Source organism: Mustela erminea, chromosome 17 (genome assembly GCF_009829155.1).
Source record: "Mustela erminea isolate mMusErm1 chromosome 17, mMusErm1.Pri, whole genome shotgun sequence".
In the NCBI taxonomy this organism is placed as follows: Eukaryota; Metazoa; Chordata; class Mammalia; order Carnivora; family Mustelidae; genus Mustela; species Mustela erminea.
The window spans coordinates 50,329,695-50,393,880 of NC_045630.1; the positions used below are offsets into that span (position 1 = coordinate 50,329,695).

General features: G+C 38.1%; 1 long non-coding RNA gene and 1 pseudogene across 1 annotated transcript; both read right to left on the minus strand.

Annotated features, from left to right (window-relative positions):
• Window positions 1-30,672: 30,672 nt before the first annotated feature.
• On the minus strand, window positions 30,673-42,910 carry LOC116576035. The gene is made up of 3 exons (XR_004280032.1): window positions 42,898-42,910; window positions 39,308-39,312; window positions 30,673-30,762 (listed from the first exon to the last, which is right to left on the minus strand). It is a non-coding gene; the product is annotated as an uncharacterized LOC116576035 (long non-coding RNA).
• Window positions 42,911-55,720: 12,810 nt separating this feature from the next.
• Window positions 55,721-57,900, minus strand: LOC116575937 (annotated as a pseudogene).
• Between the last annotated feature and the right edge of the window lie 6,286 nt (window positions 57,901-64,186).

A 64,186-nucleotide genomic window follows, 5' to 3' on the forward strand; every position in this document is an offset into this window, starting at 1 on the left:
TTCCTCTAGAAGAAACTTTAGTGGTTAGTTCTCTGTCTTTACTTCCATAGGGTAGGCTTTTAATTGTTAAAAATCTGACTATGACCACAAATAACACCATCTTTCATAGTAATTGGTAGGGATATGTGTTCAGTTTAAGGTTCTCTGCTAGGCTGCCACAGTGTCTCTAGAACCAGTGCAATACAGCTTCACAACCATGAGCAGACTCTTCAAGACCTAGGGGATTCTGAGCCACTTTAGGTTGGTGAAACTCTGATGGCCACATAAGCTGTAGAGAACATCAGTGACCCTTCTGCCTTGAACCACTCTGTGTCTGATAACTAGGCAGACCTCAGTGGAGGTGAAGGAGCATGGACGAATACAGTAAATTATTGGCTAATGTTTCTTCTTCTCTTGACTAAACTTTTCATTCTGGGGCTGCTAGAAGCCTTGTTTACTCATGCAGGCCACAGGAAGCTTCCTACTCTAATGCCCCTCCACATCTTGCTGGCTTTGAATGTTTATGGGAAGGGGTGGGGAGAGATTATGGAGGTCACTACAAAGAGGTCAACTTACTTTGCCAATATTACCTTTAATAAATTAGGAAGAAAGAGTGGAATTTAAGTTTTTGTATTTTAAGAATGTAAAATCCAACTATAAGTGAATAAAACCTTTTTTTTCCCCCCAGACTGTTCTTGCACGTGGAAAAACATCTGTTGATGCAGAGACCCTCCAGGGTGCTTCTGTTCAGGATAATCATCTGTGGAGGTAGTAGAAACTGGATGCAGCTCCTCATGGGGCACACGCACAGGGCATGGGGGATCCAGATCTTGTCTGGTTCAATGAACAGCTCAATCTTATTTACAGTAAGACTGCAGATTGGGTGGTCCAGTGATTTTGTCTGGGCTGGACATCTCCACTGACTTGGGTAGGCTTAGTCATGCATCTTGGAGTAGCGTAGAGATTAGCAAATCTGGGTTGGGCTAGGCTGCATGGCTCTGTGGATCTTGGCTAGGCTCCCTCAAGTGTCCTGAGGTCAGCTGGGGGTCAGCCGATATAGGCTGGTAGAGCTCAGTGTTTGGTTTTACACCTCATACCTCTCATCCTTACCTTATAAACTTGCGGTAAAGCCCAGTCTTCCCCCATAATGGTAACAGCAGAGCACAAGACAGCCATTAGAAGGCAGTTATCCAATTTGTGCTTTTAAAAATCCACTGTGACTATGAAATGTCAGCATCTCATTTCGTGGTCTTTTCTCTTCATGAAGTCATGAGCGTGAGGGACACTCTAGATTTTCTGGAATTGGGATGTAGAGTGGACATCAACATAGTTTACCCATTTCTTCTGTTTCTATGGCTTGGTCCACCAGCCACTGCCTTGGTAAACGTGTGTTGACAGAGATGAACTCCTACCACAGTGAACATCAGTTCCTAGATGGCTAGAAGAGTATTCTCAACTTACTGTGCTCTACTGACACTTCACAGCACTTGCTGTCCAATGGAATAACAATAGCTTGAATGTCCAAGGTGCTGATTCAGCAGAACCAAATGCTGTGTTACTGCAATATTCCAGGAAAGTCTGCTCATATTTATAGGCTTTCATTTCCTTCTCTGAAGAGCAGGAAATCTGTGAATACAATTCATATCCTGAACCTGGTGGGGCTCAAGCTGGTATAAAAAAATTTAATCTTTCGCAGGATGGAGATAATTTTTTTCCTGAGAGAACTTTCTCTTGGTAACCAATCACAGTTTCCTTAAAGAATAAATTGACATCAATGTCAGGGTGCAAGGATTGGTGCAGTGAGTCACTCCTCCTCTTACCTTGCCAAAAGGTGATGAGCCTTTGATTCTTGTCCTGAGATACCCAGCAGAAACTAAGAGCTCCAGAATTTCAGTCAAGCTGACATTTTGGTTTTTATCTTCTCTTTTCCACCTTCTGGAGACCCTGGCTAGCCTGTCTGTTGGGGGTACACCATGATTCACTAGGGTTGTGGACGACTGTAATGAAATTTAAGGAGCAACCTGGAGGAAGTTGTCTCTGTTTTGGGAAATTGTTACCAGGGTGGAGTATCCCCTTTGCTTTTACACATGAAGTACTCAAGGTTTCTTTCTGTCGTATAACATATAAACAGACCTGCTTAACATATAAACATATGTTTGTATAACATATAAACAGACCTGCTTTTTGATTTGATAGAAAAGTGCTTAAGAACTTCAGGAAAGGAGAAAGTGTGTTTGTGAGCATGTGTGTTGGGGGAGGGGCAGGGGATGGGTGATGAAAGCTATGAAAAGTGAGAAAGTTCCACAAGGATGTGAGTTTAATGTGGTCAGGAGAACATTACCTGTAGGTCTCCCAGATCTAAGCCAGGAATCTTTTTGGGGATATCAGATTTACTCTCTGTGTGGGAAGAAGTTGTTTTTCTTGCTCCTTTGAAGCATCTGCTCATTTGTCCCTTAAATCTTGAAGTTCCTCAATTAGTTTCTCTTTGCTCTGCACATTCACTGGGGGTACCCATTCCCATACGTTCAAATGTGACCTGTGTGCTGATTAATCCCCATGCTGTTCTCTCTCCTCATCTCAGAGCCTTATAGTTAATTGTTCATTAGCTTGATTCACTTAGGTGACTCAAATAAATTTGTTCAAAATAGTGTTTCCCATCTTTGCACCTGAACCTATTTCCTCGCCTTTGTTTTCTTTTTTCTTTCTTTACTTTTTGCCTTGAAGTTTTTTATTTTTTCCCTTAAGATTTTATTTATTTATTTGACAGACAGAGATCACAAGTAGGTAGAGAGGCAGGCAGAGAGAGAGAGAAGGAAGCAGGCTTCCCGCTGAGCAGAGAGCCCGACTCAGGGCTTGATCCCAGGACCCTGGGATCACCACCTGAGCCGAAGGCAGAGGCTTTAACCCACTGAGCCACCCAGGTGCCCCTGCCTTGAAGTTTTTAAAATTTTACTTCTATTATTATTTTTTATTATGTTCAGTTAGCCACTGTATAGTACATAATTAGTTCTTAATGTAGTGTTCAATGATTCATTAGTTAAGTAGAGCACCCAGCGCTCCCCTTTGCCTCTGTTTTCTATCACAGGGAATGGCTCCATCATCCCCTCAGGTGTTTAAGACTGAACAGAGGGGTGGGGTGGAGGGAGTGGTCGTCACTGAGTCCCACCCTCTCTCAATCTTGGATTGAGTCTATCTGCCCATTAATTTTACAACTTAAATGTCCTATAAACTATAAAATTGTTTTCACTCCCACTTCTGCTTTCCTTAATATCTATCTCTCTTAGGGATCTAAGCAAGCCTTCTAATTGATTCCCATCTTGTAAATGGATCCTTTTCAAAAACTTATCTGCTTTTCAGTCAGCATGATTTTACTAAAACACTTGTCTGACCGTTATTAAAACCAGTAATGGCTTTCTGTTACCCTTAAGATAAGTTCCAGATAACTTAAATTGACTTATAAGATACTTTTTCTTGACCCCTGATTGCCCTTCCAGCCTTTGTTACCATTGTCTGTCTTTGTGCTGTTATTCTGCCTGCGTTTTTTTTTAAAAGTTCCTTCTATCTGCCATGCTTTTTCTTTCTTCTGTCCATTTGCTCATGCTGTTCCCCTCTAGTTGAATCTTTTTTTCATTCTTCTCACTCTTCATCTGACTGTTCTCTATATTATTCATATTTCTCTTTTTTAAAATTTTATTTATTTATTTGACAGAGAGAGATTACAAGTAGACAGGGAGGCAGGCAGAGAGAGAGGAAGGGAAGCAGGCTCCCTGCTGAGCAGAGAGCCTGATGTGGGGCTCGATCCCAGGACCCTGGGATCATGACCTGAGCCGAAGGCAGAGGCTTTAACCCACTGAGCCACCCAGGTGCCCTAATATTACTCATATTTCTACAGGTACCACTGAAATGAACTTTAGCTCCTGGATACCAGCTATATGCTTTTCCTTCTCCCCACTAACAAGTCAAGTACTCCCACAGCACCTATTAGTTTCCTTACCCCAGTTTATCATAGTTGTCTCGTTTCTTGTCGGTATTTCCCACTAGACGACTTCTTGTTCTCCTTCTTGTTTTTGCTGTTCTTCTTCTTGTTCTGGTTCCATTTCCAGTTCCTGTTCTTGACCTTCTCCTCCTCCTCCTTCTTCTTTAAATTATTGTATCTTGGAACATAGGGTAGACTCAGTAAATATTTGTTGAGGAAATGGATGGATGGACGCATGAATGAATAAATGAATGAATGATTACTTTTCCAGTGTGTGACTTCTGTCGGAAATTCGTATGTTCTTGATACCTGTAATTAAATTCTGATTGTAACCTTATAAAATAGCTTCCATATAACACTGAGTTTTACATATTTGTAAATTAATTTTCTATTCTTTCTGTTGGTATTTCTTCTGTTTGCTATTTATAAGATAATCGGTTTGCAGTTTTTTAAAAATCTGCCTTTTAATCTGTTGTAAATAGAATACTTTTTTGTAAAATTACTTAAACTGAGGGCACCTGGGTGGCTCAGTGGGTTAAGCCTCTGCCTTGGGCTCGGGCCATGGTCTCAGGGTCCTGGGATGGAGCCCTGCCTCTGGCTCTCTGCTCAGCAGGGAGGCCTGCTTCCCCCATCTCCCTCTGCCTGCCTCTCTGCCTACGTGTGATCTCTTGTCTCTCTGTCAAATAAATAAATAAAATCTTTTTAAAAATTACTTAACGGAGATTCAAATTAGGAGGAAAATTAATACAGTTGACCTTTGAACAATGTGGAGTTAGGGCTCTGACCTGGTACAGTTGAAAATCTACATATAACTTTTGAGTCCCCCAAAACTTCTAATAGTCTACTGTTGAGTAGAAGACTTACCACTCATAAACAGTTGATTAACTCATATTTTGTATGTATACTGCATTCTTACCATGGAGTAAGGTATAGAAAAGAAAATGTTAAGAAAATCATAAGAAGAGAAAATACTTTTACAGTACTGTATTGTATTTATTGAAAAACAATCCATGTATAAGTGGGCCTGTGCAGTTCAAACTCATATTGTTTAAGGACCAACTGTATAGAAGAAAGATTGAAAATAAATTAACCAGGGCACCTGAGTGGTTCAGCTGGTTGAGCATCTGCCTTCGGCTCAGGTCATGATTCTGGGGTTCTGGGATCTGGCTCCCTGCATCAGGCTTCACGCACAGTGGGGAGCCTGCTTCTCCTGCTCCCTCTGCTGCCTCCCCCCAACTTGTTCTCCCTCACTCTCTCTCTGTCAAATAAATAAATAAAGTATTTTTTTTTAAAAAGGAAAGGAAATGAACTGATCTATGTTTGCACTTAATGGTTTTGTGGAATGCTGTATTAAGGAGCCTGAAGCAGAGAGCGCCGCTATTAGTAGATAAACTGAATAAAACTATTAAGGCCAGATAATCTTATACTGCTCCAAAGCACAGTGATGGGAAGTTTTCTCAATGATTTCTCGAGGCAAGCATAATTTGGATCCCTCAACCTGATGTAGAAAACACTCAAAAGAAAACTGAAGGAAAATTTCAACTACAAAGATGTAGTTGCCTTAAATAAAATAAAATATTTTTAAATAGATTCTACCTGTAAATTTAAAGTGAGCAGAAATACTATGTACAGTGAAATAGAGAATTCTTGGCACCTATCAGTCAGAAAAGATGCTCCTTTTAATTTGGGTTAAGCAGAAATTAAAGAAACCGTATTACAACTTATAGACAAAGTAGTGAATAATATCTACTTGGCTTTGCTACCGGGTGGTTTTTATTCACAGTTGTGGAATTCTCATTTGTGGCAGTGTTACCGGCCTGTCACCACATGGAGTGGTGAGGAATCACTAGCCTCCACCTTGAAAGCCTACGAACTAGCTGAAAGCTGAAGTAAAATGTCCAGCACTTGATTTTGGATATTAAACTCTTGTGACTTTTGTTTTGAGTTGGTTATCTCTATGTCCGACCTATGTCCACTTACCATCATGAGATAAGAACTAGAATCACTCACCTTTGTTGCCACCTAGTACAGGCTTTTCCATAAAGCCAGTGCTAAAGAAATGCTTGTTTTAATTGTATCTAATCAAAGAAGCTGTGGTATAAGTGACAAGTTCACTGGTCTTGAGGACAAGGATTTGGTTTTGAGGCCAGGCTGCCAATGATTAACCACTTTTGTGGGTCACTTCCTTCATGACTCAGCTAGGACATCCCTCTGGGGAGCCTCCTTGACGCCCACTCTAGCTTGCATTCTGACGGTGCTGGCTCATGTTGCTCCCACAACTCTGTGCTTCCTTCTTTTCGGGCGTTCTAGCAGCCTCTGTGAGATAGTGAGCGCTTGAGTTCAGAGTCACTGTCTTCTTTATCCTTGTATCTGCAGACACTAGCCTGGTCTAGCACCCAGGAAAAGCTAAACAAGTTTGTTACATGGATGAATGATTTAACTTCTCTAAGCATTTTTTTAAAAAAAAGATTATATTTGTTTATTTGCCCAAGAGATAGAAAGAGAGAGCACAGGCAGGGGGAGCGACAGGCAGAGGGAGAAGCAGACTCCCCGCTGAGCAGGGAGACCGATGCAGGACTTGATCCCAGGGCCCTGGGATCATGACCTCAGCCAAAGGCAGACACTCAACTGATTGAGCCACTCAGATGCCCCGACATTTTTTGTTTTTTAATTTGGAAAATGGAAATACTGATAATATTGAGATTTCCAAGACTCTTCTTTAAAAATAAAAGTCTGGTCCTCCTTTAATAATAATATAATATGTCTTGTTTATTGAACATCAGTTATACATGCCAAACACTGACCAGGTACTTAACATATGGTAGCATGATCTTCTATCCTTACACCCCTAAGAGATAGGTGCTATGATTCCCCTTGTATAGATGTTTGGAGATGTGAAAGAATTGCTCCAAATCAACAGCAACCAAGACCGGCAGACCTGGGGCTTGAAATCCAAGTCTGTCTACTTAGAATTCCAAATCTTTCTATTGTAGGACTGATGTTTCCATAGGAAGGTCAGTTTGGGTTGTGCTGGACAGGTCTCATCATGGATACCCTCAGCTATGTAATTCTGATCTCTAAAAGATTGACCTTGAAAGGTGAGCTGGGGAAACCTCGCCTCCGATATATGATATATTGTTTGACACATGTTAATTGCATGCTCGATATAATTGTTGAATAGAATAATGAATTAGTTAATTAATGAGAAGCCCATGGATGGTACTAGTAATTTATGTAATAAACAAAAAGACTATGCGTCATTGAAGAGTTTTTAAGCAACCACAACTTCAGTTCAGATGACATGCAAATACTCTTCGAAAGGTAGAACTGGAATTTGGTTTTCATTTAGTAGGTGAAAAATTATGAAACTGGCTAGTCATCTAGGAATCTTATTAAAAATGAAAATTCAGAGATTACGTTCCCAGGGTTTGTTATACTCTCCTCTTAAGAGTGTGACATAAAATGCTTCACAAATTATGGAGTGTTAAATATACTTAATGTATTACTAAGTTTTTTTCTTTTTTACATGAAGGTTGGAGAAAGTATCCTTTGAGATCTACTGAATCTCAGAACAGAACAATTCAGACTCAGTTAAATCAGAAGAGAAAAGAGCCCTTTCATTAGGTGAAGGGAGTGTTTCTTTTGTCAGTGTCTTCTCAGAGCAAGTTCTGTTGATTACAATTTAACAAATAGATTGTTTTGTTATTTCAGGGTTGAGACAGCCTTCAGTTACCTCAGGTGATAGCAGTGTTTGTCAGGATGTCCTTGTAGTCTGAAGGAGAGCCAGGAAACCCCGCAAGGCTGCAGTAATCACGACCAGCGAGGGGGCCCGAGTCATTCACCACACCTGTCCTGCTTGTGACTCAGCACCTTTTTCTTTGCTTCCCTCTAGCCAATTCTTCCTATCCCACCATCGTGCACTTCTGTCTCTCCTTGTTTCTGCCTAATGGCTTCTGTTTACTGCCTTCTATCTTTAAAAATACCAATAAGCAGCATTTACTGGGGCTTACCGTGTACCAAGAAGAATTTCGTATTTTTGTCCTCATAGCAAGCTTTTGAGATAGGAATAGGATGTCTTCTTTACCTGATCATTCATTAGCCTGGTTTCCACACTAAGTGCATAGGATTGCAAAAGGCACCAGAATAGGGAAGCTTCCATTAATGAATTGAGAATGGATATATTTTCTACTCACACCCCCCCTCCCTGTTTAACATCAGTCCTGCTAATCAACTGTCCCTAACATAGGGTGCAAGTCTAATGCAAAGCTTACCCGCCACATTTGCAGAAGAGGCAGAATTTTATGAAGTGGATGTCATTTGGAAAGGCACTGAAAAAGCACGGTCTGAGAGCAGGGTCCAGTTAACAGAGAAGAGAGATTGACTAGGTCGATATTAATTTTGCTACTTGAGAACTGGTGTTTGCTATTCAGCTCTTCTGAGATGCATTTTTGAAAATCTTTGGTATGTGCACTATTACATAATTGAGTGTAGGCACTAACATAGGCCAGATTTTTATCCTTTTCAGATCCCCCAGGCTTTTGTGGAATAGGAATTAGGCTCCTAGAACATAATGCTAGTGATTTTTGACCGATATATGCACATGGGGTTAGGAAAACATAAATAGCTACTTAGAGTCCTTAAAAACTGAAAGTCATGTAAGATTTATAAATGACAGAGGCTGTGATGAATTTTTTTAAAAAGATTTATTTATTTATTATTTGAGAGAGAGAGAGAGAGGGCACTCACCAGCAGAGGAAGGGGCAGAGATGGGGAGAAAAACACAAGTTGATTCCCTGCTGAGCACAGAGCATGAATCAGGGCTTAGTCCCACAAACCTGAGATGGTTATGGGAGCTGAAATCAAGGACCTTCAACCAACTGAGCCACCCAGGTACCCCTGTGATGAATTCTTTTTTTTTTTTTTTTTAATTTTTTTTTTATAAACATATATTTTTATCCCCAGGGGTACAGGTCTGTGAATCGCCAGGTTTACACACTTCACAGCACTCACCAAAGCACATACCCTCCCCAATGTCCATAACCCCACCCCCCTTCTCCCAACCTCCCTCCCCCCCAGCAACCCTCAGTTTGTTTTGTAAGATTAAGAGTCACTTATGGTTTGTCTCCTTCCCAATCCCATCTTGTTTCATTGATTCTTCTCCTACCCACTTAAGCCCATGTTGCACCCTGTGATGAATTCTTAATAGGCCCAAATAGTCTTTTAATTTTCACTTTAAAGTCCTGCTAATAGCATCTTAGTGTTACATAGGATATTATAATTGTAGAGTGTTTTTCATGTGCATTATCTCATTTCATGGTCGTAAAACACTATGAAGTAGGAAAAGGAAATGGCATTGCTCTCTTTTAAAGGCGAGGGTGCTGAAATTAGTCCGATGTCAAGTAGTTAGTGACAGTTTAGGACTAGAATAATTTTCCCGACTCTTGGCTCCATGCTCTTCCTACTCCCCAAAGCAAGAAGCGAGACTAAGGAAGGGATGAAGGAAAGAAGGAAGAAGGTATCTAACAACCACTAAATACCAACCACATGCTTACTACAGTATTTAAGAAAGTGGATTTTCAATTATATTGCATAATACATTTTCGGAATAGATGCTTTAAATTCATCTTATCACTCCCTGACTCTCCATATGAGGAAGATCAGTATCATCTCTATTTTATAAACAAAGAAATTATAGAAAATCAAACAATGTAGATACACTGGGAAAATCAGGGGGCAAATTAATATGCAAATTAATTATGCAATTACTAGAATCATTAACAAAAGTGGAATTACCTAGACTAATTACCCTTTTTACCCAGGGAAGTTTTTAATTTTTTTTTCTGATTTTCACATCTTTTGCAGCAATCTGTCTTATTGTAATCTTTTTTCTTTCTGAAAATTGGTTTCTTAGCTATGATAAATCACATAGGTCAGTGCAGTTTTTATACTTTTCTCTTTGGGAAAAATAATACATAATCCTAAATGTTTACTTTAAAACAAACAAACAAACAAACAAACAAGTTAAAAACAAAAGAGGATAACACCAGCCAGGAGATTTCATCTTTGGCAATTGATAGCTCTTAGCTTCTTATGTTTAAAATCAGTGATATATTTTACTTGTAATCCTAGTTTAGGTTCAGGGATTTTTTTTGTGTGTAGGAAGGAACAATGATCAAAATTTTTGTGAATCCTTACATTTCTGACTTAGCTTATTGTTATTCTTTACATTTAAGTATTTACGAAGAGTGGTTTCTGCAGCAAGGTTTGTTTCTGGCAATGACTGTAAGTAACCTTTGGTTCTGTCGTAGGCAAGTATCTGAAGTGGAAAAGTCCTGAAGTTTGGACTGATGTTATCCCATTACCCAGTTCACATTTAAACTAAATTTATTGACTGAAAATTAGCTTATAAACCTCTTTTAGTAAGTTCTTGAAATAAACTAGAGCTTTTTTTAGACACATGTCCTTGCTTTGAGTGCTTATCAGAATGGCATTTTCATGATTCCTGGCACATTAAACTTTTCTGATTTTCCTGACTGGACAAAAGAACAAAAGATTCGGGATGAAAGAGAAGAAAAAAAATCTCTACAGGCAGTTGTATCTAATCTAAGGTATAGTAAAAAGGTGTTGAAATATCATGTCCCACTTTAAAACAGAAAAATATCTCTGACTTTCTGAGACCTTATCAGCAGGCAAGGAGAGTAGACTATCAGTTCCTGAGTTTCCTTGGGACTGAAGTTCCCATTTTGTCAAGAACAGCACATGCAGTAAAAAATTCCATGCCACCCAACGGGAAGTAGGGGCTTGATTTCCTCCCAAATTATTTTCTTTTCCTTCTTGAAATTACTAATATTGTTTCTCTGTTATGATCTAGTGGGGTTGGCAATACTTGAGGGAATGGGGGGGTCTTAGGAGAGACCCTGGAAGATGCCAAGAATGCACATTGTTTTTGATAAATTCTGAAATGCGGACTAAACAGATAAGAGCAACTATATCACTTTAAAGAACTGGTTCTCCTCGGAGGTAAATTTTGTGCCTAGGGGATATTTGGCAACACCTGAGCGCGGTTTTGATTGGCTTAACTGTTCTTAACTGTTCTTAGCTGTCCTTCCTTCCCAAACCCTCGCTCGTACCCTACCCCATCCTCCCCCCAACCAAACCTCTTTTCATTTCGTCTTATTGCAGTGAACTACGTCAAAACCATGAAACACAATATTATCATGCATTTCAAAGGCAAATATTAACAGGAAACACAGGACACACACTACTTACACTACTTGCAGACTACTTGTGTGTGTGCTCTGCTGGCGGTAGTGGGGAGAGAGGCCAGAGCTGCTGCTGAGCACGCTGCAGGGCACAGACAATGAGAGCTTCAGCCACAAACGATTATCTGGTTTTAAAGGTCTAAGCAGAGCTGCTGTTGAGAAACTCGGACAACTGGCTTTCCAGTGGGTGAAACTTGACTATCAAAGGTTCAATGTGTTCAAATATCATTCAAAAAATGCATTGATTAGAATAATGCAATTTAGAACATTTCTGGAGAAAAAAATTTGTAGAAAAATATCAAGACAAACTTCGGCAATGATTATCCGAGCACTTTCACTCATTCTTTCAACAAATACTATGAAATACCTACAGCAAGCCAGACTATGTTCTAGGTGTTCAACATGAATTATGAAGCCATTTGGTGATACTTTCCTTATTAAGGAGATGGACCCATAGTGCCATTAGATCTAAGGTTATTGAACATTCAAATCGTAATTAACTGTCCTGGCCCCCATTCTCTGAGCCTATCCTCACCAAGCTCATCTGAAAATAATGTTTCTGTGAAGTGTGTGTCCAAAGGAAGTATACTGTTTAGAACAACTGACAATTACGTTCCTCTATGTAAAGTTGTCCATTGACATTAGTCACTTGTAGGCTTGGTTTGCCTTAATCAGTATCTCTGAGGTTTATCCTTCTGGGACACTGATGAGATAGTTTCCAGGTCCCATGCGGTTGAGTGTCAGAGCAATTTACTGAGGTACTGTGACATTGTGACCTTGAAGGGTGGCCATCTTATTTTTCCTAGGTTCTTACTCTTTCTCAATATGTACTTTAATTGAATGTCTAACAGTAAATTATTTATTTTTAAGGGAAAAGAAAACAGATTTAAGCATTAAACTTATTCTTGGTATTTACAACTTTACTGAGGTGTAGTTAACATTATTTACTTTGCTGATTGAAATTTGTGTAGACCACAGTACTCATGAACTCAATACTTTTTATATAAAGAGTACTATCCAACTCCAAATGACTCCCTTTGATTGAATTCCTGCAGCATTTATTGTTGGAGTACTTACTTCTGAGCTTACTCTCATTTTGGCTTTTACTACCATTTAAACTCATTTGTATTCAAGTTAGAACCCAAGTAGAATGTATATTCTGAAGATGTAAACAAGAACCTGTAACTTCTCGGAAACTTGGAGGCAGTTTACATAGTCTGGGTACTCCTGGATCTACTAGCCAGTGATACTGGCTACTGTTTGCCCATCAAACAGTAGGCATACTACTGTTAGGCATCAAGAGCTTTGTAGCAGTTCTCTTGTAAGTAGTGTGTGTTCAGATTTATTACGTGTTTTGGAGACCATAAAGTGCAATGACCCAGAGAAGAGTTCAAAAAATGCTCATATTATTTATTATGAAATAAATATGACTCTAAATCTCCATTTTGCAATCTGTGGCAGCCCATTTTTTTCTTTTTCATCTCCAGATATCCTCATGGGCCCTAGGGTTCCATAGTCTGTCTAATGAGGTTGCCCCAAGTTTCTATCTCCTAAAACATTGGGTGTATGGTGAATGGCCTCCTTCTGAGCACTGTTGTGGATGTTGCTGCTCTGGGTGTCCCTTCTGAAACCTTGGCAGTCTGGGCAAACAGAGCAGATCCTTTCCACTGACATTGCTGCCAACCCACATAGCTGCTCCTCAGGGGCCGAATCAGGGTTTAAGGTCATCAGCCATAATCTGTGCTCAGCATCTGTGCTCTCTTTCTAGTTTCCCACAAAAAGGAAGACAATCTTTCCTTATAACCACTGCTGTGAGACTCCAATACCCAGATCAGCAGCCCACAGGGTATTTCTCAAGTTCTTGGCCTGCTGGCTACGACACTGGAGGTAGCCTTTTGGGGTGGGATTTGCTTGCCTTTCTCTGGTGTTCCTATGTTAGAGGCAGAGGTACATCTCCTACCATCAACCAAGACCTGGAAAAGTTGGCTCTCCCTAGGATTTTTTTTTTTTTTTAAAAGGAAAAACTCAGCTTGTTTTTTACTTTTCCTTTGCAAAGGGTCTGAAAAATAAAACATGCTCTCCAGTCATCCCCTTTCAAACTGAAGTAGTTTGTTAGGGTAAGAGTTTAGTTCACTGCATGCGTGTCTCACATACTATTCAATAAAATGAGGGAAGTACAAAGTACAGCTCTGCCAAGCCCATCCTGGCTTATTTTAATGTAACTGTTAATAAGCCTTGGTTTTAAAGCAAAGTAATAAGTCTGGGGGCAAATACGGAAGTGGACAGGATATCAGGACAACAGAAACAAACAACAGCCAGGGAAACTGGAATCTGAACGTATTCTGAGAAAGGTCTTGATCACAACCAGGAAAGAAAAAGGTCAATATTGTTGAAATGTATTGAGCAATGGGGGAGTGATGCATGGGATGAGATCACGTAGGTAGAAATGAGATGTTACAGGGGCTTCAAGGTCACGCTGAAGGTTACTTATTTTATTTTAGGTGTAAAGAAAATTCATTGCAGTGTTTTCACCATGATCTGGCCTGCATTTTTAAAAATCCATTCTTGCTTTTTTATGAAATACAGAATTTTTGCTGTAAGAATGATGGGTAGGCAAGCAGGAGGAGATTTTAGTAGTATGAGTGAAAGACGAGGATGGCTTGGACCACTGGGATAAAGAATGGAAAGAAATGGTTAGAGCTAAGATATATTTTTAAAGCTAAAGACTTCTGATAGCTTTAATTTGGGATGTGAGGAAAAAAAAGGAAAAAAAAAGTAGCTAATAGGTTTCTGACTTCAGCAACTGGGTAGGCTGTAGTACCATTTCCTAATAAGGGGAACATGGTAGAAAAACCTGTATGGGAGAAAATCAGGAGTTCAGTTTTGGACACGTTAAGATGGAAATAAATGCATTTTAGATAGAGAGCTGAGGGGAGAGGTCAGAGATGGAAATACAGATTTGTGAGTAAGAAGCGTATAAGGTGATATCTGAAGATGTGAATGAGCTGAGAATGAGAAGCCACTTAGCCAGGAGGAACACCGGACAGTGCCATGCCACAGAGGAGAAAATGTTTCAAGAAGCGGGTAGTAAAATAGCTGAGTTCTTACGATAAGGGAAGAGAAGTGACATCGGTTTGGACGTGATAGGGTTTTGGTGACCTTGCTTAGCACAGTTCCTGTAGAATTGTGGTGACAAAGCCCAGTTTAGATCAGATTGATGAGAAGCTAGGAAGTGAGGAAATGAAGAGAATGACTTTAGGCATTAATCCAGAGACGTATTACTGGGAGAAGAAGCAAAATAAAATAAAAAAAAAATAAAAAATAAAAATGGTGGGTGAAGTTTGAAGCTGCAAGCAGGTGTGAGCATGGGAATGCAATTCTCTCTCCCTTCCTCTCTCTTCTTATCCATCCTTCCAATTCATCCATCCATCCACCCACCCACCCGCCATTCATCTGTTATCTATAATTATTATTTGAGGGGGAAGAGATTATTGTATGCCTCAAGTCTTTGGAAAGAAGATAGGGGATGTGATCCAAAGCAGAGGTGGAGAGGCACATAGAGCAGGAATATCTCATGTACTGGACGAGGAGACACCAAGGTAGACTTGACAGGTAGAAATGTACTTCTGAGGGTAGAAAGATGAGGAAATCTCCATCTCGGTCCTTCTACTTGCTCAATGAAGTATGAGTCAGGTTATCTTGTGATAATGAGAGGAGTGGGCAGGGGTATCTTAGATTTAAAGGAAATAAAAAGGTGTGAAACACTAATTTGGGTTAGTGGAAAAACATATTTTAGGGGTTTTGTGACTCAAACATATGGAAGTATCAAAGTAGAAATTTACTGTTTACATGTTAAAGCCTAAAGTGTCCTTTAAAATTCATTCATTATATAATATATTAAGCTTTGCAATACTGGTATGATAAACGCCGGGAATACAGAAAAAAAAGAAGAACAGACTTCCTGAGGAAATCCTGGAAACCTTTTATGATGGTTTAAAAATATGTCTATAAATTCTTTCACAGTCCTCCATGCAAAACATGGAGGTTTTTCTGAAGGGTCAAAACTTGGTGAAATACTTTCTATAAATAGAATGTGCCAGAATAGACAGCGTCTCTCAGAAAAGACCCCGTAGTCTCCTTGCTCTCCCTGTCTCTCAAGTTTCTCGCTCTAGACTAGCTGCCATAGCATTAGGACACTTCAGCAGCCTATGGAGAGATCTGCATTATGAGGAACTGAGGCATTCTGACAATAGTCAGTAAGGAACTTGAGCCAACAGCATGTGAGTCAGCCATCTTGGGAGTGGATTCTCCAGCCCAGTCAAGACTTCAGATCACCACGGCCCCAGCTAACATCTTAACTGTATGAGACTTCTCTGTTGGAACCATCAGTTAAGTTCCATCTAAATTCCTGACCACAGAAACTGTGAGCTGATAAATGTTGGTTGTTTTAAAATTTTCTGTTTTAGAGCAACTAACCATACAGTAACAGATACTCAAACACAGAAGATGTATAATTTGAGCTGTTTCTTGAAGAACCAATAGGAAATTTTATTTTTATTTATTTTTTTCCACAAAGATTTTTGGGGAAAGGCATTCTAAGAATAATGGATGGCATATATGAAGTCACAGAAAAGTCCTGATAAATTCAGGAATAATTTCAAAACTCTAATGGGTTCAATGGGACCAGAGTATACTATACACAGTGGGGAGCTGCGTGAATTGAGATGAAAGCTTGTGAAAGGTCTTCTGCAAAGCCAAAGAAGTTTAGGTTTTGTCTTTAAGGTTGTACAGAAGAAACAATAGGTTTTAATCCAATATGACCCAATGAGATTTGGGTTGGAGAGCAATAAATCTTAAAAGTATAAGTGGATGATTAGGTAGTCTGAAAATGGTGCTCTCATGAGAGGTTATGAGTTGGATTTACTGCTCCAGTAGTAGAGATAGAGGATAGGTATAATTTAAGATGTTTTTGGAGTTGAATTAATACGGTTTGAAGCCCAAGAGTCAAATTACACAGTTGAATCAAATAAAGTTGGATATGTAATTCTGACAAATATTGATACTATATAGCATGCGATAAGCATGGATTAATTTACTTCAAGGAAAGATGAAATTTTGTGAAGAAAGAAAATTTGGGTAAGATACAGAACATTACGTTTAGACAATACTCCTCTACCTTTGCATTAAAACTCAAGGACGCCATCAACAAGAGGTTTTCAGCATCATCCCTCTAGTGCTATCCAGTCCTGGGAGATATTCTGTTACCCAGAATGTGAGAGTCAAGTGAGAAAGTTGGAACAAGTTGTTCTGCTCTTCGATAACACAAGTGTGAAGGAAAACGCTCAGGAAACATTCGGTTCAATATCTGTCAGGAACATTGAGACTGTTCTGCTGATTATTTTGTTTGTATTTGTTCTCTCAGGAGTCTATGTTTAAAACATCTTACAAAAAGAAATGTGTTTCTCTTCATTTCAGGAGTTGCAAATGGGGGATGGTGTGGGCATGGAGAAGGATCACCAAGGTGCCCACATGCTGCCCCCCTCCTCCCCACGCCCCACGAGGTCCCAGGGGCACATCAACTCTGGCGGGTAGTGGGGTGGGGATATGAGCTGGTTTGAAAGTTCTTTCTTGGGTGATTGATTTTTTGTTTTACGAGTTGGAGGAGGCACCTAGAGGAACAGAGGGAGAAGGAGAGAGGGATTCTTAAGCAGCCTCTGCGCTCAGCATTGGGTGTGAGAGCTTGATCTTACAACCCCAAGATCGTGACCTGAGCCTAAGTCAAGAGTCTCATGCTTCCCTGGCTGAGCCACCCAGCTGTCCCTCCCTTGATGATTTTAACATGTCTTCTCTCACCTTCTACTATCCCACTGTGTGTTCCATCCTGAAAATCACTGTTCTAGGGACGCCTGGGTGGCTCAGTTGGTTAAGCAGCTGCCTTCGGCTCAGGTCATGATCCCAGCGTCCTGGGATCGAGTCCCACATCGGGCTCCTTGCTCCGCAGGGAGCCTGCTTCTCCCTCTGACTCTGCCTTCCACTCTGTCTGCCTGTGCTCGCTCTCACTTGCTCTCTCTCTGACAAATAAATAAATAAAATCTTTAAAAAAAAAAATCACTGTTCTAATGCAAACAGTTAAGCACAACTTTCCTGTGCTGAAAAAGGTATGCAGTTAAAATCTTTAGGAATTTATGTCCTGAGAAGCTAACTGGAAAAATGTAGTTTTATGTACATCTGAATATAAGTGCCACAGATTGTCCCTGGGCTTTAGCGCTATATTAAATAGGCTTTATATTTCTTTAGGAATGTATCAAGATGATGGGCAAGCACGTATATTTTTGGTTGTCCTGGGAAACCCAAGTGTGCTTCCACTACAACCATTTCAGCTTCATTGAGGCAGCGCAGGACTGAATGGCTTGGATTCCGAACATACTGACTCCTTCAGCTAAGTGAGACATATTAGTAATTAACTTATATGTTTGCATTTATAGAGGGCCCAGTAGTTTTAGATGCCAGCTGGAGTTATGCAAACTTTTTTTTTTTGGTGGGGAGGGGTTCTTTTGGTTTTAGTTGATAAGATTCTGCTTTATCCACATTTCTTCTTAAAACTGAGTTCTGTTACTTTTAATATGAAAATCAAAGATATTTTAATCACACATACACATTTATATTTTAATAGTAAGAAACTGATTTCTGGTACTTTCTGTGTGTGTTGTTCTTAAATCAGCACATGACATTTATGTCTCTTCAATATGACTGATAGGAGAAAGGTAGGTACAATTAATCAATTCTCTTGTCTCTGTTTTGTTTTGCTTTGTTTACTGTAGATGCACATTGCCAATGTCTCTTTTACATGCATGAATTTAAATACTAGTTTGTGATGTGTTATTTTTAAGATCCAAATAGTTTATACCATGCTTTTTACAATGCAGTGGAGGAGGGGTCTTTTTTAAAAAAATTTTATTTATTTATTTATTTGGCAGAGATCACAAGTAGGCAGAGAGAGAGGGAGAAGCAGTGTCCCTGCTGAGCAGAGAGCCTGATGTGGGGCTCGATCCCAGGACCCTGAGATCATGACCTGAGTTGAAGGCAGAGGCTTAACCCACTGAGCCACCCAGGCACCCCTGGATGAGGGGGGGGGTCTTAAGAATACACTTGTCTAACTCAGCAAAGACTGTTTAAATACAATGCCCAAAGCTTACATAGAGATAAGTACTTTTGTGGTAAATGGATTAAAATACCGTGGAATGGGGACATCAGGGTGGCTCAGTCAGGTGAAGCCTCTGCCCTGGGCTCAGGTCATGATCCCAGGATCCACATCAGGCTCCTTGCTTGCTCTCTCCCGGCCTCTGCCTACTTGTGCACACGCTCTCTCTCTGACAAATAAATAATAAATAAATAAATAGAATCTTAAAATAAAATACTGTGGAATGCAGAGAAAAGTGAAAGTTTCAAGGTGCTGTAGTCAGGGAGGCTAGGCTACGCCTCCGTAACAAACCAGCCCAGAAATCTCAATGTGTTAATACAGCAAAACCTTCAGTATGCCTGGTGGGTCGCCAGGGCAGCTTACCTTAAGCAATGACTCAAGTTTCCATCTTGACTCTGTCATCTCAACACTAGTTTTCCACATTCACTGAAGCAGGGCATGAAAATTTGTGCAGTACTCCTTTGGGGCTTTTCACGGCTTCAGCCTGGAAGTGACACACATCACTTCTGCCCACAGTGTTTTGGTTGGAGTTAGTAGTACAGCACACCTCTCTCTTGTGGGACTGGAATCGTGAAGGACTACAGGTCTGTGCCACATTTGTTATATTATTATGGCTAAGATAATAGTATAAAGTAATGAACTATTTTTGGAGTTAAAAGCTTAGTTTTATTTTGATGGTTTTGCTTTTGTCTTTGTGATTTTTTTAAAAAAAAAAAGTATGGTGTGATCCTATGTGTGGTCACAGAACAGTGAATGTCCCTGGGTAAAGGAGCTGGTTGTTTTATGACCTTTAAATTTGCTGAGTTCTCACACCTACTGGAATCTTTACATCTTTTTGACTTCTGGTTGTGTTGCATCTAGGTCATCAATATTTTTAACCAAATGAGCCACCGAGGTTCCCCCTAGGTCATTGAAATCCTTAAAAATGATACGTATATGTATACTGTGACACTGTATTTGTGATACTGTGTCTAAAACATAGCAGAATACGAATTAACATTTTCACATAACTTCATCCTAACAAAGAAAAAAGCGTTTTTAACTTTTCCAGTCACAAGAAGTAAGAGGGAGATTATTGAAACTGAAAGTATTTTGATCCCTTTTTTCTGCTAGTGACGGGATTATTTCTTTGCTTCTCTTAACAGCAAACTAAAAAAAAAAATTTCATCTGTGGTCATCATCTCCAATTTTTCTTCTCTATCTTTATTTTATCTTAACTTTTATCCCCAGCGGTCCTCCAGAACTGCTCTTCTCAAGATTACCTATAATGCAGTGGTTGAATCTACTTGTCATTCTTCAGTCTTCATGTTACTTTCCCTAACTGCAGCGTACAAATGATTAGTCTCTTTTCCTAGAAATATTTCATTTCCCTTGGCTTCCAAGACATGAACTCCCTTGTCTTCATACATCACTTTCTCAGGTCTATTTAGGTTTCACTCCACTTCTTTCCAACCTCTTAGCCTCAGAATATGTCTTTGATCTATACTCACTCCCTTAGCAATACCTTTGAACACATGTTATCAACTCCCAAATATTTATCTCCCTCCCAAACCTCTTTTTAGACTTTCATGCCCAACTTCTGACCCAACATCTTCACTGAGGTATCTAAAAGGCATCTTATATCTAATATGGTCAACACTAAGCACCACCTCCAAAGCCTTAGCTCCTCCCAGGCAAACCTTTATTTCTATTGATGGCAACTCTATCCTTGCAATTACTCAAGCCAAAAAGATGGCTCATTCTTGATGCCTGTTTCTCTCTTATACTCCACATCCATCCTTTTGTTATCTTCGTCTGGTAGCTGAAGGCCTGAAGCTTAGAGAAGCCAAGTGAGATGCCCATGATTCTTCAGATAGCAGGTGACTGCTGAGACTCTAATCCAGTTCTCTCCAGCACTAAATTCTGTGCCAAGTATGGAACAACTCACCTTCAGTCTAGCTTGAATATTAGCTTGAAAATGAGCCATCCAGCCAACTGCTACAATATATTATACACACATATGTATTTATCATGAACACACACACACACACACACACACATATGAAACCACTGGAATACAGATATAGATCTATAGATACATATGCAAATACTCCAAATATTTTCTGAGGTGGCTGAGTTGTAACTCTAAATTATTATATTGTCCATAAGACATCACACTTTGCAGCTGGTAAAAGAAATCTGTTCTACAGTTTCGTCAGCACACTGACATAAGGACAACTTATCAAAGATTTACTAGGGACTCCTTCCCTCTCTGTCTTTACATAAAGTCACCAGGCACAAAACTATCTTTTCCACATTGTCTAGAGTTCAGATGAGTGGAATTTCTGATGCTTTTACCAGAAGTAACAACCAATGACATCCTGTGATCTTCTCTGCTCTGACCTCATCGTTTTTCATGTGGTTCTCCACATTCGGCATTTGTCAACAGATTTATGAAACTGCAGGAAGATGCCAGTGACCCCATTCCATTCTTTCTTCCCTCTGGAATTCTTGAACATAAGCATTATCAGATTGTCTCAAAGATGTTATCTGTCTAAATTGTTTTGGTTCTTTGCCCTCAATGTTTTTATTACACATACTCTACATGATGTCAGGACCTATCATTTTCAGAAAAGGGCTTGGAGAAGCCACTTACTTCACTGAACATAAACATTATCCACAAGCATTATAATGGCTCAGTTCCTTTAATGGAGACTACTTCCAGAGTATTTAATGGTCTCTCCAAAGTTTTTGCAGCATTCTGGTTTTAAATCCCAAAATTTAGCTTCATGATCCTTTAAGCTTTTTTGGTAGATAGTGGATAGTGATGATAGTAAGATATTGGGAGAATAAACTAAAAGAACAGTCATTTTCCTGACCCAGAATTCCTTTTATATGATGTATTGCAAAGATTGGCAATGTTCATGTTATGATTTTTAAATAATCTAACAATTTCTCCACTTCCCCACTAAAAAAACTGTCCTCTCTGCTTCTTCCTTACCATGTTTTGAATTTGTTCATTTACTCCTTGTCTGGGAACAATACTCCGTTAACGCAACAGCGTGTCATTGCTATTCCTTCCTTTCCTATGTGAAAGAATCAAATCCAGCAATTCTTAGAGCTACTGCAAAATGAAAATCCATCTTAAGAACCTCTACCTGTATACTCTCTTCTTAAATTCTCCCATCATTAGTTACACTGGATAGTGCCTAGTGCCGTGCTCATACTCAGTTATTTACGATATCAAAAACATGGGATAAACTCTTACCAACCGCTTGGATGAAGAAGAACTAGCACAAATATTTTAGGGTACATTTACCAAACATTAAATATGTAGGCAATCAGAACTGTTAAATAGTCTGTGACTGTCTGGCCAACACCTCAACAAATGTCTTTATCCCTCTATCAGACCACATTTAGAATTGTGGAGTGTTGCTTCATGTTTTAAGTCTCATAACTTTTCCATTGTCCTTGCTTCCATCCTCATTGAGGTCCTTACCAGAAGCATCTCTCTCCCTAGTTTTGCTTTCACATGCTGCTCATACAGAAGAATGGGGTCAGACAGAGAAATTCCTCTGAAGCCCGTCAGCTGCCATTGTTGTGTGAACTGTTAGAAGTTAATAGGCCATAGAGAGGCTATTAGCTACCTCTCATCTTCCTTGTTCTGTGTCTTTAAACACTTGACACTTTTATTAGAGAGAAGGCAACCTCTCTTTCCCACAACTCCTTTTCTATTTTTCCTTATGTCACATTTCTGAGACATTTCTTGAGAACTCCCCTTTAGTTTATCTTTGAACTTCAGTCCATTATATACTAGAATATTTTGCTTCTTGTGTTTTGAACTGGCTTGATAAGTATAACATCTCAGGATTATGAAGAAAATGGAAGAAGGTTTTGGTTAATCTATGGTCTAATAACAATGGGGATTCCATTTTATAAAGTATAACAATATAAAGAGAATACCTACAGGAAAGAAATTTAGAAAATAGGATTAATAGAATAGAGAGTCTAAACTAATATCACGAGATAACATATAAAGTTAAAAACTTGATCAAAGTCATCTCAATGCCATATCCTAGAACGTGGGACTTAGTCACCATATCCCTTAAAATGCGGGACTTAGTCACCATATCCCTTAAAATGTGGGACTTAGTCACCACATCCCTTAGAACGTGGCACTCAAAATCGACTGGAGGAAGGTTCGTTCAAATTTGCAGAATATAAGACCCCATCTGCTTTTTATTTTGGCGTTCAACATTATTAGAACATCTCTCATCACCGAAGTACTCTCGATGAAGAAGTGAGGTGAAGAGCTGGCTGTAGGCGCTGCGTGTGTCTGACTCAGGTACTATTGTTACTATAGCACGAGTTTATGTCTGGCATAGTAAGGGCTCAGTAAGTATTACCTAATAGTAACTTTTAATTCATGCATAACTCGTGCCATTTCCTAGCCATAGAATCGTTACCTGAGGAAAGATAAAAATGATTTAAATAGGTGTCAGAGATATTTTGAATATGCCATATGTTAATAAATAAGCTGGTTTAAGTGATCTTAAAACTTCCTCTTTAATGAGACTGATATATTTCTGCAAAAAAATTATTGGCTCACTGGTCTCAGTTTCAAGAGCAGTTTAATGTAATTTACCAATAATCATAATGGTGTCTGACAGTGTGTGATAAATGGTCACTTCATAAATTTAAACTGATGATTAGGAAAACTATGTTGAAAATATTATTAAAGCGTACAGTGTGGAAGTTGTTCTATAAAGACTATTGCTACAGTGTGAAAACACATTTATCTTGCTCAAAGGAAAATGCTGAACAGTAGCTTGTCTTAACTGATTTGGTTTAAAATGTTGGTTCTCTATGAAGAAATTACTGCATGAGTCTCCTTAAATTTTGCTCTACTATATATAAATTTTTGTTTAAGTTTTGCTGAGGAAAATAGAACTCGTTTTCTTAAGAAAAAAAAGTCATGAGGCACCTGGATGGCTCAGTCAGTCAAGCAGCCTCCTCTTGGATTTGGCTGAGGTCCTGATCTCATGGGTCCTGAAATCGAGCCCCACCTCTGGCTCCCCTCACAGCGGGAGTCTGCTTGGGTAATTTTTCCCTCTGTCCCTTTCCCCCCTCACTCTCTTTCAAATAAATCTTTTTTTAAGAAAGAAAAGCCATTCATTTAGTCATCAGAACGTGACTACAAGTCTCTGTATTTAAAACATAGAGTGTAATCTTCAACATTCAGCACAAAATTGCTTTCACAATAGTGCCCACTTTCAAAATAAAGGGGAGAAACTTTGTCACCAGGGGAGCCTTCCAGATTCAGTTTCATTCTTTCTTTTTTGGACAAAGCAATGAGAACACAAGAAAAAGACCCAGAGACCCATTTCGGATACAAATCTTGGAATTAAAGAGGTTTCCCATTACAGGTCCAAATTATGATTCAAAGTAGGCTCTGGAAGTCAATGCTCGCTTTCTGAAAAGGTAAACAAAAAGGCTCCTGGTGCCCTGCCCAGTATTCAGAGTCCGGCAATGGCACTGCAGTAGAACAACCTCCAATCTCAAGGGCACGACAACTGCCAGGCCACACTCTTCTTGCCTGAATAGGTTTTGGAGAGGTATTACCACACCAGGAGATAGGAGGCAGGGAAGAAATTACAACAATACAGAGATTGCCAAGCAATTGGAAATAATCCAAATGCTCTTAAACTTTGTTTCTTAAATTCAATAGCACTTGGTGTTAGCATAATTTTTATTGCACAGAAAATCGTTCTTTACATGGTTACACAAATTATATAACCATGAGATGGAGGCAGCATTTTTATCACTGTTGTATATATGTGAAAACTGTGACCCAGGTTAATTTTGCAAAGATCTAGCTGCTCTAGGATTTGAACATATCCTTACTGAGGTATCATCAGCGTACAGTAAACATTTAAATCTTGAGCATAAGCCTTGCAACTTTTCACACATGTAACTTTTAAACATTGTTAACTGCCACCAAGCTCAAGACATAAAAAATTCCGAACACCTTCAAAGCAATAAAAGCTGAGTTCATTTGCCACAGGTAGGGTATCTGCAATGAAAAGAAAAAAATTAATCATTTATTTAATTTAAAGACAATTATTTTTGTGCACAGATTCCACTGTATTATATATTAAGAGACTTTGTGCAATAAACTTTGGAAGCCAAGTTAAGAGCACAGATGGAGAAAGTGATCAAGTTTGAAATTTTTTTTTGTTCTCATCCTCTTAGCCCTTAAATAGTTCATGGCATATTTGGAAGAAGCTGGAGTAGAATGTGGTGTTAGATGGTCAGGGGATGGAGTTATTGAAAGATATTCATTGAGTTGTCTTTTTCTGATCAAAATTTTTTTTTCCAGACAAAATACTTTGAGAGAGCCAACTTGGTAGATATGAGTATCCTTAAATTGTACTTTTGTGTCATATAGCCAGAAATCTGAGCATGTTGTAATTAAAATAATAGAGAAAAATGAATAGTACTAATTGTTCAAGGAAGTGTAGGTACTCACAGAAAAATTGGCTGTGTGGATAGACTAGATGCTAATTGAAAGCTGAATTTTCTTCCATCACATGAATGTTCTGACTCCAGTAGAACAATAGATTTTGGAGAATTTCAGAGCTTTCCAGTGGAAGAAAAGTCACAGTGTCAGAGATGAGTCATAGGATTCGAGTATCAATTATTTTCAAGGTTTTGCAGGTATATTTCTTGAGCTTATCAAAAGAGGGGGGAAAGTGAATTTTAAATTCCTAGAATTTAAAGTTTTTAAAATGAGTATATCAATCTTAGAATATCCTTATGCTTTTGGAACATGTGACCAAACTGTAGAAATTAGTCCACATGGATTTCATACTCTCTTTCATGGAATTTCTAAAATTGAAGTGAAAGCTAATGCTACTGATGTAAACCTTGAGTCATAAATGAGATATTCTTGGGGTGCCTGACTGGCTCAGTGGGTTAAGCAACTGACTCTTGATTTTGGCTCAGGTCATGATCTCAGGATCTTGAGACTGAGCCCAGTGTGAGGCTCCTAGCTCAGTAGGGAGTACGCCCATCTCCCTCTACCTCTGCCCCTCCCTCGGCATGAGCTCACTCACTTGTTCTCTCTCTCTCTCTCAAGTAAATAAATATTTTGAAAAAGATAAATGAGATATTCCATAGTAGAACCCACTTTCTTCCTATATCCCCAATCTGCCCCCTGGTTTCAAAAATAGTTTAGTCTGTTAATGTTTTTATGAAACTTGATCAATATAAGCTGTGAATAGTATTGATCTTATAACTGCGTGCTTTTGTATGAGTACGTTTAGTTAAACTTTTAGAACCACTCTTGCAGTATTTCTAATAAATGAAAATATCCAAAATGTCAAATGTTTTTCATTGTGTACCTCGCTGTAGAAAACATTTGTTGGTCTGCAGTGAAAACTGAGTTTTCATTGGATAAATTTGCTTTATAAATTCAATACAAGGGGCGCCTGGGTGGCTCAGTCAGTTAAGCTTCTGCCTTTGGCTCAGGTCATAATCCCAGAGTCCTGGGATTGAGCCCCACATGGGGTTCCCTGCTCAGTAGGGAGCCTGCTTCTCCCTCTCCCTCTGCCTGCTTCTCCCCCTGCTTGTGTTATCTTTCTCTATCTGTGTCAAATAAATAAAGTCTTAAAAAAAATAAAAAAAAATTCAATACAATATACGTATGCAACATGATACAGCTCCTTGTCTTTAGTGTGTGCCACTCTAATTAAGAAATGCCACTGAAGAGCTTCTAGGAGCGCTCTGCATTTGAGCCACCTTCAAACAAAATATGCTAACGTTTAAGTGATACATGAGTATTATGCTCTGGGTTAGGACTGTAACCGTAACTTGAAGATTAGTTTTGAGTAGTACAAGGGCAATATGAAATTAGAGCCAAACTAGATCAAGAGTGAATCACTCACTTCAGCAACTCGAGTCAGTGACCAGAGGCAGATAAGTCTCTTAATGAATAATTAATGCACAGCTCAATGTCAAGGTAGCAATGAACATGAATGAGTTTGGAAGTGAATCCAAATATTCATTCTACTCAACACAATGGCACAGCTGCTTCTGAAATGGAGTTTGTTTATTTTATTTATGTATTTACATATATGTGTGTGTATGTATTTCTTGTACTTGAAGTCCAGAAGCAATGACTGTGTTCAATTTACTACAGAACTTCTCCAGATATATATGTGAGGAACTTTTTGCTTAGACTTTTAACACTTTTTAGACTTTTTTAATTTTCAAAGGCAATTTTAAATGAATCCTAGGATGAATATGTTGGTCACTAGTAAATCTTTTAAAAATTAAACCCAATTCCTTGAGCAGGTTATTTAAATGTTAGAATTCTACATTAGTTCATTCATTCTATAAACTGAGCACTTATTATGTGTTTGAATCTATGGCATGTGCTAGAATTGCATTGATAAAGCAGGTAAATTTTCTCCGGGCAGTTATAGAATTTGAAGTTCCGTGTGCTGTGTTTCAGCTGTGCTCTGAGCAACTCTGTAGGTTTCAGGGGGTGCCTCAGGGCGACCGGTAAAGGTGAGTGGGATGGGAAAGGAGGGGCTTGAATTTTCCAGGTCATCTTTTCTCCAAATGCCAATCAGTTGCCCTTTCTCTGTTCTGTCCATTGAGCTGCCTTGGACAATCTCAGTTGCATAAATGTTCCTGATGCTAGACCAACGTATAGTTCATGACCCACTTAGCCCAGCTGCTCTCAAAGAGTCCTCCTTTCCAACTCTCTTCAATTTTTTCACTTACTTGTTCAATCAGCATTAGACATCAGAAGTTGTGCTGGATGTTACAGTGGATTAGAAAACACAATTGTGGCCCTCAGGAAGTTTTTAACCTAATACTATTTTATACCGATTTCAGTTGTTTTAAGATTGGGGCTTTTGGGATGACCTCTGTGAAGCCTCTTCCCAAATTCCTGTGCTGCTGAAGTTCACAAGCACGCTCTTGGGCTGGTGGAGAGATGCTTGGGAATGGCAGTTGCTATGCGCTGGGCAGAAGGTGGGCTACTTACCTTGGCAGTCAGCGGCACTGAACCTTCGTTGCACAGCCGCCCCTGTTCACACAAAGATGTGCCCAGGATTTGCTGAGATTTGGGTCATCGAGATGAAGAACTCAAAGTAAGTTTCCAGGGATGAGTAATTGCTTCTGCACTAATCACAACTCTACCCCTTTCCCACTATTTGTTGCTGCGGGTCACTGTGCCGCTGAGCAGCCGGGCTGAGAACAGCTGCCCTGTGTTAGCTCACACAGTGATTTATTTATAGTTCTTTGCCTGCTGCGTAAATGGTTGTGGAACCAAACAGAATAAGACCAGAGGTCTTTCCTATATGGACCAGTACGCTATGTTTAGAGGTCCTAGAGTAGAGGAATTGGTGATGTTGACCCCTTACATAGGGCTTGATTGGATGGCAGAGATAGGCTTCCTTTATCCTCAGCCAGGGCTGACTTTACTGATAGAATGTGTCATATGAATGACTGGATTTGAAAAGATTCTGCTCGAAAGTATGTTTTCCCAAGGACCCTACTGGTTTTTAGAGTCAGCAATTAAAAGTGGTTAAAGCAATATGTCTGAAAACATACTTGTTAAGATATAGATCCCCCAGTCCCTTTTCAAGATGTAACTTATGTTGCTATCATACATTTGAATCTTATGGGTGTTATTTAATTCATCAGATTAACTTCAGTTAATTTATAGAGACTTGAGTAACTAGAACGGATTGAAAGACAGGTATAGAAATATGAATTCTAGGTACAAAGCCCACTGCATTAAAGACCTAGGATACCGTAAAAGACAGTCTTGTTCTTTCAGAAGGTTGACACGTGAAATTTGATATATTAAAACCAAAAACTCAACCCCCGAAATATTTTCTCTACAGTTTCTCTCTGACCATTTCCAACTTTTGGTATTATAATTCCCAGCAATAAGACAGCAGTCACTGAATTTGAGAACTATTTTCATTGGTCAAAGAAGATAAATTTTTTCATATAGCTATATTTAGATATGTTTTTATATCAGTTTTTCTGTGTGGTCCTGAATCATATCTATACTGAAGGAAGAGAAAATAATGAATGCAGGTCAGGGAGAATCCCAGAGAATCCTCCACGTGTACTACTAAACTTTTATTCTAGGATAATAGACGAATTTCTACCAAAACCAAAAATTACCCATTTATCTAAGTATGATATCTATAGAAGAACATATATGCCATACTTTAATATTTTTCAGTTAATTACAGGCAAAAGGAATATTTCATCTTAAATGAAATACATTTCATGTATTTCATGTGTTAGGCTTTGGGTTTGAAATTTTTAAGAGTCCCTGAATTTTAAAGCAAACTCTTCCGTTAATTTATTTTTATTTTTAATGTTTGAGAAGACATAAAATATATAAGAATCTTTGCTATGCCCTAAAATCACTTTGAGTTAAGTGTTGTGAAACTTAATTTGGCATGCTTATCTCATAATGAGATCTGATGAATAACAGGCTTGTCGGAGTGATGTCATCCCCCAAACATCTTTTTTCAAGACCAGACATACAGTTGACTCGTTAAGCAACTTCTGTTTACCATTGTATTATCCTCTTCTTAGAGACCTCAGGAGGCCAAACAGGTTAAGCATCTCAGGTAAAAATAGATGAACTATCCCATTTTACACTGAAAGTCAAAGAGCCCCGTACATCTATCTGAAAATAAAATATGACAGGGCAGAGGCACACATGTGATGCACACTTTAGAAAATTGAAATATGCTTCTAAATGAGTCAGTTACCACAATTATCATCTTGGATTTTATTCTTGGAAGTTTGTCATCAAAAGCTAAATTCCTTAAATTTATGTGAATATTTTTGATAAATATGCACTCAGCAACCTCTAATTACTCCACTATTGATAAAGTGCAGATTATTTTGCCTCTTATTCAACGTGACTCATATTCAACCTTACTTTCTTTTCCCATATTACATCCTTGTAAACTTCAGCCTATACCTTCTACTCTAGTTAGACTGGTCCAGCAAGCACGACGTCTGTCCTTTGTCCCTTAGTCCATTCCACCAGACTCTAATACTCCCCCAGTCTTCTCTGCCCATTCATATCCTCACCATCTTTACAGTCTGAAGTTCCCTTTTATCTGCTCCATTTCTAAGTTCTTAGGCTCCTATCTGTATTACTCATTTGGCACCTAATAACAATAGATAACATTTACTGAGTGCTTACTAAGTGCTGAGCATTTTCTTATTGAATCCTCAAATCTCATGGGAAAAGTACTTTTTTTTTTTTAAAGATTTTATTTATTTATTCGAAAGGTAGAGATCACAAGTAAGCAGAAAGGCAGGCAGAGAGAGAGAGAAAAGGACACAGGCTCCCTGCTGAGCAGAGAGCCCCATGCGGGGCTCAATCCCAGGACACAGGGATCATGACCGGAGCTGAAGGCAGAGGCTTTAACCTACTGAGCCACCCAGGCGCCCTGAAAGGTACTACTCTTATCTTCATTTTGCAGATGAGGACATATCCCAGGGAATTTAAATGGTCACCAGCTAAAATTGCTGAAACCTGGATTCAAAAGTATGTTCTTATTCACTAAATAATATTGCCTTACATTAATAAACCTTTCATTCACTTTAACCCCCATTGTAAATTCTTTTTTTTCCATCTTATTTTATTTATTTCTTTTCAGTGTTCCAGCATTCATTGTTTATGCACCACACCCAATGCTCCATGCAATACGTGCCCTCCATAATACCCACTGTTGTAAATTCTTTTGGAATTTTAGAATGTTGTAATACATATTTTCAACCTTTCTGACATCACCCTTCTGCACATGGTTTCTAGCATAAAGCTTTGTATTTGGTTGAATCTCAATACATAGTTGTTCATTGAAGAAAGACATATACTGGAGTACTTTTGCCATAGATTTACATCTTGTTTTTTCATATTTTGTTGAAACTTATACATTTCTCTGTAGTAGGCAATGAATATTAAACTACCTTAGTGATACAGGATATTCAGTCTATGAGTGTCTAAATGTTACCAATGTTTTACTTCAGAAACATTCGAGATATTTTCAACTCTGGGGCACTTTATGGATGTAGTCAGATAATAGACTTTGAATGTACAAAAAAATTTTAGGCAAAATTCTATTCAGGGAAAAGTATGTTTACATTATCATAGGTCAATGAATTTTTTTTTAAATTTATTTTTTATTTATTTTCAGCATAACAGTATTCATTGTTTTTGCACCACACCCAGTGCTCCATGCAATCTGTGCCCTCTCTAATACCCACCACCTGGTTCCCCCAACCTCCACACCCCCCGACACTTCAAACCCCTGGTGAGGTCAATGAATTTTTGTTGAAAAAAGACTAAACTGTTTCCATGGAGAATTAGGAATCTGCACAAAAGGAGGAAAATGTCCATGGAGTCTCCAGTTCCTTGAGTATTTTTCTCAGGCTCTGTGATCATGGTTTGATCATTTTACCATTGGGACAGAGGAGACGGTCTGAAATTGAAGGTGATAAGAAAGAAGAAATGAATATTAAGGATGTTCGTATACTACAAATTCATTGTGTTTTTTCATAAAAAGGAAATAAGTGTCTTAATTGTTCTGTAGTACCAAAGAAAAAAAAGAAAAAAGGAAAAAAAATGAACTAATAAGACATAAAACCATAGCAGCACATCTTTGTCAAAGATATTGAAAATGTTGATAATAATTTCTGATGATTGTTTCTATTTCCTTGGCATTAGTCATGATCTCTCCCTTTTCATTCATAATTTTATTAAGTTGGATCCTTCTCTCTTTTCTTTTGGATTAGTTTGACCAATGATTTATCAATCTTATTGATTCTTTCAAAAAACCAGCTTCTGATTTCGTTGATGTGTTCTGTTGTATCCCAAGTTTCTATGTCATTGATCTCTGCTCTAATCTTGATTCTTTCCCTTCTTGTGTGTGGGATTGGCTTAATTTATTGTTGATTTTCCAGTTCTTTAAGGTGTAAAGAGAGCTGGTGTATTCTGGATTTTTCAATTTTTTTGAGGGAGGCTTGGATGGCTATGATTTCCCCCTTACAACTGCCTTTGCCACATCCCATAGGTTTTGGACCTAAGTGTCTTCATTCTCATTGGTTTCCATGAATTGTTTAAGTTCTTCTTTAATGCCCTGGTTAATCCAAAAACATTCTTAAGCAGGGTGGTCTTTAGCTTCCGAGTGTTTGAACTCCTTCCAAACTTTTTCTTGTGGTTAAGTTCCAGTTTCAAAGCATTGTGGTCTGAGAATATGCAGGGAATAATCTCAATCTTCTGGTATCAGTTGAGTTCTGATTTGTGACCCAGTATGTGGTCTATTCTGGAGAAACTTCCGTGTGTGCTCGAGAAGAATGAATATTCTGTTGTTTTAGGGTGGAATGTTCTGTATATATCTATGGGGTCCGTCTGGCCCAATGTGTTGTTCAATGCTCTTGTTTCTTTATTGATTTTCTGCTTAGATGATCTATTACTGAGAGAGACATGTTACGATCCCCTAGTATTAGTGTATTCATATCAATATGACTCTTTATCTTGATTAACTGTTGTCTTTTATAGTTGGCTGCTCCCATTTTAGGGGCATAAATATTTACAATTGTTAGCTCTTCTTGGTGGATAGACCCTTTAAGAATGATGTAGTGTCCTTCTTTATCTCTGACTACAGTCTTTAGTTTAAAATCTAATTTATCTGATATGAGAATCATTACCCCAGCTTTCCTTTGGGGTCCATTGGCATGAAAGATGCCTCTCTATCCCTTCACTTTAAGTCTGGATGCATCCTTAGGTTCCAAATGGGTCTCTTGTGGACAACATATGGATGGGTCCTGTCATTTTATCCAATCTGCACCCTGTGCTGTTTTATGGGAGCATTTAAGCCATTCATGTTGAGAGTGATTATTGAAAGATGTTTTTATGGACATCATGTTGCCTGTGAAGTCCTTGTTTCTATAGATTGTCTCTGTAAATTTCTGTTCTATGACACTCTTGTGTTCTTTCTTCTTTTATAGAACCCCCCTTAATATTTCTTGTAGTGCTGGCTTGGTGGTCACATACTCTTTTAAACCTTGCCAGTCTTGGAAGCTCTTTATCTCTCCATCCATTTTGAATGTCAACCTTGCCATATAAAGTATTCTTGGATGCATGTTCTTCTCATTTAGTGCCCTGAATGTGTCTTGCCAGCCCTTTCTGGCTTGCCAGGTTTCTGTGGACAGGTCTGCTGTTATTCTGATGGACCTTCCTCTGTACGTAAGGAATCTCTTCCCCCGAGCTGCTCTCAAAAGCTCTTGTCTAAAATTATGATTCATCAGTCTTGCAATCAAGTGCCTTGAGGTCTTTCTAGATTCCTTCATCTTGGGGGGTGATCTTTCTACCTCTAGGAGGTGAACACTGGTTATATTCTCCAGATATTGAAAATGGGGATAATGTCTATATAACTATTTTTAGAATTGATTGAAGTAAAACCTGCATACTTTGTGTTTCATCATCTCTTTAAAAGCTATTACTATTCATTACTGTAGGAGCAGAATGTCTATTTATCTGAAAGTTAAGATGGATGTTCTCTAAGGTATCACTGAATAATTCTACAATTCTATGTCAGCGTTTCATCATGCATGATTAATCTTATCTTATTTCCCCAGAGGCTAGTGTGGCCTCTTGTGTTCCAAGGTAACTATCAACAAAAAGGTATAAACAATAGCACAGAGTATTGCCCTGGTAGATAAAATCATCTTTCCTCATAGGTCTGATTTCTAAACTGATTCACCTTGGGACTTTGTTATGAGTTGGGTGGGTGGGGAGAACTTTTTGCCAAAATACATTTCCAAATTAAATGAATACATTAGGCTATTTAGGCTGGGCTGGCGGGGGGAGGGAAGGAGAGCAAATCAATTTATAAAAATGACCGTGGCACAATTATTCATACATACACAAACATCTTAATTTCTTAATTTCAGCTCTTGAGTTAAAACATTAAAGACTTAAAGACTCTGATGCAACAGTTTGTATTGAAAATGCTTTCTTGGTAGTACTACATTATTTGTGGATGCACCATTAATTCACATACGGACTACTAACTCTACTCAAATGCCAGAGATTCTTGTTGAATTACTTCTAGGTCATATGCATCGTTGTAAATAATTATATAAGTAAAAAGTAGCTTATCATCTGTCTGGGTATGAGTTAAATTGATAAACCTGCAGTAGTGGAGAAAATTGTAAACTCTGAGAACCAATTTATGGTTATATTCGCTGAGATTGTTTAAGCTCATAAATTCATCTCTCATTCCTATCCTTAACCCTCTCCATTTTTACCACCAGATAGGAAATGTTGTTAGTCCTGCTGGGATGTCTAGAAACTTCCTCATTGAGGACTCTGGAGGAAATCTTTACTTGAGGATGACAATGGCTACTGACTTCCCTTTGAAAGATATTATGATAAAGCAAAAATTCAAAATTCACAAATAAGATGAAATCTGATATGTGTTTTTATTCAAATGCTCTCCTTTTTAAAATGATATTTTAAAATAATATTGCCTTAGATAGCCATTCAAAGCTGCTTTTTTAAAAAGGAGGATCCATAGATGTTCAATGAATTCTGTTTTTCTTTCCACTGGCCATGCCCTCTGGGAGTAGAAACTGTGTGCTATTATGATTGGCTGTTTCTAAATTCATGTAGAACAATGACTTTTTAGATTACTGATACATTTTTCAATTCTTTGAACTTGAGTGACCCATGTAAGAATTGAATTAATAATTTTCTGTGGCTACTTTTGTTTCAGACCGTCATTCCAAGTGTTTTTTGCTAAATATATTAGTCATGGCTGAAATTCTTCCATCTATGAAATTCCATCTCAGGGTAATTCAATGAAGTTATGCCTATTTTAGGGCTGTGATGGGGGTGCCTGGGTGGCTCAGATGGTTAAGCGTCTGCCTTTGGCCCAGGTCATGATCTCAGGGTCCTGGGATCAAGGTCCGCATCAGACTCCCTGCTCAGCAGGGAGCCTGCTTCCCTCCCACCCCCCAACACCTGCCTCTGCCTACTTGTGATCTCTCCCTCTCTGTCAGATAAATAAATAAAATCTTTAAAAAAAAAAAAAGGGCCGTGTTGGTGGGTAAAGTTTTACATTTTAGCTTTGGTGTGAATGACTTTGCCATATTTGGTAAGGAAGGATAAAAAGAACCTTGGTTTACCCCTCCTTTGATAAAGAAAACAAATGAAAAGTTTAAAAAAAAAAGAAAAAGGAGATCCACTCAAACTGATTTTACTGAATTGGAGGCTCTCTCTTTTAGGGTTTTAGAGCTGCACACTCTGAGAGCACACATCATTTGTCCTCACATACCTTGTATGTAGGGTTACATGGTGTCCTACTCACTTAAATCTGATGAAAGTCTGGTGACCCAGCAAGTAGACTGGCAGGAAAGAGTTGTTTCAAGACTTCGTCTGGTGCTTTTATATACTTCATTCTGGACTCTGCTGCTATTTCTTTACCCAAGAGTTATGTAAACGGAATTTTAGAACAATGTCAAGGACTGAATTTCTACATTTCTTTCAGTTGAGATAATCCTTGAGAAAAATGTTAATCAAACTGAGATTGAGTTTGTGATATTACTAATCAACGAATAGTAATGAAAGTATATAGTATAGGTAGAAAGATATTAATTATTTTGTAGAATAGTTTTATTATAGCAGAGCTGGTTATAAAATCCAACTAGGAGGATTTCCCTACTGACTTCCATTTTTAAGTGAGTGAAATGTTTTCACTTATATCTCTTGAAATATAATGAGATAAAAATTGAGCATCTGGTAATGTGCTGGTGACAGAGCAGCTAATGTGACTTTTGTTTATTAATGTGACTTTATTAGAGTGCTACTGGAAATTTTGTCTGTAGGATATTGTAATTCCAAGTTAGCAGTTTATTTTGTTTCGGCAGTATGTTGCCGTGTCTCATTTCAACCATCAACTGTTTCTCTGTTCTTCCTTTCCTTCTTCTTTTGTTTATATTCTGTTTCAGAAATAGTCAAAGCTCTCAAGATTTTTCTCCTTTGACCAAGAGTAAAGGGACGAATAGGCCCAAAGCAAAATCAGATTTTACCCGTAGGTCCTGTGTTGGCTTGGCTAATGACCAAGAGAGTGGCACCCACACCGTGTGTTTGGATGTTTCCGCCCAGAAAAGATATTTTACTCACTGTTGTGACATAGTATCTACACTATCTGAGATTTATTTCTTTGAATCTAGAAGGACCTTCAAGTCTGTTAATGAAATGCAGTTACTCCTGGAAGGAGTAATTTGTTTGTTGTTTTATCAATAGCAACAGCCATGGGCTGGTGATATGAGCTGAAATCTTTGAGATTAAGACACTGTAAGAAAGGGGAGGTAATTGGGTTGAAGGACAATTTTTATGATTCCTTTATGAATGTTGCAATTGAAAGTTTTCAATTAGATTTTTTTGGATGGATGGGGGAAAAGAAAAAAAACCTGGAATGTGTATAGCTTTCTTTCTTTCTTTCCTTTTTTAAAAATACATATTGTTAGATACTTTTTCAAGAATATGTGGCAGAAAATGAAATAAAAAGAGTCAAAATTATTTCAGCTATCTTACAGTTTAAGGGTTTATCCATTTTATTGCCTTTAAAAAAATTTTAATTATTTATTTATTTGAGAGAGAGAGAGAGAGAGAGAGAGCTCAGGAGTGGGCATATGCCTGCATGTGTGAAGTGGTGGTGGGGAGGGACAGAGGGGAAAGGGAGAGGGACAACCACACTCTTGGCTGAGCACGGAGCCCAACACAGGATTCATCTCATGACCCTGAGATTATGACCTGAGCTGAAAATCTAGGGTAGGATGCTCAACCGACTAAACCACCCAGGAGCACCTATTTTATTGCCTTTTAAATATCATGTTACAAAATGAGAAGTGAGAGCTACTCTGCTTGGAGTAAATGCTCTTATCAATCTGATTTGGATTTACTTAGAGTAAGTGTTGACCACGGTTGATTTCTTCAGAGGATTGTCTGCTTTGATTTTGCACTGGAACCTACTGGGCCAAGAAGCTTAACTAATACTTTCCCAGTGTGTTATAATTCTTTGTATTTCTCTTGCTAGTTTCCTTAGTCATTTACTTGTTGGAAATCGAAAGCACTTGGTAACCATGAAAATAATCTGATCACAGTCTGCCTCATGGGCTCAGGTAGAACAAAGGAGAAGGTGATTATGTCATTTTTGGGAATCCACAGATGAGATTTGTTTTTATGTGTACATAAGGAAAATAATTACCTGAAACAGATTACTCACCTGCGGGAGTCTTTAAACTTATCTGAATAGAAGAGTCTATTCTAGGAGATCTAAAATTTGGCAATCACCTTGAGTTGTCACTTAAATGGTCATTTCCCTAGTTCCTGATTTACGTAAACTACTACCTCTTGAAAAGTTAATTTCATGTGGGTTTCCCACCTAAAAATTAGCTTTCTTAAAAGGGACTGAAGTTTATTTTTTAAATCAAATTGTTGAGTTACATGACAATAATTTTTAATTTTATTGTCATTTGTATGTATTTGTATTGTATTGTAATTTGTAAATTTATTGTCATTGTGACTCATGACTAATACTGGAATTTAAGTATCTAACTGAAAAGGAATGTGGAAATTCTGGCTAAAAATAGGTTTTAAAAGAAATGCTATAGTGGTAATAGTGATGATTGCAGTGGTGCTTGTGCTTGGAAAAACAATATACAAAAGCAACATTTAAATAATTGATATTTTTGGTACACAATTAATTTAGAAAAAAGTTTTCAGATTTTATAAAAGCATATCATTTAGAGTTAAAATAAAAGCTATTTTTTAAAAAAGTTTCACCCGTTATAGATCTCAAAATGTCTTTATTTAAGCCCACTTTTCTTTAGAAGGGGGTGTGGGGAGGGACAGGGGAAGAGGGAGAGAGAGAATCTTAAGCAGAATTCACACACAGCATTGAGCCTGATTCAGGGCTTGATCTCACAACTCTGAGATCATGACCTAAGCTGTAATCATGAGTCGGATGGATGCTTAACCGACTGAGCCACCCAGACACCCCTAGCCCACACTTTAAAGTATATTTCTTTAAATAAATAAATTATAAATATTTTGAAAAATCTGTCAATTGATATTAATATCAGTGTATTAATAGCTTGAGGAAAATTAATAGTATTGTTATTTTATAATATTCTTGATTTTAATGTCCATTTCTTAATGTTATAGGGCAGATGTCATTTTTATAATAATTTATAGTTTAAAAAGTTATAGCCAATTATCTTTTTAGGCATGTCTAGTTTATCTTGTTTCAATTGTGGGATGCACTTAGACTCCAAGTCTGATTTTTTCTTGAGTATACAGCGAGATTCCCTACATTTGAATCTGAGCTTTAGCACTTTATATCAGTATGACTTTAGACAAGTTTAACTGTGGCTAAATATTCTCATCTGCAAATGGGTTGACAATAGTATTCATTTCATTGGCTTATTGTGAGGAATAAATGAATTTATTGTGAGGAATAATGAATTAGTGAATTTCCCTAAGCTCCTGATACTCTGCCAGGTACATAATAAAAAAGCATTAAAAAATTATCATTATTTGATTATAAGGAATGTATTACTAAATAATGCTGGATTCAGAGAGATATGGATTAAATTCCTAATCCTAGACTTATTAATTAAATGACCTTTGGTGGGATAATAAACCTGTTTGATCTCAGTCTTATCATAAAGGTCTAATGGGATTATTGTGCTGGGTAAGTTTATCTCATGTAACTTATTAGTACATGTTATGGCATATATTAGATGTGTGTAAACAGTAGATCAGAAAAGAATGTAGTTAAGGCAGGGGGTAAAATAGTTGCAGATAACTAAAATACTGGATTAAAAAATCTATATGAAGACACTGGAAGACATTGAAAAATAAATAGAAACCTGTGACTGGCAGTGTTTGGAAAGCCTGTAACAGGAATGTGTTAAGAATCGCATTTGCAGCTTTTGGTCCCAGAGTGAGGTCCAACTCAAGCTGATATGGCTGTGGAAGATGGTGGTAGGAATACACTACAGTCTTATACTACAGGAAATGAAATCAAGATCAGAGTTTGGGACTGAAAGCAGCTAGAAATCTAAAGGAAAAGTCTGGCAGCACAAAACTCTTCCAAATAAGACACAAATTCAGAGCATAAACTGTCCAAATCCATGCTTGACTGCTGAGCCACATATGTAGAGACAAGAGGCTTGATGAAAATTAAGCAGATGCTAGAGCGAAATCTGAAATATGTAAGTATATATATCTAGATCTGTGAATTGGGTTCTTTTCTTAACTGAGTGCAGTTTTCAACTGTGCACAGCACAGGTGATAGAAAGCTAAAGCTGGATGGATTGGAAGTATCATGATCTAGAACTCTAAGGCAGTAGAGCCACTGGAAAATAGAGAAGAGTCCCTAGAACAAGAAATCATAGAGTGTGAGCCTTTTCCCTGTCCAGATTTTTGGCTTATCAGAGAATTTTGTAGCAACAGGGAGTCTTACAGGGTTCAGGCTAAGAAACCACGGGCTATGTACCATAGTGCGTAACTAATTTTGGTTGAATCCAAGCAAGTTAACTGCATAGTAAAATAAAACTCCAATAATTCCTGGAAGAACAAACCAGAACTGTGAGTAACTATGCCATATTATCTACAATGCCAGTTTTCTTTTTTTTTTTTTTTTTAAAGATTTTCTTTATTTATTTGACAGAGAGAGAGATCACAAGTAGGCAGAGAGGTAGGCAGAGAGAGGGGGGAAGCGGGCTCCCTGCTGAGCAGAGAGCCTGATGTGGGGTTTGATCCCTGGACCCTGAGATCATGACCTGAGCTGAAGGCAGAGGCTTAATTCACTGAGCCACCCAGGTGCCCCTACAATGCCAGTTTTCAACCAAAAATGTATAAAATGTCCAGTGAGGCAGGAAATTGTGGCCCACCCTTGGCAAAAAAGGCAGCCAACAGAAGCTGACCCTGAGTTGGCCCAGGTGTTGGATTTACTAGATAAAGCCTTCCATGTAGCTTTTATAAATACATTTTAAAGATTGAAAGAAAAAAATGGACTCCTGGGTGGCTCAGTCATTTAAGCATCTGCCTTCGGTTCAGGACATGGTCTCGGGGGTCCCAGGATTGAGCTCCACTTGGGGCTCCCTGCCCAGGGGGAGTCTGCGTCTCCCTCTCCCTCTGCCAATGCTTGTGGTCTCTCTTTCTCCCCTTAGCTCTCACTCAAATAAATAAATAAATAAAATCCTTAGAGTTTATACAACTCAACAAATCCAAGGCGAAGTAAACAGAGAGAAAGTTACCCCAGAGCACTTCATAGTCATGAAGTATAGGGACAAACAATAGTATTAAGAATGGAGGTTACATAACCCAAAACTAATGTAACATGGTATGTCAACTAATGTAATATTGTATGTCAACCATACAAAGACCTTCAAAGAACAAAAAAAGAAAAAATGTTAATTTTATGAAGGCCTTTACCTGCTGTTTTATAGTCCTTCCTAAAGGTTAAGAAGCAAAAGTGAGGAGCATAGAATCATAAAAATACTCCCAGCCCTAACACTGTGAACTAAAAAAAAAAACAAAAAAAACCCCCAAAGATGCTACAAAATATCAACAAATACTATGGAACAGAACAAAGCACTAATTAAAAAATAAAGAATGGAGGGTACCTGGAAAAAAAATGGAAAGCTGAGGATAGATATCAATTTGCATATATGCTATTTTCTAGTTTCCCTGGTGTCCAAGCTAACTGACATTTGCAAACTGACATTTCCACACCTAGGGTGTGGAACACCAGAAGGCTAATTGCTTTGAGCTCATCACCCCATTTACGTCATGTATTAATTAGCTAAATTTAACTCCTCTCTTTCTCTGTATGTTAATGTATATATGTGTGTATATATGTGTCTGTGTATGGGTGTGTTTGTATATTATTGGTAGACTTTAGGAATTGTAATGCTTTCTTAAATTGTGGGGGAAATTATATGTGTCTTTGGTATGTAAATATAAATTATGACATATATTTATATATATTTCTTCCATAATTTAAGAAGTCATCATAGTCTCTAAAGGTTACCAAAAATACAACTCTTCTAAAGAAAGTTTGATGTTATTAGTAAATATTAAAATATGTGAAGGACTGATTAGCTATTATTTTAATGTAATTATATGACTTGGTATAAAAAAAGCCATATAAGTACAAATCCTGACAATAATATAATAGTTTGTTTGTATATATAACCTAAAGTTATAAATGCACTGTGAGTTTTTTTCAATCTATGAAACTAGTACAGCAATATTTAAACATATAAAAAATATAAAATATTTAAAATTTAAATATTTAAAAAACATTTTAAATATTTAAATATTTTTAAAAATCAACAGGAAAATATTTAGAGAAATATAAATATTTAGCATGTTTAGAATTTCTTACTAGCTTTAAATTCTTTTCCTAATAACTATTTAATATTGCATTGTCTTTACAGGATACTGTGCCAGACTCTTGGTGGGTTTGGAAACTATTAAATTGTGATTTTTGTTTTTAGGGTTGTTAAACTTATCATGGGAAAAACATGTATTCAAAACAATTAGGAAAGTTCAAAAGTATGTCTAGACAAGAGTTTGTTTCAAACAGGGAGTGCTTGGAGCACCTGGATCAAAACTACGAGGGGCACTTATTAAAAACAGATTTCTTGGCTCTATCCTCTACCTATTGAATGCCAATCTCTTGAGGTGTAGTTTTGAGGTTGTAAAGTTTGAAAACGCCCCCAAATGATTCCAGCACTCATCAAAATGTCAGCATTGGTGATTCTAGAATGGTAGGGCAGTGAGAGGATCCTTCCAACTGGGACTGTTTAGTGGTCAAGATGGTGCTTTACCTGGACCGCAAGTGAAAGTTTGGATTTTAAGAAGTTGAGATGAGGGGCACTTGGGTGGCTCAGCCAGTTAAGCTTCCGACTCTTGATTTTGGCTCAGGTCATGATCTCAGGGTCATAATCTCAGGGTCGTGAGATCGAGCCCTGTGTCAGGCTCAGCACTGAGCATGAACCTTCTGGGGATTTTTTCTCTCTCTCTCTCCCTATGTCCCTCCCCCACCAAACGAATAAATAAAACTTAAGAAGGAGAAGAAGGAGAAGGGGAAGTTGAGATGAAGATGAGGGTATTCCAAAAGGATATGGGATGTGAATAGCCTGAAATTTTATCTTTTTGTGAAAGAGTGAGTCACAAGTACGATTGATATCCAGTATGATATAGTCGAGGGATAAAAGTTTTTTAAAATACTGGAAGATTGGGTTGGTGTCCTACTGAAAGAGCCTATAGTTTCTTTTCATAGATAAAAAAGGAAAGGGTATTTTATACCTGCTAACAAAAGCCTTCAAGGATAATAAAAGTAGTTTTAGAACTACTTAAGCACCTTTGTTTTCAGTAGCTTCTTTCCCATCTAAACCTACACCATAAACTTTTGCTGTATTTGTTTCCTCTTTTATTTAAGATACTTTAAAATAAATACTAACCACCCTATTTATCCCAGATACCTCTTACATAACCATTGTACTATTATCGCACTTAAAATTCATCTGATTTTCTCATATTACTGAATGCCCAGCTCATATTTTTTTTTTAAAGATTTTATTTATTAATTTGACAGAGAGAAATCACAAGTAGATGGAGAGGCAGCCAGAGAGAGAGAGAGGGAAGCAGGCTCCCTGCTGAGCAGAGAGCCCGATATGGGACTCGATCCCAGGACCCTGAGATCATGACCTGAGCCGAAGGCAGTGGCTTAACCCACTGAGCCACCCAGGCGCCCCTGCCCAGCTCATATTTAAATTATCTCCCCTGTTACACCACATTGTTTTATACAGCTGCTTTTTTTCCTCCCCCAAAACAAGATCCAACTAAGAGCTACTCCCTGTACTTGGTTCTGAAGTTGCTTTTTAATCTAGAATACTCCCCTCTCTGCCAAATTGCTTTCCTTTTTCTCTTGTTACCTACATGGTAGCTTTTGAATTGTGACCATCAGGATTGGAGAGATTTTGTCTTTTTCCCATTTAGCCATTCAGTTATTCATCCATTCTAACTTGTTTTATTTATATTTTTTATTTTAAAGATTTTATTTATTTGACAGACAGAGATCACAAGTAGGCAGAGAGGCAGGCAGAGAGAGAGGGCGAAGCAGGCTCCCTGCTGAGCAGAGAGCCAGATGAGGGGCTGGATCCCAGGACCCTGAGATCATGACCTGAGTCGAAGGCAGAGGCTTAACCCACTGAGCCTCCCAGGCACCCCCTAACTTTTTTTTTTTTTTAAAGAATTACTTTTTGAGCCACTTTTGTGTGCCCACTGCATTTAAAGCTGGACATACAACAGATTAACAGTTTCTTCCCTATGGTACATCAGGAATTATTTTGAAGGAAACATTGTTTTTCTGATGAAAATAGAAGTACTGAGAATGTCATAAAAAATACAAGCACGTATGCATCCACATACCCACATGCTGAACAGATCACGGCAAACTTTCAGAGTATAATTTTTGTTTATTAAAACTCTTTGTCAGAGTTTATTATACATTGCCACAACATTTCAACTGCAAGAGTCAAATGATGTGATTTTCTAAGTTTGCAGCTTAAAAACAGAATCTTGCGGTCAGGACTAAGAATGTGATGCCTCTAACTTAGGCAACTAGATTTGGAATCTAGACCAAACAAGTAATGCACAAGAAGCAAGGCTCTTTCGAAAATGAACATCATACAAACCCAGTTCTGTTCCAAGTGTGGGAAAGTATCAGGAAGCTGGGAGATTTTCTTCTGTTCTTGGAGCCTTTGCTGAGCTTATGAAGAAAATCCAGTCGAGGAATCCTGGCAGAGAAGATGGCAGGGACTGATTCAGAAGAAGTTTATTTTTGCTGTTAAATAATCTTGTTTTCATATAAAAACATTTTTCAAGATGTTCAAGAGTGCTTAGGCCTGTCCTGCACTTCCCGTTGGACTGGGAGCTCTTCTACCCCTCACGCATCTGGACTTTTGTGCAGCTGCCTCAGGAATGGGCAATGGGAAACCTTCCCTGGGAAGGTTTTTAAAATTGGAGCTGAGAAAAGTAAACCCGTCTCTGGACGGGTTTCTGGAATTTAGGCTCTAAGGCTTGTGATATGTCAGCCCCATGTTTCCTGGCACAGTTTCAGAGAGGAGAAAGCCACTTTGCAAAAGAGAAAGAGGAGAGGGAGGCTGTCTTGAAGACGGAGGGAGAGAATCTGGTGGGGTTTGAGTTGTCTTTGGGTCTACTGTCCACTGAGGCTCCCCCAACTACCTTCCTGTCCTGGTATTTCATGAGGTACAGCCCTTCCCCACGCTTTCTAAGCATACTTGCCACTTAAAAGGTCCAATCTGAGTTGGGTTTCTGTCCAGTTGCTTTAGTTTCATCTAGTTCTCTCCTATTATTTGGATGTTAAATGCAAATTAACATAAATATTAGCCAACAATAATAGCCACGACTCCTATCATGCTTGCGACATGCGAGGCATTATTCTTCGCACTTCACCTATATTAACTTGTTTGAGCCTCAGAATGATTCTATGAAGTAGGTGTTGGCATATTTCCATTTTGCACAAGAAAGACGATGAAGTAATTTGTCCAAGTCTATATATATATGTAGGTATGGGTGCCGGTATGGTCTGGCTCTACATGCTGTAACCATTATGCTTCTCTGCTTTGATCCTTCCCTCCTACCCTTCCGTTCCACTGTGACTGCGATGCCATCTCACCATTTTTCAATGAGCCAATGAAATGCAAGGGGCTGGTTTGAAGGCAAAGCCCTGTTTCATAAATTTCTGTGAGTGTGACCACCATTGCGTTTATTCTCCTCCTCCACGCGGACGAGGTCTGTCACCGCTCACCTCACAGAGCTCTGATACAGACGGTTCAGTCAGGGAGGCGCAAGGATGAACGGGGCACAAGAATTCACGCTGAAAGCAGTGCCAAGTGCGTCTTCTCAGAAAGGTAAACTCATCATCTAGGAACTAAACTCCAGTAGAAGATAATGTTCTCTGACTATCTGGGACTACTTGGTTCCAGATTAAGACATTTCCTGAATTGCTTAGAGCTATTTTAACTTCTCAAAAAGCCCATCAATTTCAGTCACGTGCCCACACGCACAAACACACACGCGCGCGTGCAAGCACACACACACACACACACACACACACACACAGTTAGCGCCTCCCTCTATCCCTCAACAACTGGGAACTGTCACAATTCATGCATCACCAGACACAGGCGATGATGCCACTGATGTCTTCAAGTAAAACCTGCAGGATCTTGTCTGTATCTTGTAGCCAGACCTTTTGTTGCCTGATCGATTACATTATTTCATGTGACGCTCCCTATAGAAATCATTCTTCAATTTTTATAAGGTCTTTATTTTAAAAAATATGATCATTAAAAATTTGTTTCAAACAATTCTGTTCCTTGAATATCAAAGCGTTTGGACTCCAGGGAAATATTCTGATATTCACAATTTAATTGAAGGTGTAATGGCTGAAAATTTTTCTTTAGAAGTGATCTTCAAGGAGGCATGCGTGTCCAGGAGGTGCGGCGGTGGGGGTTAATACTTAAGTTATTTTATGAGCTATTGAGAAAGGGGCCTGACTGGCCTAGAACTTCTGTTTCACTGAATATTTGTCAAATAATTAGCGCCTTCTGTTCTAAAATGTCACGATCATAGTATACTAAAAGTTTATGCATAGGTATTTTATAGAGTGGCTTTTTATTTTTTTTTTAAAGGTTGTCTGTGAGGAAATATCTGTAGAGATCCTTCTCTTAGTTAAGCTTCATCAAGACTAAGGTTTTTTAATGTAAGGCTATGTTAGAATTACTCCCTACAATGAGTAGAGTCAGTGATAGGATTTATTGTGTAGAAAGTAAAAAAAACAAAACAAAACAAAAAACAACAGGACTTTAGGGAATAAGATGATTCCTAATCAAAGCTGGAAGATAAGGACCCTGCTGAAATTTGATTAAGATAACCAAGGTAAAGCCTGAGGTGTTTAAATATCATTTACATACAAAAAATCTGCATTTACGTGGCAATTACATGGCAACCTAATTGAAGAAAGAATTTTTGAATAGAAGGATTGCAAAGGGGAACAAGGAAGTTTTTAGGGGTTGTGGGTAGAAATGTTCATTATCTTGATTGGCTTGATGTTTTCTCAGTTGCATCAATGGGTCAAAATGCACTTATAAACACACTTAAGTGTAAATTTTACACTTCAGATGTATGCAGTTTATTGTACACCAATTCTACCTCAATAAAGGTGTTAAAAAAGAAGCAGTAGTTAAGGACCTGAATCATAGTGATGCTTTGAGTAAACTGCTCACCCAGTGAGTTTGACCCAGCAACCAATAGGCCTTCACTTTACCATCAGGCCTAGGAAATGAGCCACGCTATGCATTAAACAAGAGAGATGTTTATCAGCCCCACAAAGAGGAACATTAATAAGTACACTTAGTAATGCAGTGGGAGTTCCCCAAGAAGGATATTTTTCAGAAGCACTGCACATAAAGTTTGGGGCTGGGGGGAAGTGAGAGATTCTCCAATCTGAGGGAGATGGATTTAAATTTTAGTGACTTCTCCAGGAGAGCGCAGCTATTAATCGGAACAATGAAGAAGGCAAGTGCTTTGGGAGAAGGGGTCAGCGAGCTGCTCTTGAAGTCTAGGTGAGCTTGATGATGTGTTGCTGGAATGAATATTGGGGAAGGGCCTTAACGCCTTCAGGGGGATAGGGGACCAGGCATAGAAGCAAAAGAACAAGAAGTGTATGGACAAGACATTTAGTGCAAAAACAGAGATGGAGAAGAGCAGTGAGGAATATAGTTGGAAACGTTTATCTTAAATGAAAGAATAATAAATGGAATGGATTCTAGGATTCTAGAAGGTGGATAATTCTTTCCTTATCTGACAGAGATCACTTTCTAGTCAACAGTTCATGTTACCAAATAACATATGCGCACAAGTGTCTGAAGATAAGGAGTTTTTGTTTTTTACTTGAACAAACCAAGCAGTAACATACTATGTAATACTTGTATAAATATTACATATAAAAAAACTTAAAAACATAGTTTCTGGCTTATGTTTTTAAGATTATTCAAAGGGTCTCTAAGAATATGATTTTTTGTTTTGTTGTTTTGTTTTTTGTTTTTATAATGCACCAATTCTCTTCCCTTATATAGGTTATATAACCTTTTATAGGTTACTATAAACTCTTGGTTTGAATTTAGTGCCGGGAAGTTCTTTTTTTTTTTTTTTTTTTTTTTAAAGATTTTATTTATTTATTTATTTGACAGACAGAGATCACAAGTAGGCAGAGAGGCAGGCAGAGAGAGAGGAGGAAGCAGGCTCCCTGCTGAGCAGAGAGCCCCACGACGCAGGGCTCCATCCCAGGACCTTGGGATCATGACTTGAGCCAAAGGCAGAGGCAGAGGCTTTAACCCATTGAGCCACCCAGGCGACCCCGGGAAGTTCTTTGAAAGGTTGACATTTTTCTTTCTAGGCAATTGACATAATGGCAGACACGTAATTTACTATTCTATGTATCATTATTGGACCTTATTATGAGGTTATACAAAACTAAATTTGAATTTTAGTGGCATCAATGTGTTTTCTTGTAGTAAAAATTTTGCATCTTTTTTTTTAGACATCTGGAAATTTTCTGCTTTCCTCTGTTATATCTTTTCTCGTAATCTATTTTAAATTCTTTTGGAAAGAGGAGGGATATAAGTCATTTGACACATAAAAGTAATTTGTGTATAAATGTAAAAAGTACACTTATTAATATAAATTTAAGTTTGCTTAGTTAGCATGCAGGGCCACAAGCATTATGCATATCTTTAAATGCTAATCAGCTGAACATTGTCTTATGGCATATGTGATTATAGGATTGAATTCTACTCATATTTATGAATTATTTAAAATTCCCAAGGTAAACTGTATTCTTATAACAAAACAAATAGAGCCAACATTTATTATCTGTTTATCTCTGAATGTATCGTTTCCCTTGTTTTTTAGAATAACCGTGGGGAGTAGAAAATACCCATGAGAAAATTGAGAGAAAATTGTCTAGTATCTTACAGTTTAGGGCACCAAGTTTGTTGCATTACACTTTAAATGGAGCCAAGATTATTCACTATTTATACCTTTGTGGAGAGACAGAAATTGCTTCCTATCATCATTTGTTCAGAAACAGAAGACATCTGGTAGAAGACTGTGTTGAAATCGTTTGGCTGGGGAAAAAAGTGAAAAAAAAACCCATCCATTTTAAAAGCCTGCCAGATGGTTGAAAAGAATGCCTTTACTGATTGGTGGGACAATTTTTCTTAACTACTGGGCTGTTTCTGAGAACAAAATGCTCAAATGAGCAGGGAGCTTCAGAAAAAAGCACAGCCATACACCACAATGGCTCAATAGGAGCTTCCAAACTTTTCAGTCCTCAACGAAGAACACAGGTTTTCTGAGTAAAAGGAGAATAGCGTACTTCAGATTTTAAACTCCAAATCTTGGTAAAATACACTGTTACTAAATTTTAAGGACCAAATTGTCACTAGTTTTCACACTTACCTGAAAGGGAATGTGTCCTGAGAATGAATAACCAAGCACACAATTATCTTTTTTTTTTTAATTTAATTTAATTTTTGTTCAGTGTTTCAAAACTCATTGTTTATGGACCATACCCAGTGCTCCATGCAATCCATGCCCTCCTTAATACCCCCCACCAGGCTCACCCATCCCCCACCCACCACCTCCAAAACTCTTTGTTTCTCAGAGTCCACAGTCTCTCATGGTTCATCTCCCCTATGATTTCCGCGAACTCACTTCTCTTCTCCATCTCCCAGTGTCCTCCATGTTATTCCTTATGCTCCACAAGTCAGTGAAATCATATGATAACTGACTCTCTCTGCTTGACTTATTTCACTCAGTATAATCTCTTCCAGTCCCAACCATGTTGATATAAAAGTTGGGTATTCATCCTTTCTCATGGAGGCATAATACTCCATTGTGTATATGGACCACATCTTCTTTATCCATTCATCTGTTGAAGGACATCTTCGTTCTTTCCACAGATTGGGGACAGTAGCCATTGCTGCTATGCACATTGGGGTACAGATAGCCCTTTTTTTCACTACATCTATATCTTTGGGGTAAATATCCAGTAGCAAGCACACGATTATCTTTGATTGAAGTTCCTTTCAGAACATTTTGGGATGAGAGTCCTTTCCATATGCAACTTTGGTTGATGTTATACTTGTATCATCCTAGATTGATTTAAAAGGGAGAATTGCTTTACAAAGAAGAAGCTGCTATTTTCCTTTATCTTGGACTGAAAAAGAGGCATCTTACTGTGCTTTTTGAAAGCCTTGAATCTAGGCATTGTTTGCTGGCTTTCTTCTCTCTTAGATTTCAGCTGCTCTGGATGCTTTTCCAGAAACATCCAGACCTACCCATGACCTTCTCTATGGATCAGGGCAGGGCCAGAGTTTTGTAGTCAGAGCTAGCGTCTAGTCTTTGTCTTCAGGTTACTGCTATGTGCCTGGGGAAATTACCTAGTCTGCCTAAATTTCAGTTTGGCATGGAGTTGTTTTGAGGAATAAATGAGAAAATACTATGTTCAATAGTCAGTAAGGGGTCTCAGTAGTAATAAAGATGGTCATTATCTGCCATAATGACAAACATCCATTCTTCCCTATTTACCTTCTCTATTAAAATACATAAATATTTCTAAATGTTTCTAAATCTCTAAGTACGGTTTCTTGTTCCTATCTGAATCTCTTCTACGAAGGCACAGATTTAAGGGTCTGTCCTGTCTTTGTTATGCAACATTGTCTGTGTGTATCTTAGCTCGGGCTACCATAAGGCAATATCATGGACTGGGTGGCTTAAAAATCAGAAATTTATTTTCTCATAGTTCTAGAGAATTGGAAGTTGAAGATCAAGGTGCCAGCATTGTTGGTTTCTAGTAAGTGTTCTGTCCTTGGATTGCAGATGGCCACTTTCTCACTGTGTTCTCACACATAAGAGGGAGAGAGAGAGAGAGAGACTGTCGGGTATCTCTTTTCCTAAGACATTCATGCCATCATGAGGGCCCTACACTTACGACCTCATCTAAACCTAATCACTCTCAAAGGTCCCATCTCCTAATATTATCACATCAGGGATTAGGGCTTCAACGTATGAATTTGTGAGGATACAATTCAGTCCACAGCAGTATCTGAGTACAAAGACCTTCTTGTTTTACCTTTGTAAGTTCTTGGTGCTCAGTGCAGTGTTTTCCAAGGCAACAGGAAGTTGAACTTGTGCTTTGGCCTAATTAAGTGACCAGTTCAATCTTTGAGCTTCTCAAAGTGACACAGGAGCTCTGCCAGTACGAACTATACACTGTAAGGCTGAAAAATCCTGAGGCCATAGGGTCACATGAAAAAATAGGACACAACCACACTTCCTTTGGTGGTACTTCAGGGAAATGATTTGAGGTGGGACCACCGATGTGTGTCGGGGTTGGGGAAATGTTCCCTCTGGTAGTCAGTAGAATGTAGCAGTTAACAGCACAGACCCCAGAGCTCAGATGGCCTGAGTTTAAATGCCAGCTCTGCCACTTCCAAGCAGTATATACCCTTGGGCCTTAATTTTCCCTGTAAAATATCCTGTAAAATAAGAATAATTATAGTATCTTTCTCAGAGGATTTTTGTAAAGATTATAGGACACATACTCATTCACACACAAACACGCATGCACGTAGAGTCTCTCCCTCTCTGTCTGTCTCTCACTCTGTGCTTAGAGCAGTCTCTGGCACACAGTAAGGGTTGCAGAAATGTAATTATTTTTAATATTATGTGTTTGGGGAAACAAGACTTTGAATATGTGTCCTTGTCATCAGCTTTCCTAAATACCTACAGGAGGGACCAGAACTTGGAATGCTGGGATCAGGCTGACTTGAACTGATGAAGTACACTCCATTTTTGAGCATCTCTCATCTTCTAGTCTCTTTGGACAAATGAGAAGGAGTTAGAGTCCAACTCTAGACTCTATGATAAAAGCGAATATATGGTTTTCTATTTTACTTGTCAGTGAACGGATTAGGGTATATACACAACTGAGGTATTTATCCAGGGGATAAGCCTTTGATTTCAATTTATTCTACCTTTTTGAGCTTTGTCTTTTTTTTTTTTTTCTTTTCCAAGAATTTATAGAGGCAGGATAACTCTAATTACTGGTGAAAATATGCACTGTTATCACTTCATATTGTTAGTCAACACATGATGGGTACTTACTTGCAGAAGGAAAATTTTGAGATGGGGAAAGATAAGAAGCTTGATTTGGACTATTACAAAAGTTTGTGTTGTACTGATAGGTCTGATTGTTACAGGAGTGTGTGGACAGCCAGGGAAATGGAAATACATACTTGTTGCTATCCCATGTGGTTATTTCTGTACCTGATTAAAAATCTGCCCAGCAGAATCTGTACACTATGTGATTATGTTTCTAATAGCAAGAACTACCTTTCATTAAACACGGAAGCTACCTTTCCTCAGTAAATAGTTACGTGCAAGCATTTTATATACATTGTCTTTGAAAAAAGACATTTTAGGGGCACCTGGGTAGCTCAGTCAGTAAAGCATATGCTTTTAGCTCAGGTCATGAGGACAGGGTCCTAGATCAAGGCCCAGATTGGGCTCCCTGCTCAGCGCGGAGTCTGCTTCTCCTTCTTCCTCTGGCTCATGCGTGTGCTCTTTCTCTCTCTGTCAAATAAATAAAATCTTAAAAAAAAAAAGAAAAGAGACATTTTAGTTGTGCCAGGATATCTTCCCAGAATATAGGGGGTGGATTTTACTTCACTTCTCTGACTTCTGTTAAACTGTGGCATTTAGTTAGTGTCAGGTCATTGGGAGAAACCCTCCATAATGAATTTACCTGTCACCATAAATTTACACAGAAGTACAGACATTTCCTCTGAGGAAAGGACTCACACCAATGCCTTCCTTCTGCAATTCAGAAGTGTTACACATTTTTAATTGACATATGCAAACTTCATTATAGTTTGCTGGTAGAAAAGAGCATTGAGGATCCTGAGAGTGAATTCATCTTGACCAGAGTGGATGAGACTAGTGGATGAGGTTCAGCCCGAGGGTCTGGAGATTGAAGGGAAGTGCTGGTGCTGACTGGGAAGTAACTGACACTGGAAGTACACAATTCTAGTCAAAACACTCAAACCTGAGAGTAGCGTGTGCACGTGCATGTGAGTGTGTGTGTTGAGAGAGAGAGAGTGTGAGTGCGGAGGGTCACAGGGAGAGGGAGAGAGTGAAACTTAAGTAGGCTCCGTGCTTGGTGTGGAGCCTGACACGGGGCTAGATCTCATGACCCTGAAATCAAGAGTTGGAGGCTTAAACGACTGAGTCACCCAGGCACCCCAGCAGTGTCTGTGATACTAAATCAAAGACCTTACCACATTTGGCACGAGGTCTGTTTTGTCTGGAGCACTTCTGTTTGAAGCTACCTTATAAAGAAGGTGTATTTATCCAGCTTTGTTGAGAGCTGACCTTTGCGACACCTATTGGTGAGATCCAAATTTCGGCCGTCAGCCACGTGGAGAGAGTGACAGGAGTCGTATGCCAGATCTAGATCCTATTCTGACAAGTTCTGCTTCTGGACCTTGTAATGTCCAAGGCAGGAACTCTGATTTTGAGTGTTTATAAAGTTGCCTGGCTAGGCTCTGGGAAATATTTTCAGATAGTGTTCTGTTACTTCTTATATCCTGAAGAAAGATACCTTATTTGAGACATCATTTTAAATGTCATTGTTATTTCATTTGCCTTCAAGGATAATTAAAATTCAGTCTATTTTTAAATTGGAGTGCCATTGTAATTCACATTCACTGGTTTTGGCAAGCATTCTCCTACTGTTAATGATTTTCCATTTACTTACTTGGTACTTTCCAACACAAGAAACAGAAAAAGATTTGGTATTAAATAAACATGTTCTTAAGTCACATGTATAGCAGGGAAAAAAAATCAATGGAATATTTAGGTAAGTGAAGACTTTGAAATTGGACTTGATCAATTTATAATGGATAATGAATGAGACAATTTAAAGGTGGACAAATACCAAAAATGAGACAGATGACTTTTGGTCCATAACAAAGAGCTTTTTGGTATTGATGAATTGAGGAGGTCTGCATTGACTTTTTGCCTGTGACCTTACAGGAGTGATAAAAACTGAGAAGATAAGCTAGACATTAATTATGAGTGATAGTTCCAGATATTAATCACAAGCAACTCCATTTGGAATTTTTTTTTTTTTTTGGTTATTGATTTGGATTTAGTGATGGTGTTTAGTTAAATATTTTTTTAAAGGATTATTTATTTATTTATTTGTTTGTCATAGAGAGAGAGGGCAAGTGAGCCCACAAGCAGGCAGAGCATCAGGCAGAGGTGCAGAGAGAAGCAGGTTCCCTGCCGAGCAAGGAGCCTGATGTGTGACTCGATCCCAGGACCCTGGTATGGTGACCTGAGCCAAAGGCAGTGGCTTAACCAACTGGGCCACCCAGGCATCCTTAGGTAAACATTTTTATTGTTATGTTACTTTACCTATTAACTGTCTCAACATTTTGGCTTAATGTATTTAAAGATTAACTAAAATGAATTCCAGGAAGCTGAAATGATGATGACTGGTTTCCATCTTGATTATGATATGTAGCGTTGGATAATTGAAAGAAACTTAAGAAGTTGGTTTTATAAAGAGAATAAATAAAAATATTAACTGTCTCCTAAATATTTGATTGGAAATCATAACAAATGTTAATATTGATGTGGGATCACTGAGCACAATGGCCAAGAAAGAATTCTTGAGAAGTTGTAGGGAGCACCTTAGTTTATTTAAGTAGCACAGGGACAGAACCTGTAGGCAGAAAGAGCTATCCTTTTGTCATACAAAGCTGGTGGTTATATGCTCAATGTTCAAGGAAGAGAGGATGTTCAGGGAATATCAGATCATAAATGTCTTCTTTGAATTTCTACTCATGAAGCTACTTTCACAAGATTTCTCTGGTGCTTAACATTCAGTTCTGTATTAATTATTGGTGAGACGGGCAGGCAGCCAGGTGACCCTGTGAGAATGCAGCAACCAGCACATGTTTGATCCTTATTGGAACTACACAGGCTATAGGTCAGCCTTCAGGGCTGAAGGTGAACATTTTTCTGCTTCTATCTCTCATCAATATAAGTGCCTTCAATTAACTGATTAAAATTCTTCTTATTTTTGAATTATCAGATTTTATGTAAGATTAATAAAAAGTATAAGAAAGTTGAGCTGTGATGTGGTTACGGGATATTATGTACTCTAGGTCAAATGTTCCTTTAAATTCTTAAAACAGCATAAATCTGACTCGTCAAGAAATCAAATGTGCTTTTCTGAAAAATGCACTATTATTAGATTTTTAAAAGATATGAAACTATTTAACTTCTTTCTTCTGGCTATCGTAAGGCATTAAAACCAATTTTATGTCTTGATGTTTGATTTGTTCTGTTTATCTCAGATTACTTTGACTAGTAAGTGAAGGAAATAAAAGGAAAGTCGTGTTCTAGAAAGAATAGAAAGCAAATGAGGTCAGTGAACATGAATAATATCTGTGAACAGAAATATGTAAGATATCAGTTTTATATTTTATGGAAATATAAAATGGTGGTTATAGTTACAAGTCAAATCATTACAGTAAATTTTCTATATGTTTTCTATGTTAAAAATGGGTAAATAATAACTTTTTACAAAAGTCTCACTGATGTTGTTACCTTTCGCATAACTGACAAACTCAATCACCAAAATAAAGAGACCTGTAAAGTCAAATAAGAAGGACTTCTGGATAACCAAAAACAGTAACACAAAATCCACATGTACTCTTTTATTTTGCACAAATCTCTTAATTATAGATGAGCACTCCAGCTGTCACTTACAGGCATTATCCTTCCATTTTACACTCAGAACTACCCTTCTCTTTTTAATCCATCCCTCAGAAGGTTAGAAATGGGAAATCAAAGCAGAGGAGAGTGAGAGGTGGTGGAGGCACATAAAACACCTTTGGTAAAAAAGCAATCCCTAGAGCTAAGCAGGGAAATCATCATCAGCATTATCTATCTGTGATGACATCTCTCTCTCTCTCTCTCTCTCTTGTGCTTTAGCAATCATCTATAGATCTTTGATAATTTTCTGTATCAACTTGACTAGGTCATGGTACTCAGATATTTGATCAAACACTGTAGATGTTCCTGTGAAGGTATCATTTAGACAAGATAAATATTTAAATCAGTAGACTGTGAGTAAAGCAGATTACCTTCCATAATGGCGGGCTTCACCCAAACAACTGAAGACTGTAAGAAAAAAAGACTGATGTTGTCTAAGGAAGAGGAAATTCTGTCAGTAGACTATCTTTGGATTCAAGCTTTAATAGTAATCTTCCCAGAATCTCCATGTGTTGATGTGACTTTGGACGTGCCAGTGTCTACAATCAAGTGAGCCTTAAGATAAATCACGGTCTCTTTCTCTGTTTATTTATACACAGCCTATTGTTTTTTTTCTGGAGAACTCTATCTACCTTCTATCCATCTATCTATCTATCTTTCTATCCATCATCTATATAAGATTTACAGCAGTCATAGAAACCTAAAAAGAATTTTGGGAAGGTGTTATTTAACATTAGAGCTAAAAAAATAAGAAGACATTTGAAACCTCTAATTTAACTATAAACACTTTTCAAGTTATTAGCAAATAGTTTTACCTATCTCAGAAGGACCTGACGTTATCAATGAATTAAAGCACAGCGTATTAAGCTAATTGTTATAGTAAACTTCAAGCAAGTATCAATTGCATCATTACTATTTAAGGAAGATCCTCTTATGAATATGTACTTGAATTTATTAGAATTGTGGCTTTTATTAAGAAGGAATTAGACTTTTTTGGCTAAAAGTATATGAATGCTTTTATCTCAGACGACTGATTTTTTCTAAACAAGGTAGCAATTTTGTTCTTATCATCACTTACAACATTCAAATTAGACTACATAATAATCCTATAAAATAATGTATTTTATTGCAATTTCCTATTGAAGGACTATCGCCTCCTGACCTTTCTCCACAAGCTTTCAGTGTCCTTGACAAGTTCCTTGTAAAATGCAGCAGGTGTCTTCTCTGCCCATAGCTTAGGAGAGACTCATTAGAAAGAAGCTTTAGCCACCACATGGCTCTTTCCTGCAATTTTCATTCTCCTAGAGTCAATAATCTTCAGGTTGAGACCATACTCTTGGGAAAGCCTCTATTTCTTCCTATGTGTACTTATCTAGACATGTGGGTCATTTTCTTGGTTGAGGAAGCTCTTCCACTAAATACTTACAAATATCTCCTCGTATGTCCTCATCTGGGAAAAGATGCAATCTCTGCATCATAGTTCTGTGAAAGTTTTTTAGCAGTATGCCATAAATAGCTAGTTTCGCATTTGCTACTGGATCCTTCTCATGAAGTTCAGCAGCTGTTACTCATTTAAATCCACCTGGATAGCCAGTATGTGTAGACTATACTTTCTGTTCCCATTTATTTCCAGGAAATGCAATGTGCCTTGTGCCCATTATGACCACACGATCCGCATAGTCACTCAGTTGATGGTAGAAAGGTTTAATCCAATCCTTGAAATTTATCTGATGCCCTAACAGCCAGTTTGCCAGGGGGCTGCATTTTCCCACCTAAGAGATATCAAGCCTGAGCAAAAGTGGCCCATTGCTGGAGTGCCTTAGAGAAACTCAAAATATTTCCCCACTAGCAGGATTTGTTTTATTTTTGATTTGTTTCATGCTTAATCAGTATAATGTGATTGACTTAGTTCTCAGCCCTCTGACATGTAGTCCACAATTTGCACGTTATTCCTGGCACTGGTCTTTACAAATTAAAATACATACACATGTACCCACAATGACCACATCTCCCTGGCTGAAGTATACAAGAGTATTTAAAGCTCCTTGAAGAGTTAATGATAATGCTAGTGAAATGAATGTGTCTTGACTAGAAAGCATAAGAGCAAATTGAAGAACTAAAAGGATAATAGGCAACACTTACGAAAAGACATCCTCTGAGGAAAAATAATTCGAAGACTCAACTTGTCAGCAAAACTCAGTGGGGCAGATGAATAAAAAGAAACAAAATGTTATTCAGCTAGTCTTGTGAGATTTTTGATATATAAAAAGAATTTTAGTTTCCAACAGAATAAGGATGTTGCTAAAGGGTTAAGCTCACTTAATCTTTACATGCTTAATCTTAATCCTTACATGCTCTTAATCTTTACTTGATCGAAGCATATAAAAAATTCTCAGAAAATACATGCCTCTTCTCTCCCTCCCTCCCTTCCCCCCAATTTTTTAATTAAAAAAAAAGAAAGAAAGAAAGAAAAAGAAAATACATACCTCTTGAACAAGTGGAAGGGAGCAGTTTCAATGGCGACCTCTACCTTTCCCCCACCTCACAAAATACCTGACTATCCAAGAAGCAGTTGCAAACATTTTTAGATTATTAACTTGTTTGAAACTTTTAAAGAAGAATTTTGAAATAAGGAATGACTAAAAAGAAATATCTCTATCTGATTTTTTCTACAAGGACTTACTTCTCTGTTGTCTTAATATTCAACTGGGTGTGTGGTTTATTCCCATGGTCCTAATAGTTTCACTCATGGTTAGCTTCTTGGAGAGAACATGGAAGGAAGGTGGGGTTCAGTGATTTGATACTCCATCACGTTACTTGCTTCAATTGTTGAGAAGATCAGTTTGTGGCAAAATGTTAAAAAAATGTAGGGTAGAGGTTACAAACTGCCTTTTTCTTCTGTTAGTGTACTGAATTAAATGGTGGCCCTTTGAAGTTTCAAAAATATTTAGAATATAGTATCTTTTGTGGAAAAAATTCACACACAATTTTAAAACTAGTTGCAATTGTTTAAGTTCCACAATTATTTTAAGTTCAAATCATGTGTGAAAGGTTTAATTGGTTCATGAGTCATGTTCTATTTAGATATTTATTAGAAAGGATTTAAGACTATGTGGAAACTTTAGCATCGTTGAGTTGATGAAAGTGACAGGCTCGGGACTACGAGGGCATAAAGGGCCCCATTGTGTGAGTTAGTCCAAGGCGCCTCCACTGGGCTTTTGCAGTCCTATAGGTACATGACTCCGGCAGTTGGCTCAGGCTGGCTCTCAGTCCCCACTCGCCCCATTGGCTTTGTCCTTTCGTACAAAGAACAACCCATAGATAGATCCTTGGAGTAGCCCTGACCAGCTTCATTTAGAAATGGAGAAATTAGTGTCTCATAAATGTTCTCACGGTCAGTTGGTCTCTTCACCACAAGGATCATCATTTGAACAGACTGCTTTAACCATTCACACAATTTTATTTGCACTATTTTAATGTTTACAATAGATTGATTTGTGACCAAATCAACTGGTCACATTGATGTGACCAATCACGTCAGTTGATTTTATATAACTATTATAATCAAGGGAGTGAATGAACAGAAAATGTCCATTTAGTGGTCTAGAAATTTTATTTATTTTCCTTTAATAATGTATTTCCTCAACTAATGAATTATACAAAATCAACTGAGAACTTTTGACAACAGTAGAGTTGTTACAAACATCCATTCTGGTGTTCTAGTGAGAACATGGTACCAGTGAAGTCTGGTTTCTTTCAAACTTCATATGAGTGGATGTATGTTATTATTTTTAACAATCCTAGACAATAATTGCTTAGGCCTAGTCAGTTGGTCAAATGAAATCTTACATTATAATTGTATCACTAATTGATAAGTTATGTTTAGTTTCACTTACAACTAATTCATTACATAAGAGTTTGTATTTTGTTCACTACAGATAAATGAAAGTGTCTCAACGTTCTTTCTATGGTGTTCATCACAGCATAGGCTGTGCCAGGAAGCAATGGATTTGTATTTACAGTTGACCCTTGAGCAAAACAGAAGTAAGAGATATCCACTCCCCTGATGCCACACGGTCAAAAATCCATGTATAACTTCTGACTCCCCAGTAGCCATTGCTAGTAGTCCACTGTCAACCTAGCCTTACTAATAACAGAAATGGTCGATACATATTTTGTATCTTATATGCATTATATACTGTATTCTTACAATAAATTAAGTTAAAGAAAAGAAAATATTAATAAGAAACCCATAAGGACAATAAATTCACAGTACTGTGTCATATTTATTAAAATTGATGTGCATATAAATGGACCCATGCTGTTCAAACCTGTGCTGGTCAAGGGTCCACTGTATTTACTTTTGGTAAGAAATAAGAATGCTACACATATATATTTTTAAAAGATCAGAGCATTAAACATTTTTTTTCATGATCATTTTGGTATAAAGTCATTTAGAAAGATTTTTGGGGACTGTCCTCTCAAAGAAAGCCCAAATTCAGGTCTGCATTAGTAAAACACTATGCCAGACACTGAAGAGTATGGATTTTAGTGATTTGATTAATCAAGCTGGATATAGAGATCCAAACTATTAACGACCCAAAAAAGCTGCAAAAAGGAACATTATTCAAGCTGCTTCCAGTGTTTTAAAAAACCTGCTAGAAACATGTGCTCACCTGCAATGTGACCACACAGGTTAATTGAAATGTCAAGCTAATTATACCTTGATGAAAAAATATACTTGGGTATACACTCCCTGCTTGCACATTTTCTTTAATACATGGAAAAATAATACACATTTTGTTTGATGGACCAAGCAAACCAGCAAACACAATTAGCAACAAATACCTCTAAGAAGGTAGATAAATAATAAGGAATAAATTGTGGGAAAACAACTGAGAATCCTTAATTAAGGTCACGTTTCAGTTTACAGGGTGTCATAATTCTCTTTGGTTATGTGAATCTCACCCAATTAGACTATTATTTTTGCTTTTATAATGTACAGACCAAAAAATTATGTAGTTTATTTTTTCACTTATGTGCTTATTTTCTAGTTAGTTTTCTCTGTGTTGGCCTCCCCCCACTCTTCTTTGGCTATACAGCATATTAGTTTTCTGGACTTTCATAACCAAATACCAGAAACTGGCTGGCTGATGTAAAAGAAATTTGATTCTCACACATCTGATGGCTAGAAGTCCAAGAACAAGGTGTCAGCAAGCTTGGTTTCTTCTGAGGCTTCTCTCCTCAGCTTGTAGATATGCCCATCTTTCCTCTGTGAGCACACAGCCCTGGTGTCTCTTTGTATATCCAGATTTCCTCTCATAGGGGCACATGTTAGATTGGCTCCTGACCCACCCTAACGGTCTCATTTTAATTTAGTCATCACTTTAAGGGCCCTATCTCCAAATACAGTTACATGCTGAGGTTTTAGGGGTCGTGAATTCAACACATGAATTTTGAGAAGACACAATTCAGCCCATAACATGCAGTCCTTCTATTTTGATCAATCTACTGAATTACTTTAAAAAATTGCATTCAATAAGTATTTACTGTCTGACACACACAATCATCTGTGTGTATATTGTGTGTTATTGTGTGAGAGAGAGGGAGAAAAGAAGAAAGAGAAGAGGAGGGAGAAAGATTGTTCTTGCCTTTTCTGGGAGAGGGAGACAAAGATTGAGTTCATTGAAACCTTCATAGCACCTTGTTTGTATCTTTCTGATGACACAAAATTCCCTGCTTAGTTGAAGGTTTAGATTGTGAATTTTTGAGGAGAGATGCTATCTGACTCATTTTGTTTTTCCTAGTACTGGCTGGTACAGGGAAGACCCTCGATAAATGTTTATTGGATTGAATAAAACCTAATCTAATTTAAAGTGATAAGTAATAGGTACCGTGGCAGAGATGCAAACAAAGTGTAATGAAAACAAGAAGAGGAAGGCAATCATTCTGGCTCAGGCAGCCGAGAAGAGTTTCAAGTTAGAGGATCTTAGAGTAGCTAAGATCTCAACATGGAAGTTAAGGACCGAAGCAATCAATGATGATCACAGACAAACTAGAAGAAGTCGTCGCAGAAAGTGTGTGATTGGAATCAGAATAATGATTAGTTCACAGGAGAGACCAAGAAAAAGCAGGAGGCCTGGGGGTAAAACTGAAAAATTGTGTTGGGGCCACAGAGAGAGAGCTCTTGAATACCCAAACCAGATACTTGATTCTTATTTTTTGGATGTTGGGAGATGCGCAAATTTGGGGAGACCTGAAAGGGCCAGATCTTAATTTTGGGAAAGTTAACTGTGACTCTGTGAGGGATAAGGGAATGGAGAAGAGGCCGGTTCTCCTGACAGGATGGATAGTAGGACATTTGGCGAGGCCAGGCAAGAGGGGATGAGGGCTAGACTAGGAAAGGGGGCTGGGGACACTGAGGAAGTGAACACAGGGGGCACCGTGGAAATGGAAGCAATGATTGGAAGAAACGGATCGGATGAGGAGGGTGAAGAGAGCGGGGAGATGATGTAAAATTCTGAAGTTTCAGACAGAGGGAACTGGGAGCCCTGTCAGGAGACGGGTGCAGGAGGAGGAGCCACTCTGGGAAGAGGAGGAGTTTGAAGATGTGAAGCACTTGATCTGCCTCTGCGAACATTCAGATTGCCAAGGTCCACCGAAAACTGGGTCTGTGGGCTTGGAGTTAAGGACACCACACAAAAGGAGAGATGGGGGGTTAGAAGGTGACCGTGAATGTGGATAAGTGGAGAAGAGCTTGTTTAGAGAGTTAAAGAAGAAATCACTGGACTTTTAAAATATTTAAAATAGTTAAGTTAGGCAATTAATCAAGCTGCGCTGTGTGCGTCTGCATGTGTTTATGGGCGTGCGTGCATACGAGTGGGTGGGAATATATGGCAGGTAATTACTACAGAGAAGGTTAAGAAGGAGCAATGGATGTGTACTTTCAGTATTTAATTTTTCACTAGGGGACACTTCAGCTACTAATTTGTAGCTTAGTCAAACCCACAGCTGAAGGTGTGAAAGACAAGAGATCCATCAGATCCATCTTCAACGTAAAGCAAGTAGTCAGCCATACTGGATTCTACTGCAAGTCTATCCAGTTAGTGCTAACTAAAATGTAAATTTTAGGTCCAAGGTGCTCTAGAAATCTTGGTGTGAGGCCTAAATTCCATTATATCAGATTCATAAAATAAAAATGCAGGTAGAATTCCATTTTATGCTTATTAATAGATTCAGATTTAAGTTATCAGCATTGCTAAAATATACCTGGTGAGGGGGAAGTAGAATGGTTTACAAATGCAAAAACATTGCATACAGTAAAAAAACACTTTTGCTAAGAAACTGAAGTCAAATCCTTTGGGTTTCTTCCTTGGACAATGACTATTACTCTGCAACTAAAAATTTCCACATATGAAGGTAACTTCTTTACTGTTGTGATAGAAGTTCGTGAGGAATGCGTTATTTAATAAAGTTCATTATAATCAGACAAACTAACTTTTTTGTTACTATTATACCGGCAATTGAAGGACTGTGGAAATGGTTGAGTTTTATAAAACTGTGGAAGAGTCACTACACACAGAATAGCAGGTGGGTTTCCCAAAGTGCAAAGGGACCTTAATCCTCATTCTTAAGGAATGATTAATCTTCATTTTTAAAAGGGGTTGTATGCCTTAGAAAACACACACCTGGTCTGAGGCCCGAGTTGAGTTTCCAGGAGACACTTCAGCTTTCTGAGTTATTGTTTATCCATTTATAAAATGGAGGTTATAATAATAACCATCTCCTCAAGGAATGATTATAAAGATCTGATATGTTTGTGCATGAGAAAGATGATGTAATATTACAGAGGATCACTGAGTATTAGCATTCACGTTATATGACACTGGAATTTAGTTAGTATTTTGAAACTTAAGTGAGAATACTGCTGTTTTTTTTTCTCAAGAATACTCCCAATTTTTTAACAGATTTTATTTATTTTTTATGTATTTTATTTGACAGAGAGAGAGCTCTAGGCACAAGCAGGGGGAGTGGCAGGCAGAGGGAGCAGCAGGCAGAGGGGGAGGGAGAAGCAGACTCCCCGCTGAGTAGAGAAACCCAGGTAGGGCTCCATCCCAGGACCCTGGGACCACAAAGGCAGACACCTAACGACTGAGCCACCCAGGTGCCCGTTTTTTGTTTTTTTTTTTTAATCCTGTTTTGTGTGTACTCCACGATTATTCCTTTTAGTTAGTGAATCAATTTTTCTGAGTTTTATCAATTTATGTAAAGAGCAACAATTTGGGGACTTGGTGAATGGTTGGAAAAGGGCACAGTGATTACAAAAGCATAGGAATTACAGGATTTTGAAAATGTAATGATTGACTGGTTTGTGGTGGAGTGTTGCTATGACTTCAGGTGTTTATACAAGTCTGCTTTAACCTCCCAAAAAAGATGGATTTTCTCAATCTATATTTAGCATTTCTCTTCTTCCTGGCAAGGGTTTTAAAAGATTGTCACCCTCTCACTCTATTTAAAAAAAAAAAAAAAAAGATATTAGCACTTCATGTTTCGAAATGCCTTCCAGGACAGGCATCTCTCCAGGTAGAGGAAGTATTTAACTGAAAATAGTAGATGTAGTCATCCCATGCCAAGTATGTAGATTTTGGCTAAAATGCACTCGCTTGTCTATTAAAAGTTATATTGTAATGGATATCTGATATGTGACTTTCAGCATACTGCTTTATAAATATTTAGGGGAAAAAACTTGACTAAGTAAGTATCCAGGGGGTAAATTTCCATGGCAAAATAAATTTATTGGTGTAAACTTTAAAACAACTTTTAATTAAGCTTAAATAAACCAAAAACCAAAAATACCCCTGAGGGGCGCCTGGGAGGCTCAGTGGGCTAAGCATCCAACTCTTGATTTCATCTCAGGTCATGATCTCAGGGTCATGGGATTGAGTCCCTCATTGGGCTCTGTGCTCAACGTGGAGTCCTCTTGCCGTCTCCCTCTGCTCCTCCCCTTACTCAAGCTTTCTTGAATTGAATAAATAAAATCCTAAATAAAATTTTTAAAAAATGAAAAAACCTGAAAAAATTACTACATAATGATTTCTCTAGGTCTTAGACTGGCAGAGTAAACCTTTCTTGCTTTGAAGACCAGATAATGCAGCTGGTTTTAGCATGGTGTCAAGAAAATTGAGTTGTGAGTTTAGCTCCGATAGGCCAGTTAGCTTCATAACATTATAGAATTACATGTTTGTGCCTGTTATTGTCTTCAGTGGGAACAAGGTAAGAAATGGAGACAGATGAGCAAAATCCTTTCTCTTTCACTTTCCTGGGAATCTCAACATAGCATAGTGGAAAGGAATCGTAGATTTCATCTGTCCATGACAAGGCACATTTCAGTATGTGAATTATAACATTCCCACTAGAAGTTCAAATTTCCACCTGAAGCATTTTTAAAGACTTTTAATGTCCTTGAATTTATGAGATGTTAGACTTAAGGGAAATTAAGTTCTATGTAATTTAATTTTATATAGCTAAAATTATTTTACATTCATTTAAAGTGGTAACTAAATAAATCATAGAACTGAATTACATATGTCAATGATACATAATGTAGAAATTGACAAATTTGATAAGCTCATTAAACTGTAAGCCCATTTAGATAGAATTAACCAACAGCACCCCCTGAACACTGTCCCTGGAAAACATTTAATGCATAG